The sequence below is a fragment of the Amphiprion ocellaris genome, chromosome 20, assembly GCF_022539595.1.
Source record: "Amphiprion ocellaris isolate individual 3 ecotype Okinawa chromosome 20, ASM2253959v1, whole genome shotgun sequence".
In the NCBI taxonomy this organism is placed as follows: domain Eukaryota; kingdom Metazoa; phylum Chordata; class Actinopteri; family Pomacentridae; genus Amphiprion; species Amphiprion ocellaris.
Window position 1 is genome coordinate 10432704 of NC_072785.1, and position 52629 is coordinate 10485332.

The 52629-nt window shown below is 42.2% G+C and overlaps 1 protein-coding gene across 2 annotated transcripts; it reads right to left on the reverse strand.

Moving 5' to 3' along the window:
• Window positions 1-9190: 9190 nt before the first annotated feature.
• Window positions 9191-18537, reverse strand: bmp4 (bone morphogenetic protein 4). Of its 2 annotated transcripts, none has more exons than XM_023277337.3 (4): window positions 18265-18537; window positions 14188-14310; window positions 13111-13475; window positions 9191-10880 (listed from the first exon to the last, which is right to left on the reverse strand). In XM_023277337.3, the coding sequence occupies exons 3-4, from the start codon at window positions 13466-13468 to the stop codon at window positions 10027-10029; spliced, it is 1212 nt and encodes a 403-aa protein (XP_023133105.1). In that variant the 5' UTR covers window positions 13469-13475; window positions 14188-14310; window positions 18265-18537; the 3' UTR covers window positions 9191-10026. The 2 variants fall into 2 exon arrangements, with proteins under 2 accessions (XP_023133105.1, XP_035807356.1); XM_035951463.2 differs by having other exon boundaries at window positions 13111-13523.
• Window positions 18538-52629: the final 34092 nt, after the last annotated feature.

The window sequence follows — 52629 nt, forward strand, 5'->3', positions numbered from 1 at the left end:
CTGGGTCTGACTGACGGAAGGAGGGTCAAAAATACATGGCATTTGTTTGATTAGACCACAAGCCATCTAGCTTTTCTGCTGCTGAATTATTTAAAACCTGCCCTTAAATTTGGAAACTTCTTCAGGGCAGTGAACACAGCATGTTCAGGGTTCACTGCAGGCAGGAGGGCAAAAATATTAAACCTACTGAGGTTTCTAAATTTGGAAAACTGAATAATGTTTGTTTTATGTCTTTCTCAAAGTTGAAATTCTTGCTTGCCTGTTCATGTTTTTAAGCCAGTACAACACATAGGTTATGACATTAGCACCAGGTTAACACTTTACAATGGCAACGACAAAAACAACAACATACATTTTTGTCTTAGTGTGTTTTAATTGTTGTTGTTGAAGCTTGGAATCGGATTCTCTGAATCATGTAGCATGTTAGCATGGCAGCATTGCCACAATTACTCTAAACAGTGAAGTTGAGGTGAAAAAAAAGTGGTTGTGTGGGTGTTTGATCAACAGTAACTCATCTATTAGTTGTTGGAGATATTCGGGCAGATGTTTCTGGTGACACAAGATAAAAAGTAAATTAGATTTTCCTTCTAAGAAGCATGAATGCCTGTGCCAAACTTCATGGTGATCAGTTGTTGACCAGAATAACAACCAGGCTGACTAACAAGTAAATCTTAGTGCTAAAATGAGTCAAAATAACTGGGTAGAGATATACCACTTATGCCAAATTTAGATTCAAAATATAAATAATCTATTACAGAAACTTCACAAGTTTCGATTGCAGTAACCAGTGCAATACCCAGGGTTTTTTGAAATATCTCCATGCTCACATTGTGCTATTTTTTATTCTTTATACACTCTTTCGATGACTTTTCCAACATTTGTTTCCGATTTGACGGTCTGTGACCCATACAAACATCTGCTTGTAGCCTCAGAGAAAGTTTCTGAGGCCGATGTGTCATCAGTTGAAGATTTTACCGCGTGTAGAGTCATACAAACACACACACTCATGTGCCCAAACACACGGGAACACATTACTGTTACACATTATTCCTGCCCTGCAGCACATACACACACTGGAACATACTGTACACATGTATGCACGCAAGAACACACATGCCATCTCTGCGCACAAAACCAAGCTTTTCCAATGGTCTCCTCGCCACAGTCTTGATAACCTCTGAGGCTTTTGTTTGCTCAGAGCAGAACCAGACACACACACACACACACACACACACATGCATGCGCACACCACAAATATCCCACCCCCAGCGTCCCTAACTGTGGCTGACACATCAAAGGCCAGTGTCCGAGGAGGGAAGTTAGGGAGGGTCTGGGGAATCATGGGAGACAAAGGAAGCGATTAAGAGATAAGGATCAGTCTAAGATATGACATTTCATCCTGGGCAGATCCGGTAGACACACTCCATTCAAGGAAGGGTATATGGCAACTAAAGGGAGGAGGGTGGGGAAGAGGAGGAGGAGGAGGAGGGAGGGACGGAGCTGCAGGGTATCTCGCTTCCGGCCCTTGTTGCACCTTTTCCCAATTCCATAGATTGTTTATGAGCGTCCGCGGATTTTGCTCCATTAGCTTTGCATCCTCCGATCCTTTCCCCTCCCTACCTATCCTATATACACCCTTCAAAAAAAAAAAAAACCATACAGGACAACAAGGTTGGGAAAACTTCAAAGGAGAGATGAACTTTAGAATAACTCCCCTAAGTTATGTACAACAAGCACTCATTGATCACGAACAAAAACCTAAACTGTTGCTGATTTGCTACCTGGCTGTGTATTTGCCTCAGTCTTGCTGCCAAAGCACCCAAGGTTCCCTCATTTTATTTGCTCTTAAATAGTATTTAGCAACACAAAAGGAGCGAATACAAAAAAAAGCGTCCTCATTGTGGGCCTAATTGCCTCGGGGTCGTGTTACATCTCCAGTTTCACGTTGTTGCTTTCAGACTGTAGCCCGCAAGCCCGAGGCACAATCCACCTGCCTCTCAGAGAGCCACACAAAGGGTCAGAGTATGAACACAGAGGGAGTCTGTTAGCAAATAAACACTGAGATCTAACTCGGGCCGTGCTCCAGCCAAACACCAGTTCTCTTTTCAGATATTTCTGCACCTGAAAAGGAGACGCTGCTGGTAGCTGAAGTAGGCTTCTGTAACTAACCTGAGCAAAACAATGAGCTGTCACCAGATGACGCCATACAGTGTATCAACCATTATCATGCTGAAAGGCAAATTAGTGTTTCATAAGGAAGGGAATGGGAAAATGAGATGGAGCTGTTGTACATAAACTGCTGTGTTTAATTACAATTTGTCATTTGCCAGAGGTTCAGAGGTGTGGAGATTGTTAAATAAACGAGAGATGCTCACTGCTGTAATCACGGTCTTTAATTTTCTGCTATATTTACAAATAAAGATGTATGGGTGTCACAATATGCTGATATACAACTGTGATATTTAAAAAATGAAATACTGATAGCATGTTGATATTAATTACATGATGATACTATAAATAATACAGCGCCAGTTACTATCTAGTTGATTCTCTTCAAGATAGCCGTATTTTGAGTTTATTTTATTTACCAAAATAAGACAAAATCATAATAAACATGATAGCATTATCTTTTTTCTCAAAAACTACATAACTGTTATTGTTCTGATTTCTTTTTGTTTAAAGCAGGAACACAAAGCACTAAGAGGTCAATAAATATTGAACTGAAACAACTTCTGAAATATCTACATTCATATATTCTAAAAGAATTGTCACACTTATATATCCATAAAAACTGTGTGTGTATTATAAATGTTAATCCAGCCTCATAAGGGCATATACTCTCAGTGAAACAATGCTCATTGACTCACGGACTCCAAAACCAATGACGCTTTAAGGTAGATGATATTCTGATCACAATTTAGCGTTAAAAACATTTTTAACTGGTAAAGAATGATTACTTTTCCTATGTTTTCACCAACAGGCTGATGAGGTTAACCATCAAACCAACAAAGAATGATAAGCATTTAAAGATTATTACCAATTCAAGGAATATTCAGGTAAAAGTGGGAATGCAAAGACGTGCAAGTTTATCCTAAATATAAGTAAATGAAAGTCCAACTTGTCCAGAAAATACAGTTACAAGCAACAGAAACGGAAAGATTGTGCACTGTTGTTGTCCATGTATTTATTGTGCAACAATAAAATGTGCATATAACACAAGCACTTACACCAGGAATGTGTTGTATTACATAGGTGCATGTTATGGGAAGATTATAAGATAAATAAGTCAAAATAAAATTAGCAAAACATATTTTTTTCTTGTTCTTGGTTCTTTATAAAGACTAAATAAGCATCTTTGCTCTCTTCAAAACCGTGTGCTTCTGTGTTTAGATAGTACAAAGTAATAATAAGACAGAAAATAAGATTTAATTAAAGTAAAAACAAAAAGTTGTTTTAAATGACAATGATGTTGTAAAAGTAACACTGAACAGCCTGTAAACAGAAGCGGAGGATGAAAAGTGTTTTTCGGTGGGCTGCTGTAGTGCTGGAGGGTCGACCTGCACACCTGTTCAGTGGGAGATGCAAGGCAGCAGCTCTAAATACAGGCCAGAGCAGCGTCGGGGGGCCCGGCTGTGGGGCCAGCCATCTTTTCATTAGCCGTATCTAATGAAACTGCACAGGGCCTGAGGAAGAAAGGCCTACTGCAGGGACACCCTGCCCTGCCCGAAATTACACCAAAGACTCGCCCACAAAAGAAGCATTCCGTCCACACAGCGACACTGGCACTTGACACCAAATTTTAAACCCGCAGGTTGTTTCTTCGACAAGTGGAAATTTCCACTGTGGTCCCTTCCCAGGCGGGGAGGCTGGGTGAGAGAAATGACTGTTGGGGGGGTTTAATCACACGGTCAGTGTGTAACCCCCACTACACACAGACACACACACACACACACACACACACACACACACACACACACACACACACACACACACTGCATGGCCCCGACCCCTCCGTTCCTGTACACTTTGTTTGGGAACAGTTGTCAAGATGGAAATATCTGATTCTAATCACACAGGCAGCAATTACTGTTATTAAGCTTTGTGTTGAGAGGGCTTCGTTGTTTTTCTTGTAGCACCACTGACGGACACCAAACATGTTAACAGTCTCAATGGAGCGAGAAACTGCGAACTTGTGAGTCTGCACGCACACTTAAATGTGCATGGGAAGGTGCACATATGCACACATACACACTGTGTGTTAAAGGAAGCTGAGAGAGGGTGAAAATGACCAAATCCCTAACAACTGTCACTCAGAATCATTGTTTCTAGTTTGCATCTTTTGGCTAGCAACATTAGGGCTATTTTCAATCCTAAATGTCATCAAAGTCACCTGAAGAAACAGTACAAGGATACGTTTCATTATTAATCGGTTATTTTTTGTGTTGTTTAGTTCATTTTTTAGGTAGAATTAAATCAGAAAATAGTGACAAATCTACAAAAACACAAATTATTCAAATTATGTTGGGAATTTTTACTTAATAAATAGCATAAACAGCTAATCAAATTTCAGCAAACATTGCCTCTTTTTTTACCAAGTCCAAGGAATGATCTAAAATGAAATGGTCCTTGTCTCTTCTAAAGTCAGAATTGAGATGTTCTGTATCATTTTTTTAACCTTTCTTCTAAATTTTCATTCAGAATTGACATGTGCTGGATCATTTTTTAACTGTTAGTGACAATTCAACCAGATACTATCCCAATCACACCATCCTATGAGGGTGTTTTACTTTCTTCTTGTATTAACTTATGTTAGTCACATAATCGATCCACTCTTCTAAATTTCCATTCAGAATTAAAATGTGTTGTTTTTTAACTTTTCTCCTAAATTTTTCTTTCAGAACTGACATGTACTGGATTGTTTTTTATAGTGAGAATTCAACCAGACGCTAGCCAAACAATGCTAATCCCGTAAAGGTGTTTTACTTTCTTAACGTATTTATTTGTCTGTCACGTAGCCAACTCATTCTTCTAAATTTTCACTCAGAATTGAAATGTTCTGTATCAGGGTTTTTTTTGTTGTTGTCTTTTTTGTGAGAATTTAAAGAGGATTGCTATCCAAAGAAAATGCTCATCCTGTAAACGTGTTTTACTTTTTTACAATGTTAAATTATGTCAGTCACTTAATTGACCCACTCTTCTAAATTATCACGCAGAACTGAGATGTACTGTATTTTTTTTTTTTACTCTTCCTATAATAACTGTAATGTAACCTATAATGTACTGAACTGTTTTTTAAGTTTTAGTGAGAATTCACCCAGATGCTATCCCAAACATGCTATTCCTGTAAAGATGTTTTACTTTCTTACTGTATTAATTTATGTCCATCGCATTATCAACCCATTCTTTCGGTATAAAAGTAATGCTTACATGAGGAATTCACCCGCCTCTGAACCCTAAAGAGTAAAATTTGCCTCTGCTGTTACCTGTGACCGTCCAACACTGTATGCAGCATGAGTCTGTGTGTGCATGCATCTGTGCCGGGTGACCCAGGGGTCAGAGTATTCCATCGATGACAGCCTTATCCTCTTAAATGCACCGTGCAGCGTCCCGGCTGCCATGTGCCGGTGCAGAGGTGTGTGTGATGAGTGGAGATGAGTCACAGACAGGGGTGAGAGGAGGTGTCACACGGATAACCCCTACAGATGGACAGCGGAGAGGGTCTAAGGTTTCAAACCTCAATGTGTGCGCGTGTAAAAATGATATACCCTGAAAAAGAGCATAAGAAGAAAATGCGTGTGCGTTTTGGGAGTATGAGTGGGAGAGTGAAACAAGAGGCCCTGACCTCGAGCAGCACTGACACGAGCTATCATCGTGATCGCCCCTCCTGATTCAGGAGGACCGAACAAGAGAGCTCAGACTAACTCTTTCCAGTTTGGGACTGTGGAACGGCACATGACACATCCTGTCCTCAAAGCGGGGATCATGAGCTCTTGTTCTTGGGTTTTCCTAAAGGGTTAAATCACCAAAATCACAAAAACAAAAACAACAAAAAAATGTATCTAGATTTAGTCTTAGCTGAGACTAAGTTGAACTGTTCAAACTTGTGTCAATGCCTCAGTAAACCGAAGGTGAGCAGAAGGTTCCTCGTAGGGGTCACGGCATTTTAAAATAATAAATTTAAGAGCAACCTGTGTTTTGAGAAACAATACCCGGTTTTCTCAGGGTTGTATCAAGACCTGAATCTGAACAGTTTTCTTTGGAACTCTTCTGTGGTATCTCAAAACGTTGGCAGCCAGCAGAATCATGCATATTTGGATCTGCCGTGAATAGATAGAATAATAAATCTTGCAGGATATTAAGCCTGGTATCAAAAGATTGAAATGAAATTTCTTCTGGTTTTTTTCACGCAGCCACACAAGTTTGAGGTAGTGATTTAATTCATCAATCAAATGACTATTGTATTGCATGCTTTATCAAATTTTGTAAAGGCTTCTGACAGGGAGAAGATAAATTATCTAAGTGAAAACATGTGGTTGAATGTAGATGTACAAAATGATCACAAGAAACAGATGGAAGTGACCGAAATGAGACCTTTAGAAAACTTAGTTTCCATTTTCACACTAGTGGAACAAGTTTAGCTCCATTTTTGAGGGTAGAAAAACAGCTTTGTGTGAAAAGAAAGGAATTACGAATTACAGTAGAAAGTTAGATTTTTAAATGTATCTACAATAATGAACATTGACTGTTTGTTATTAATAACAAAATAACTATGTTAAATATTTGCTGGCTTAAGCTTGTTAAGGATATGTGGATTTTTCCCCCATTTTTTATCCTTTTTAATATGATTATCTTTGCATTTTGGAATGTTCACTAGTCAAAACAAGAAATTTAAAGGCAACACCCTTGCTATTTCTTACACTGGATGCAATAAATACTTTAAAAAACAAGATTATCCAGTTAATAAATATACTAAAATAGCACCTACTACTTGCTTTCTACTCCTGCTATTGTGAAAATGTCACAGTTTGAGTGACAACAAAATAAAACGGGGTGGAGACAACTAAAAGTCAGGCAGCCATTTAGCATGACTAAATTTTGAATTACAACAGTAAAGTGGTTGTTAGGGTTTTCTTACAAGATGTGTTGTTCACTAAAGATTTCCCCACCAGTTGGCAACATGGCATCAGAAATGAGTCAGAGCTCATAAATTGTAAAATATTTCAAGTTACAACACAATGAGGAAGATTTTTTTTTCATTCTTTCTGTAGCTTCATTCTTCTGTCAGACCTCTCAGAAAGTTGAAACTGTTTTATCGCTGCTGTATAACTGCAGGGTTAAAAGTGCGGCTATAATAATCCCTTTGCTAAACATACAAATCAGAATATCATACCTTAAGATGATCTTTATGTGGTTTTCGATGCTTTCTAGTTGAGGCGACCGTTAGCAGACGAGTCACGTGACTTACCTGAAAGTCAGATTTTACACACCCACTCACTTCTGTAACATCTTGTAACAAAAAGAAAAGCAGCATTTCGGTAATAGAGGTACGGAGTGCTCCCACTAAAACAAGGCAATGCGAGCGAGGATCATCTTCCTCTTTGTTCCTACGGAGGAGATTTACTGTCTGTAAACGCTTGGCTCACTTTATGGTGGAACATCCAAATAAAAAGCTTTTTGAAGACTTCACCCAGTCAATTAGTCGAGCAGTGTCAATAGACCTGCTGCATAATGACTCACCTGTAATTGCGTGAGAACGAGTACTTACAGGAGACTGAGTGGCACGTCACATAGGAATGACAAAGCCCTCAATCTGTTTTTAAGGACTCATTCTGTAATTGACCCCCACCTCCCCCCACTTATTACCTCAATTCATGCTCTCACACACGCTCACGTTCACCAATTTCCTGAAGAAAACGTTGAGAATCATGCGGTGAAGCTTCTCCTGCACCAAATTTTAAAGGCCGACTAAATGGCAGCTTGTACAAAGTGGGCTTTTTTTTTTTTTTTTTTAAATAAACACGCGTCCTGTCTTTGTGCAGGGTGGTGGGATAAAGAACAAGGCAAGACAATTAACATCACTAGCTGATGTTGTCTCATCTTCAAGGGGTTGAAATGTTGTAACTGCACTGTCAAGCTGCTGAAAAAATGCTCCCCCCTCCTCCCGAACACACACATACATGTAGCTCCCAGCCTCCCGCAGCTTTTTCTTCTTCTTTCCCTTCAGCCACTTCAAAATGAAATTCTTCTCCGTCTTCCCCTTGTTTAGGAGTCACTCCTTTTTGATCCTGATATGCAGGCATCAAAGAGAAGTCCAGCAGCAATTAGAGAGGGCCCGAGGGCCTGCACATGCTCCAGTAGGAAAAACTAACAATCTTGCCTGACTTGTCATTAAATAAAGTGAAATTAGCGTCATTTCTAATTTATTTGATACAAGTAAAGTTAGGATTTTTTCTTGTTAAGTTCTGACTGAGCAAAAATGGAGGAATTTGCTTTCTGTCTGTCTTTCCTGAGACAGATAACACTTTCATGTTGCGTTTTTAATCTTTACAGAGCCTTTAAAAATGCGACTACACTGTCGTCTTCAGATTAAAGTAACGTCCAGCGGTTCACGGTGATGTACAGGGCACTGTTTGAGACAACAAAGCCCAGCCAACGTCCCCCAGCAGTTCAAAGGAGTCGCTCTCTCTAAACATTATCATATAATTTGGGCCAGCCGTCAGCTTGTAAATAAGTGATGTAGAAGCCCATTGTGTGATGGGGCACAGGTTGGAGACAGGCGTCTTTGCTCTGCCGGCATGAGCCGCTGAAGACAAAGGCAGGAGACAGAGCGTCTAACCTTTGATTCTTCTGAGGACTCAGCCGCCTTGTATGAGGGCAGGACGCATCAGCCACAATCATGCCCCCAATGTGGGGACGTCAGGAACAATAGAATCACTCTCACACAGTCGGGCTGAACAACCCACCCCGACTGCAACTGGACTAGCGAGTATCCAACATCACGTTAGCCTAATTGACATAAAAGTGAAATTTGAGAACAATAAGGCCTGCTCACTTTGAAATGGCATACCACTTCTAAGAAAGGCTTCTGTTATTAAAAATTATACAATACGATGGAGAAAACGTAGAATTACAGGGTAAGAATTTCTACTATTTTCCTTTGATGTAGCATCATTCAAAGCTGGTGTGATAGTCGATAATAAACCAAACATTGTTTTATTTTGGAAGGAAAAAACATGAGAGAAACTCCTCTGCTTGTCGGTTTCATTTTGTAAAAAGTGATTTGAACACAATTAAACAGCCATCAGGATATAAATAACTATTCTTTATAACCAAATTCATGTTACAAAAGTAATACCAATATTGTCAGCTTTTATTCTTGTAATTCCTTTTTGTGGATACTTATTACAGATATTTTATAATAAGGTAAAAATGATTTTGTTTTAAAGGCCTTATTAAAATAATAAGTTTGATATTGATGAAAGCAGGTTAATTAGAGCCAATGCACAATTATTGCAAGTGTTTTAACTGATTCCTTGAAAAATTTATGTTGTGACAAATTCACGCAGTGCTCTAATTTATGCAAAATTCACAAAGGGTGTATTTGTGATATGATTGAATGTGTTATTGTAGGCAATCCATGTTTTTTTAAAATTATTTTTCCGTATATATGAAAGCAATAAATATTACCACTAAATAAACTTTACTTTTTAGAGTGTTTTTACTATTTTCTCAATAAAAAAAACTTATACAATCTAATGTACATTATGAAAAGTTGTACAGCTTTTTTATGTTTAAAATAAGGACTCAATTTATTTTTAATATGTAGATATAAATATATATATTTTGTCAAAATATATGATCATATTGTCAAAGAAACAAAAAAAGTGAGACAAACATACACCTCATAAAAGTTATAAATAAGGGTCCAAGTGAACATTTTTTGGGAGTAAAGACCTTCTGATTTGTTTTAGCATCCGTGTTGCTTTTTTTTCCAAGTCCAAGTCCAAGTTTTAGTAAGTTTGTGTGTTAGCGGCAGCCGCAGCCCTCCACTACCATTTCCTGGTAGTTTTTTAGGACCACCTTGTCGTGTTCGTCTAGGTAGAGCATGGAGATGGCGCTGAGCTCTGTTGGCACACAGCAGGCCTTGGGAATGTTGTTGTTCACAGAGTTCACCAGTGTCTGAACAATGGCGTGGTTGGTTGAGTTCAGGTGATCTGCCAGAGGAAAGGGGCATTCCCCGTGGCAATAATAGGCCTGGTAGCCAGGAGGCGCCACTATCCAGTCATTCCAGCCTACATCGCTGAAGTCCACGTACAGTGCGTGGCGCCGGCAGTTGCGGTTGCGCTTACGGCCCCGTTGTTTGGGGCTGCGCTTGGTCCGGCGGGTCAGCGGGTGACCCTTCCCATCGTGGCCAAAGGTCACCAGGAGAGGGCGTAGCTGCTCCCAGTCCTCGCCGGGCTCTTGGTGCAGCGAGCGGCTGATGCGGACGTGTCGGCCCTGGTGGTGCGGAGTCTGGTTGAGGTGCAGAACCTCCACTGCCAGTCCGTAATTAGGGAGGCGCTCACGAGTCCAGCGCAGCACGGCAGGGCTGACGTCGAAGCTCTCCCAGCGCGAAGCGTTGTGGTGCACGAGTCGCGTATCCAGAAGCTGCGTGATCAGCTGCCCGGGTCGCGGTGGTTTTAGCACCTCGTACACATTTATCCGGTGAAGCCCGTGGCCGTCTGAGAGGGAGTCGGCCAAGGCCTCGTCGATCTGATGGCGGTAGAGCCTCAGTTCCGCGGAGGACAGCAGCTCATCGTCTGGGATGCTGCTGAGGTTGAAGAGGAAGCGAAGCGGCGTGGATTCTCCATCGTCCAGTTCGTGCACCCTCTCCATGTGCTCTGAAAGTAGGCAGGAGAAAAATCTTTGCTGAAGTCCACAAGTCTATAATGTTCGATAAATCAGTTATTGCAATGTGTAGAACGAATACTCGAAAGATATGAAGTTTGCATGAAGATATCTTGTTACAACCGTATCAGTTGCCATTCAAGGTTCAAGCAATGTCATCAAATACACCAGTGAAACATAGCTTTGAAGTTCTGATCTGTGTTAACGTCACACTTCCTCACTCTTACCAAGTCTTAATTGACACTAAAGAATGTACATGCACATTTTTCAAGGCCTCTAGGGTATCCACAAGGATAAATATATATCGTCCATGTTTCCTTATCTATCTATAAGGATTATACTGCCCTTCTCTCAATGCCTTTCCCTGAGCACTTTGCTGAAACATGCATTACAAGGAGGGTGGTGATTAACGTACCACAGCTACAGTATAAACACAGTGGAGGCTCCCTGTTCCACGCACAGTCTGCAGATTTCTGGCAAGATCACCATTGTTGGGGAAAGGAATGTTGTGTCTACTATTTTCCTGCTCAATCCACCCCTGTTATTTCACACCCAGGCCCTAATCTTACCCAGGTGGTTCTCATTATTAAAACCTGCTGTGTTTTTGATTAGCTCTGCAGTTTGTTCACTTAAGACATTTATCAGTTTCATCATGAATAATCATTAAGGACTCAGACAATACAGTAGAATCTCGTTTTCCTGAAGCCCACAGGAAAGAAGATCTTGCGAGGGAATGTAGCGTATTCAAAGTATGAAGTGTGCATGCACGCACCTTCTCTATGACCTGACTGCTGTGTAGTTTAAGCTTATGAAAGGAACAGTGATGGCACCTGTTGCACCCAGTTAATAAAAACTACCACCATCTTTTTTAGATGAATGGTTGCAACCTTGCCTGTAAACATATCTCCTCACCTAACTGTCCATCTGCTGGCGACTGTAATGCCTCCATGTGTTTTGGACAGATCAGTCACACTATGGCACAATGGCGCTTCCATTAAAGCGAGCACTCCCACTCAAAAGGCTTCAAAGCGTATTATTAACATAGTTTAGCAAAGGAGAAGGAGGGTAAATGCTCATAGAGAGGAGTGCAAACCCATACACGAGCACACATGTGTGTACATTGCATCACAAGGCAGAAGAAGTTCCTCCTCCTGCAAGGAGTGCTCCTTCTCCCGCCGCTAGCTTTGGTAGGCTGCCGTGTACGTTGGCCTGCGCTACCACTAGCAGTGTGTTTGACAAGCTCCATTACGGCTGATTCATCCCTCCTTCCTCACTCCTCCCCCTAAGTGTGGACATGTTCTGCAGCCCTAAAAACCTTCCCAGTTTTGTCGGTTCACTATGCCACATGATCAATTCCTCTCTTTACATCATCTCTGTCTGTCTGTCTGCCAATCTCGAAGGTTGTTTTCAAGCATTTACCAGACATGTTTCGGGCTATCTTTCCGAGCTCAATTTACATCGAACAGATCGGCTAGCCTGGACTTTCTCCAAGCCTAATTGAAACCTCTGCATTTGCTGCTAAAGCGAAGCAGTCACAATAAACAGAAACCCTTCTAGCGTTTCAGTCTCTCTATCACACCAGCTTCTGAGATGGTTTTTCCATCTCTCCAAAGAGCTGCTCTCAGCACCCACATTGTTGGCAGTAGGGGCTTTATTTAGAAGGCTGTAGAGTAGCATTAAAGATAATTGTATGTTGAGGAAGGTCCTTCTAAAAGAGCCATCCATATAAAGTGGAGACATGAGACAGGAGCACACTCCAATTCCAGGCCAAGAACAGACTTTTTTAAGCCATGATCTGCTGGGTGGGGTGAGAAGTGTAACTCAGTAATATGAAGGTATGCTTTTCCTTGAGCTGCTAACCAAACACGCAGAGCTTTTGTCAAATTAGGCTCTCAAGAGCTTGTCTAGCAGAATTTTTTTGCCCCTCCTCAGACAGTGTTTGGTGACCACATCCTTAGATTCCTTGGTTATGGCGAAATGGGTGGAGCGCTCTTACAATCATGTTTCAGGGGATGTAGGAAATTTTTTTTTACCCTCGCCCAAGCTAATGCACTACACTACTACCAAAATTATTGGAATTCCTGGCAACTGTAAGTATGGTGTAATGTTTTAGTGCTGACATTTGCATTTGTCATCCTTCTTCCTACTCATGACAACATTTCCTGCTTTCTCTTTTCTGCTTTTTTAAAAAAATTTTCCCCCACTTCATATGACTTCCCTTACCTTCATGGTGGAAACCCCTCACAGTGTTGGCCCGACTGGCTGACCTCTCTGGGTACTCAAAGGCAATGTCATGTGCTCCGGCCTCCTCAGCCTCCCCCGACTGCAGCCGATAGAGGTCCAGCAGGTAGCGAGGCACGGTGGCCGAGCGACTGGGCCGCGGCCGCCTTTTGAGGCCGAACATGTGCAGCAGCGTGGCCTCAAAGTCCCGCAACAGTTCATGGCTCTGAGTGGCCGAACGACCCTGCAGGCCAGGTACTTTCTTTTTCCCTTCTTCAGGTATCAGACTAGCATGGTTGCTCTCTCCCAGCAGGACTTGGCATATTAAAATGACCATCAGCATTCGATTACCAGGAATCATGATGTCTCTGGTGGGAGCAGCAGATGGAACAGGGAGATAAAAGATTAGGAAAGGACTGAACAGAGCAGGAGGGGGAGAAAACAAAAAGAAAAGGACGAGAAGGGGAGAGAAAGGCATCCATTTTAGGTAACACGTAAAACTTCCCTTTTTCTACATTTTTGTACATTTTCTCCAGCTGTAAAACCCCATCTTCACCCTCTGTTCCCACTAAGGGAACCCTAATTAGTTTCAATAGTCCAGCCTGCTTTGTTTACAGTAAAGTAGTCCCCGATCAGATAGACCACTTGCAGTTTATCTTTGGCAACATCCTCCAAAGGTAAACAGCTGGTTCAAGAACCCAACTTTTTTTTTTTTTTTTTTTGAATGGAATCTGAGGGCAATTCCTCCTCGCTCTCTCCCTCCCCTCTTGTCTCCTTCTCTATGATTAGACAAATAAAAGAGGCAGCCCTGGGGTCGGAGCAAATTCTTAACTCGATAAGGAGCTTTGGTCTCTCACAGTCTGCTCCAACCAAGAACTTTGTGCCACACTTTTAAAACAAAAGACTCTTCCTCATGCACGTCCCTTGACCAGCACCACATTGGGACCTTTAGTTGAGGCTTGGATTAATGCCACATAAATGAGTGATTCAGTGGACAGAGAGAAGAAAGGGGTGGGAGACTGCAAGATGTAGAAATGTGTCACATGCCACAAATTGAAATGGTATGGTCTACTTACTCACCGACAGAAAATAAAGCATGGGAAAACAGTCCATGTTTGTTGGGAGCAGGCAATGGACACGTTCTTCCAGGAAATGTTAGGTGGTGCTGGGCGGCTGCAGGAGAACGTTGGAGTGACCCTGTTCCTGAAAGATACAGTTAAGAAACACAGAGGAAATTATAAACCGAATGCCAACACTTGAGGTGGTAGTTACTTAAAGAGCAGCACACGAGTGCATATCTGCGTTAGCTTGTGTGTGCATGTGGGCAGGCGAGAGACCCAGTGTCTCTTTAAGGCTTATCATTTTGGCTCGTGGGTAAGCTAGCTATTTGCTGTAACTGGAATGTAAGGAGGTATGTGCCACAACACAGACAGCAGATCCATAATGCCTTGGACTCACCTCAGACAGAAAACACACCTAATTCAATTATTACATCTATTCTGGAAATTCACCAAAAACCCACTCAAAAAGTAGCTTATAACAGATAACCGCCAGCTTCAGCTGAAAAACGTCCAAAACACGTGGACCAAAGGGCAGATAAAATTACTTTGATGAGGAGTGGCAGAACCTACATCCAAAACAAGAGGGCTGTTTGCTTGCAAAAACTGTCTCCAAGTGAACTCACTCAGCTTCTATCCCTCAAAGCAACTGAGATCACCTTTTTCAGACAAGGAACTAAATACATCCACCTCAAAGGGCCTCATGTCTTGGTAACGCTTTCCCACTTGAAGGCAGGTTTTAGTGACGCTGATGACAGGGCCTGCTGTACTTTGACATCACTGTCATCAGTAGGAAACATTCAGCACTGATGTAGGTATGGTGTTCAGCAGGGTATATTCAAGTCCCTGATTTGATGAAACCATAGCACCAAGTGTATCTTACTGGAATTTAACTACAAAAAACTAAATTAAACAAATTGTGGCAGTTTATTGTGTAGCTTCTACTAATAAAACATTAAAAAAAACAGATTTATCCCCAGTTTCAACAGCCATCTGAGTCAGGTTTACCAGTGACAGCAATGCAGCTCTAATGATTCAGTTTTTTTGTGTAATTTCAGGTGATTAACGCTGCTGAAGCACACTAATAAAATGGCTGAATTTTTCGAGTAACCACAACAGCAGCACCACGTAACATTTCAGCTCCGGAGCAACATCTTCAGTCATCATTTGGAGCCTGTTCCACTGGAGAGCAACCAAGCATTACTACACAGTGAGGATGCATATTAGCAGCAAAACAGTGTGTGTATGTGTGCACAGCATAAAGTTTGTGGCTTTTTCAGTGTGCGAGCATGGCTGCCTTCGTATCAGCGCGATTATCTCGGCCCTTGCATGGCTCACTGTACATGCAATCAAGGATCTCTTTCCTAACTGCATTAGACTTTGACCTCCGATTGACCCTCCTTTCTCGGTCATGACACCAGATCTAGTGTGTGTGTGTGTGTGTGTGTGTGGAAAAAAACGAGAAATGATGAGCTAAATGGTGTGCATGCATGGGCGTCTGTACATGTGTACGAGTGTGTGCCACCACTGGTATGTTCGTGAGAACTGTGGCAAAAAAAAAAAAAAAAAGAGAGAGAGGAGGGTTCAGAACATGATCAGCTCTATTACCCATGGGGTGGGGGGGATAAATGTGTGTGTGTGTGTGTGTGTGTGTGTGTGTGTGTGTGTGTGTGTGTGTGTGAGTGTGTGTGTGCACATCTCTGACAACAAACGTTCATTGTACGGCGAGGGCCTCTCCCATGATTACAGGGATTCATAGCACTCAAAAACACTGACCATACAGAACATCTTGTAACTGTAACCAGCCACTGACAAAGCTGCAGGCTAAAACAGACAGACACTCAAAGTGGTGTGATGATGATGAAAGAAGATGTAAGGCAGACTGGGAGTAACTTTCAGCTCTAGAAAAAAGTCAGTGCGTTCATGTTTTCTGGCCTGTTTTGACCAGCGGTGGTAAAACATTACACCAAATCCTGTTAATTATTTCAACAATTCCCCCCACATTTATCAGAACTCATAAATTCTCCTCAACGGTGAAGCAGCACTCCTGGATATATAAAAATGTTTCAAGACACTCAACTCGGCAAGAGACAGAAGCACTTTTTGCAACAACAAATGCAGACCAGGGTGCAATTAGGCCATAGCAGTCAACTGCTCTTGGCTTTGCTCGATCCCCCTCGGCCTCTCCCTCTCCCTGTGTCTCTCTCTGACCACAGATAATATGATCAGACTATGCACATGGCTCTTCAGATGTGTTTCCTGAGGAATTTGACAGTGATGGTGGGAGGGAAGATGCGAATGGAAGGGAGGAGGGAGGAGGGCAACAGGTTACCACGGGAACAAATCTATGGCCTGATTTTATCACTTTAGATGCTTACAACAAGCTTAACAACATGACAATTGTGTTTATTATTCAGATGCTACGGTCATTTTCTTGTTAATGCTAACACCCTTTTTTTTTTAAATAGCACATTTTTATTATTCTGGTTCTCCAAATTGTGTCCTGCAATGGGCAAATGTGAAACATTAAATTTTTTTTCCAACAATAGAATTTCATTGCTTGTTTTCCTACCTCATAATAACTTGGTTGTAAAGCTAAAATGGGTTAAGCACTAACTGGGGCCTCACATTAAGCCAGTTTGCCAAAGTAAGTAAATAAATAAATAGAATTTAAAAAAATCTAATTTGTGTGGAAAACAACAGAGGCCTGTCAATTCTCTCACTGCAGGATAGTTTAGCAGGTTTAGGATTTTATTTTCTCCCAGTGAGCAACTCAACATTAAAACATTCACAGTCAGTGAGATCACTGAAAGGAGATTAATGGTTTTGTTAGCTGTATATTTGAAAGGCACGTAGTCTCGAGTAAGTGATGAGTTGTATGACTTGTCTGAGATTAATCCTGTCGAGTTTTTTTTTTCTTCTAATGTGCTTAAATCAAAGCACGACAAAATACTTTAGTAATAACAAATGTTTTCTAGTTTCCATGACATTTTTTTTCTTTGCGTAAAAAGGTAAAAATGGAAACATCAGGTGGCATCAATACCTGGACCTGCATTTTTCTGAAACGAATTTGAGCCTCCTTCTTTCTAGAAACACGTGGCTATTTATAATAAAATACAGACATATGTTTTTAAATATAAAATGCTTTCATACTCAACAGTTTGGCTCGGCTGTTTCCATGCGCTGCAGCAGAGAAATTCGAGTTGCAAAGTAAATCGTGTGCCAAGGACGCCATGCGCCCGCAGGCCGCAAAATGTTTTCTCTGCTGCAGACTTGCTGGATTAAATGACACAATTTCACTTTATAATCACTTGTTACAAACGAGTGAAAACATGTGAGTCTTTGTCATACGACGCCGTTGAACAATTATAAACCGGATTCACATCTGTGCCACTGCAATGTGTTGCCACTTGATGTTTTTGCAGACTTTGTTGTAACAGGGCAGAAATGTGCTCAGCAGACTGGCGCGATTACGCACGAATTATTGTTTTAAAAACGTACATTTGAAGCTGAAATTAAATCAAGTTAAAATGGTTTAATAAATGATGTTTTCTCTACATTATCGGCTCGCATTCTGAGCTCTCTCTCATCTCCATCGTTCGTATTACGCGTACCTTGACGACCACAGGCACATACAGGTGTGTAATGAAGCGAGATCAGTGTCAAACTTTGGAGAACGCTACAGATCTGCATGGTGTAAATATTTTAATTGTACCGAAGAGCAGGAAACGCCGGAAAATCGGACGCTCTGTTTGGAAATGACCTCACTATATTGGTTTGTCATTGCTCAAGTCTCGGGCACAAAAGGCTTTTAACCTGTTACACACTTGACCGGGATCACAGCGCTATTTGACGCAAACACACTCTTATTTAAGTTTGTCTTCATTTCTGCGGCAGCACGATTTTAATACTCATGTATCCTTGTAGATTTCTACCGGGATTCTGCGCAAACTCTCAGCGAAGTCGCCTAAACGCACACGAACAGCAACTTAAAGTCACACAATGTCAACGAGACTCCCCTCCTATATTATTCAAATGTGTCGGTTTGTAAAAGCTCCACTGCTGATAAGTGTGAATATGTCAGCTGATGAGCGCTTACCATCAGTAGAGGTACAGGTATCCTCGAATGGAATGAATATGAACGGGAAGGTGTAAGGCAGTCCAGGCGTATCGCCGAAAAAACGTCGAAATGAGCCTTAAAGGAGGAGCTGGGTGCCTTTTTGGCTCATTAATCCTTTGGCGACACCTCTACGCGGACAAGCAGCAGGGAAGGCCGGCGCTCGGGCTCTGCGGCGGGGTTTCCTATCCGTCTCCACAACTGTGCGTAAGGGCGGTGCGCAGGACGGACAAGGCTTTCCAAATGATCCAGCATCTATGGCCCCTTGCAGTTTTTATGTGTCCGCCCAATTTACCCTCCCTGCCTCCTCCTCCCTCCCTCTCCACCTCCGACCCCCACCTCCCTCATCTGTCTCAAACACCTTGGATAACCCCCCTTCTCTCCTCCTCCACTTTAAATAAAGACAACTCATTGCGCGCTGTTTTTTTCCCCCTCCTTCCGCATTATGCGAAACTTTGTGATTTGACTGTGAATAACAGCGGCTCAGTAGTCTCGATATGCATTTAAATGCAGAGTTCCAGACAGTAAAGTGACATCTTGGTAATTGCACATGTAAAATATTTGCCAGACTTCAAGATTAACAGAGCTAAAAAGCAATTAAGACTGAAAAGATGTCAAAGAAAAACCTAAACTCTACACTAATTTTCGAAGATCAGTGTTCCTTGAATGGCCATGTGCTTCACCTGACCATCATCACACAGCCAAAAAACTGTCAGAAAGACTAAAATACAAATTTGTGCTACTCTAGATGCATATAATAGAGATTTTGATGAGACAGCTTCCTCAAATCCCCATTTCAGAAGATTTTTGTTGTTTCGGCTTAGCATAAAGCTAAATTCATGTAGTTAAGTAAAGATAATTTTATATTTTTCTTTTGAAAGGATGATTCTGAGTATTTTTTGGATTGACTCCCATTATACAGGTGGAGCTGTGAAACAATGATTTTATTAGAAAGTCCATTGGGCTGCTCTTTCCAAACACACACACACACACACACACACACACACACACACACACACACACACACACACGCACAGACAATTACTTTAGTATTGATTAATGAAAGTACTGAAAATGCAAAGATGTTATCATTATGTGATCTGAGGTAATGGTATATTTTCATAGATTTTCTGTTCAATTAAAGTGCCGTAAATTGGCTTTGGATCTTTTTTTTTCTCGTCTTAGCATCATGTTCATGTTCTGAGAAAACCTCTGACGTAAAGATTAAACAGTAGCTGATACAGACCAGAAGTTCTGCGATGCTAATAACATTGTTTGCAAGTTAGTATATTTTTTCTGGTCCTCCTACTGTGTAATGTCAGGGTAGCTTAAAATCAGAGAATTTATTTGGGAATCATTATTGACTGATTGAGCTCCTCAGTCATGGTTGGAGAGTCTTTCCCCCTTTCAGCTCGACTCCAGGTAGGAAATTGGCACATTGTGTGCATCTGTACATTTATGTGTGTGGCTTTGTGACTCACAGCCACTTAGTTTCCTGACCTTCTCACCACATACCTCCTGCATTAGTCTTCATGCTGGATAGCAAGCTGTGATTGTTTCATTTCCACACCAGCACTAAAACCATCAGTGTTTGGTCTTTTTGATGGGGACCTTGTCAAATGCAATTTGTTATTGATGGGACTTTCTTGTGGCATCCATATATGATCAGTTTCACTTGTAAATTCTAAAGATTGGGATTAATCACCTGTTGTTGCACCAGTGTACTAAAAAAAAAACGAAACATTACTTTTTTATCAGCCTCAATGCAGGATTTGATATTCTAAGATTATTGAAGCTCTGATTTAAATTGAGTACAGATGAAGTTTCTGCAAAACACAAGTGTCGTAGCTCACTAGCACTTTGCAGACAGATGGATCATAAATAATGTCTTGTATTATTACAGTATTAAAGTTGCAACATTACTGCTTATATGTTACAACTTGCTGACAACTTGACAACCCAGTGCTGTTAAAAAGTGTGTTAGAACTGCTGTTGTCTTTTGGTATGATTTGCAACATTGTCAGTATTTCACATCATGTACTTGTGTAATTCCATTCACTTTTCCACATGTATCTATGCATAAAAATGTGTGGAAGGACACTTTATCATCTTCCCTCTGACTTTAGGTGAATTAACAATGACTAAATAATACCATTAGACCACCAGATGTTCCTGTGAGGTTATTGAGATGTACAGGATAACAAATTTACCTCAGGATGATGCACACCAGCATAACTTCAGACCACAAGATGCAAGCTGCAGATAAGCCTGAAAAACAGCTGCATCAAAACAAACAACAGCGATAGGAAGCAATGTGTTTTGAACAGATAAAGATCATCCTGTCCTGTACAGTAATGGAGAAAGAAACATTTTTTGGAAAAAAGAAACAGTTCATGCTCACGTCATATAACGGGACTTTTTATGATTGTTTTCTATTTGACGAAATGCTTTAGAGTTGTTGGAAAATGTAATTTGGAACCTAAAATGAGCATTTATCTAATATGATTTCGTACAGAGTTATTAATGATGTTGTTATTTTTAATAAACAAGAACTCATGTTGCACCAAACAAATTCCTTCCTGATGATAACAGCATCTAATTTTGTGGCCGATGTGTGTTTGATGTGAAATTCTCCACCATTTAAACAGAAAAATTACCCTTCAAACTACTACAATTATTCTAATGTTGAATATTTATTCCGGGAATTCAAAATTATCACATAAAAATGCACTTGTCTGAATACTGTTGTAAACTTTTATTGTTGCTGACACTGTTGTGCCATCAACAAACCATTTACTGTAAAGCTACAATGCAAGCAAATCAAAGTGATTTGATTCTATTTAGGAAGTGAGAAGCCTTTATTGGCATTTTTTAATATCTTTAACATATTTATGCCTCTTTAAAGAACTACACTTCGACTTTTGTTCACTATTGAATCCTTTAAGAAATCAGTTGCACACTAAAATATTCACAATGTCAGCTTGTTTTTCTTTTTACACACTATTATAGGTGGAAAACTCTATTTCATCCTTGTATTTTATCTCACAATGCAGCCTACAGTGGCTTGAGAGCCTCTTTGAGATTCTTCCAGAAGGGGAGCCTCAGACATGTTTCACCAACCATACTGCTGGGAGAGCAAGATATGCTGTGGATGTCCCTTCCTAGGTGTTGACCAGGCTTAGCCTCTTTGAACCCCCTCAGTTTCGAAGGAGATTACCAACTGCGGGTGGCTTAGACCCTCAGGGAGTAAGTGACCGGACTTGTTTTACCACGTACAAAATGATTTTCTGATCCTGCAGCGTTGGACTCTATTAGAAAAGATTCTAAAAATGTCTCATTTCAAACTGTATTGCAAGTGTCAATGTAATCATGAAAATTTGCAGAAAGTTCAGATCTCATAACTTTTCTTTGAGTGAGCTGAGCAGTCACGGCGCTCACTTACCTTCTGACATTTGCCTTTGGCCATTTGGGGGAAGAGGTCAGCGGTGCTTCGCTGCTTTCACGTCAGCTGGGAGTGTGGGGTGATTTCACCTCCGCGCTTGTGTCACTAAATCCTGCTCGGAGCCGCTCACCTGTGAACACCAGCCCTTAATCAGCGGCAGCTCAAAGGTGACCCAGCCGCCGAGACCCCCACGGCCCGATGTCATAACACACCTTCATTCTCGCTCTTTCCACGGCCCCTGAGAAGTGTTCACCGGTGCAGACACGCGCCACAGCCATTGATCAAACCTCAGCTTTCACTTAATGCTTGGATTTGTCACCGGAACATTCTTCGACGCAGCTGCCTCGCATTTCTTCGGACACTCGGGTTCACGCCATGCTGGTCCTGTAATCCCCCTAACCCAGCACCGGGACCTAAAAGTCTGTAAGTGGTGTGAGGGGTTAAGGGAGGGAGAAAGGACAAGGGGAAGAAAAAGTTTGAGGATGGATTGGACAAACTATTTTAATCCCTGTAATGGAATTGGCATGTAAACTCATGAACCTAGAAGTAAACAGAAAGAAAATGGAGAGGGATGGATGTTGAATTGGTCTGAGCTGTGTTGAAACTCGCTTCTTTCCCCCCCTTTAATAGAACAAAGATAGGTCTTTTCCAGCTCATCTCCTTCAACAGACATCCCTGCTTAGATAAACACTATGAGCTTCCTTTTTAGAAAGAATGTTAAGGATGAAAGTTACAGATTCTTCAGGTTTTGTCACTAAAAGTACAAAAATTACCCCATTGCAGAGAAATGAGTTTGCATTAGGGCTTAAAAGCAGCTGTTATCTCATATAACACTCTCACTGGAGAAGATCATCAGACCCATTATAAAGAGAGATCATCAGTGACACTCCAGCGTATGAGATTGAGCCTCGAATGATGTGGAGCTGTGAGTGACAGGACTTTAATGTCTGTCCATCTCCTGCCATCGCTGGTGCAAACCTGCCCCCTGCCAGATGTTATCAAAGGGAGCTGGTCAAGTGAGCTGCGGCGAGGGCCTTTTTAAGCCTTTTCCTTCCCTCTGTCAGGGTGCAGGGAGACACACTTGGGCTTCAACACTGTCCAGACGCTGCTTGAGTGGAGCAACGCCTGATGCTGGGAGTCTGGGGGGGATACACCGGGGAAACTTTCTCAATGGATTAAAAAGCTTTTTTATCACCATTTGGATTGGCACTTGAAGATACTCCTTTAATCTGAGAAGGAGGGGGGGGGGGTTGACTTTGCCCACACCACCGTCCCTAAGAGGCCGAGCTAAGAGGTAGCCAAATAAATTCTCCCAGCGGTGGTGGATGCTTTGCGATAGAGAACCTCACAAGTGTTGTGTTGTGGAGAGAAAAATAGATTAGACATGAATAGATGGAAATTGACCAGAATAGAACATAATTAAATATCATGCAACAAAGTAGACTGATACAGTGATGTGAGAGATCCTGTGACCTGAGCTTCAAAGTGAATATCTAGCATTCTCTTTGGACAAGACTGTGTAGCAGTCTCAAAATGAAGTCATGAAGTTATTGTGCAAAGCTGCTATTTGGCCAGAAGCTAAATAGCATATTTCACTGTATCAAACCAGAATAAAAGAAGGGTAGATGCTTTCCGAAATGTAGCAAATTCGAGTTTCAGCCAGTCTTATGGTACCTTAATGGATTGTGATTCATAGCAAAAAAATAGGTCAAAATTATTGATACACATCATGCTACAAATCACCTCTTTCATTCTATCAGTGTCTGGTCAGTCTGACCTCACAAATCATAAATGGACCACAGACCAGCCACAGCTGTCCCAACAAACCACTACGAAGTGAGACATCAACACGAAACCTTACAGACAGGAAGTGCAGTCAAAGCCTCTGCCCTCATTTCCAGACTTACCACTCCATTATATTGTATTTTCACTGCATCTCAATCGCTCCCAAAGTGGTCTAAGCCATCAAGAAGCATTTAAACAACTGTCAACTGTCTTCTCGAACCCTGACATTTAATACAGCATGTAAATCACTCCGGGGACCTGTTATTCTTTCAAGAATGTAATTACATACTTTCAAATAAAACTTGAAAGGGCCCAACAAGTTTTAAAATGCAGTGTGTGTTCCCAAGACAGCAGGAAGGAATTCCAAGCAGTTGGAATATGCTAACATCGCTGTGTGGGCGAACCATGGGCAAGAAGAGAAGAGAGTGTTGCAAAGGAAGAAGAAAAAGACAAAACACTTGACACACATTAAATCAATGGCAACAAAATGCTGAATTCACTAAATTCAGTTTTGCGTATTTTTGCCATTGTAGACATCAAATTACCCTTTGCTAAGTGCCATCTTACTGATTTTCTGTTATTACAGCATTGTGCTCTCTCAGAGCAGTTTATGGTGATGATAGAGGTAAATTTATTACCTAAGATTCTTTGTCTTTTTTGAGGTCCTCAGTTTCAAACAGGGGAAGAGAAAACACAGCACAACACATAACCTGCAAGCTCACAAAGTCATGTAATTTAATTATTTTTTTAATGATATACTCCTTTGCCCTGGATGTAATGCTCAGCTACTGTAGGCTACTGGTGTAAGCTAGCCTTTTAGAAATATTCATTATTGCAGCTTATTTTTGAGCAAATTAGCACACTATCTTAGACTTTTCTGGTGTTAGAAAACAGAAGTAAACAGGAGACACCAGCCTCTAAGTCTTTGCCAAGTATTACTATTACTTCATCCAGCTCCATTCAGCCTCAAATTATGCCTCATTTTAAGCCTTGATACAATTTAAATAGATTAATTGTATGACAATTCACCCCCTGTACAGTTGATGTAAATGGGTAAATTAACTCAAAAGACCTAAATATTTTTTCCAAGGTGTAAACTGGTTTATTTCTGCTGTAAAGTTGAGCATTTTAACATGGGGGTCTATAGGGATTGACTCACAGTTGGGGCCAGACTCAAGTGGACACTTGAGGAACTGCAGTTAATGGTATTTGCATGCTGGATTCATATTTCAGGCCTATAGGTTGCCACTTGATTCTAAATCATGTAGAAACAACAGAAAAATTCATTCATAAGTATAACTTTCTCGCATAATTCCCCTTTTTGAATCCTTTTTAAAGAGAAAAAGATTTGAACCTTCATTTGGGTTCGTGTCAAATGAACTGGAGGAAAGACATGTTGCGGTTATCATATTTTCCCTGTTTACATGATTTTTATCAAAGTTGACCACTATGTTCTTATTTCCAGCTAATGCCATGGTTGGAAAAAAAACACAGCATGATTATTAGTACATATTTTACAGGCCAAAGTGTTGAGTGGACTACTGGTCAGCTGCCATGGCCCTGCTTCGTACGTAATACTGAGCAGTCAGCATATTGACTGATTATGTGCTCGACTGATACATCAAAACACTAATAAAATCAACACGGATGGATTTATGAGGAGCAACTGGTCTGTTTATCAAACTTGGGGTCTGCAGCGTGAAGTGAATTTGTTTGTAATGTCAACACTGAACAACAGCTGGATGCAGAACAGAGGGCAGACATTTGTCACAGGAAACATGCTTGTGATTGACTTCGGGGTGTCTGTATTCATGTCTGTCACTTCACGTAACATGTGGCACTAATTCCGAATCAGTACAGCTACATTGTGTCGTATTCAAAGACAATCACTGCTTATTTGTTGTGGTGTAAACACACCTCATCAATTTTACAAAACCGCGGCCTGGTAAAATGTGTGTGCATAAGATATTTTTCTTACGTGAGGGCAGAAAAAAATCACCAGAGTTGCTTCTTTTCGGATTTAAAAAATGTCTAATAAATGCACTTTGACAGCAAAAAACTGAATTGTACGGCTGCCAGAAATGACAAGTTTCCGTTCAGCGATACGGTTTATTCGCCGGCTTAATCCAGTCTGAGTAAAGCTCCTGTTTGTGAGAATGTAAAGCTGTTCTAAGCGAGGCTCAGTATCCAGTGACTCACTCCTGACGTAATATTTCATGGTGCAGTCGGATGTTACTCTCAGGGGTGTCTGGCCTGCTGCTTGGGATTTGGCATGGAGCAGTAGGTGGTCAGGCGATTAGGTCACCGTGCTGCTCACAGATCCAGGAATGCTGTAACCCAGGTTTTGGGATCTTGCTGCGCTCCTGATCTCCCTGTGGGAACCGGTATGCTGCAGGCTTGTGCCACTTATGTTTGAGCCGAGTAGCCTCCAGGTTCCACCCAGCACCACAGAACCAAACAAGGAGGGAATTTAACACATTTTAAAAAAGAGAGAACCTCTCAACTTTGCTTTGGGGGCAGCGGCGTGTAATTGCTTTTGCTGGAATGGCTGACGTTTTAGGAGTGGTCAGAATATCTTGGCAAAGCCGGTAGCAACAAAAACTCTCATGCTTGGAAGTATGAGCCTGTTGTGGTTGTTTTGGGAGGAAATTCTACAAATATGAACCATGATGTGACATATGCGCACTCAAACAACATGTGTGAGTATAAAACCTTTCAGAAAGACGTGGGAATGGTTGTAAACGCGTGCTATTACAAAAGACATGCTACTAGATATGGAGTTTTAGGGATAAAAGGTATATGAGGAGAACTCCTGAGGAATTCTCTTTTGTAGGATATCCTATGATCTTTTTCTGGATGGCTGACTGAAAACTTAATTTCTAGCTGGGCCTGTAATTGTAGGTCATTTTGCTCTATGAGTGCAATTGAAGATTTGATAAACAAGATCCTCTGGCAGTGCAGTGTTTACTTTCAGGGCCTTGATTTGAGAGCTGAAGTTCAGGGGTGGGATACAGTTTACCCCACATCCACTCACACAAGCACAACCTACTGCACAGCATGTGCACTAAGACTAAGGTCATCCTGTCAAATGATAACGCTGGTGTTAAATTCTATATTTGTCGCCTCAACAAATCCGATGAAAACATCAAAACCAGCAAACTGTTATCTCGTCTCTCGCTACTTCCAAACTTCCCTGGCCTGCTGTGGCTCTAAAGCACATTTGTTTCTACTTTAAAGAGCCTTAAAAGCACCTAAAAGACAAATATATATGTAATTTCTTTAAAAAGGTAAACAATTCTGCAGATCAGCTGGACACTGTAGGTTTTAGTAACCAAACACGAGTAAACAGAACATTTGCAGGTGACTATTTTCAGCTCTCAGATTTGTTGCACTTCTGAGTATTTATGGCAGCAGGACGACTGACTCATAATAAACTAACTGTGCCCGTGTTCATAGTACAGAATTAACATTTCACCAAGTACAACAGTGTGGCTTTCTGATGTGGTTTAAGCTGTTATTTTTGGACTTTTCACAGGATTCCTAGACAAAAAAAGTGCACAATCATATTCTTTAATTTCTTTAATACCAGTGATATGCCCAATTATCCTCCAGGTTTAAATTAACGGCCTACACTCTTGGCGGGTGAATGCCTAATCAGATGGTTACGAGGCCGGATCTAACCCAAGTAGCTGACTGCTGGGAAGCTCTTAAAAGCATGCTTAGTCATATTACTTGTTCCACGTCAAATCAAACCTCTCGGTGAAAGCGTGCTCCGGAGATGAGGGCCTGTAATTCCAGCAAAATGGAAGACAGGAGGGAGTTTGGCTGTTCGGTAAAAGATGCTCCGATCTCTGCAAACAAACATAGCTGGAAGGAAAAAAAATAAAGCTACGGAGGGGAGGAAAAAGCAGTCAGATTTATCCGCTGCAGTTTCAGAGACACGGTAATGGATCCAGTTAACTGAAGCCACATTTTTATCCTCGCTGTGCTTCGACCGCTGGTCCCCGAGGCCGGGTTGACATGACACAAATTTTCCGCTGACGATAAAACAAATAAATAAATAAACAGAGGTTTATTTGGTGATTTTAAAAGGAGTCAGGAGCATTAAGTGCTTTTTAAAATTTTAGTTAGTTTAGGGCATACTTGAGAGCTGCAGATGGAGATCCAACACACACATACAGACATAAGGAAAGATACTAGAGACACTCCAAGGGCCTGCTGGGTAAAAGCACCAAGTGATTCTTCTGTTTTTTCAAGGTTTTCTTTCTACAACAGAAAAGTAAAAATTCATGCAAACGAATTTAGAATGATTGCGTGTTTATGGGCACATTAATATCCCTTTATCATCCAGGAAATACAAATATGCCACTTCTCCACTGGTGCATGCAAACATTGTATTCCTTTCACAATAATAAGCTCATGTCCAAGTCACGGAGCAAAAGCTTCCTGGAAAAAACGTTACATAAAAATACCACAGTTGTAGAGATATTAGCCAGGATAATGATGCATGTGCCCGATTTCTTCCATTTCTTGTTGCCTTTAGTGGTTTGGCTCACTTTAAACTGTATCTGAGGGTTCATTTGGAATGTTTTGTTTATTTATATGTGTGGGTATCCGGGGGCAGGATAAAGAAGATATCTATAAACATATTATCCAAAATTTGATCTTAAACAGAGGACAACTAAAAATCAACAAGCAGTGCATGAGAGTGAAACTCCACTTCACCTCCCTCCATCCTCTTTGTTCCTGCAACCAACACCTTCCAGCCCGAGCTGCTTTCTCTCCACCGGAGCCAGAGGTGTAGAAAAAAAAAAAAAAAAAGGAAGTCTGATTCCTGCTGTGGGAGCCTGCTGGTCACCATGGCAACTACTCAAACACGGCAGTGGTCGGTGTTGGGTTAACTGCCAAATTTGTTGCGTTACTCCTTGGGTTTCCTCTCCAGGAGTCTGGATCGCAGCAGGGGAGAGCAGGTGAGAACACACAGGAGAAGGAGAGGGAAAAAAATGAGGAAATGGGGAAAGAGGGCAACACTTCTCAGAGGTCGCTGTAATGCAACTTGGGTAAAATCCCAACACGATCCTCTCACATTTCCAGCTTCCTCATTCCATCGCTGAAGTAGTAGTTAACTGTCAAAAATGAACACTTTTAAACCATTTTAGCAGTTTTTTTAAACATTTACTGTTAGCTCATACATTTCCCCTGTTTTGTCAAATTCCAGATAACCATTAAAATCACACAAAAAATAAGGATTTACATGTTAACTTTAAAACAAACAACTGTATATAATGTCCACATCAAAAATCTGTGCTTTTGTAAATTGTGTTTTGTTCTCTTACATTTGACAATAAAATGACACAGCTTTTTTATTTTATTTAAATCAGCAAAAGTATGATTATTTTACAGATATTAGTTGGTAATTGAAAGAAATAAAAGTGTATGTATAGTAATCATTCTTGAGCTAATATACTACAGATTCAAGAGTTTTTATTTGTTAAATGCTCACACATTATGTGCAGTGAAATCCAAAATGTTTAGATTTTCCCTTGTTTGTTAGATTACAGAAAATACCTAGTAAAATCGAAGAAAAAAGTATTGAGTGTTCAAAAACAGGCCAAAACTGTGCAAAAATTCATATTTTTTTTTTACAAATATATGTTGTTTTACACAGTTTTACTGCATTTTAATCAGCTAAAAGACAATTATTTTACGGATATTTGTTGCTATTTTCACACTTTATACAGTGTTTGAATGTTACAACATTCCATAGCTTTTAACATTTCTGACACCCTCGCTGCCAGATTCTCACCATTGTTGTTTTTGTAGTGCAGTTAATGGTGAAGGAGAGTAAATTCAGACACATTTATATACTCTAATTCATATTTAATCATGCTTTGTTTCATGGCAAGAAGATTAAGGGACTGGATTAGATTATAGCTCATTTTCTGACCCTTATCCTTGACAGAGCTAAAAAAAAAAGTGTTTTATTCCAAACTTTCAGTCACCACAAGGCTTTAGAGGTACCTAGAGTATGTGAGCTTTTCTTGTAGTTGCATTCAGCTAGAGGCCTTCACACCTGGAGGGTTTGTGTACGCATCGTCCACAGAGCAAGCAGTTTGAGCCATGTTCGAAGGCTCTCCAACAGCGGTCACGAAAGCAAATTTGTCACTTTTTCTCAGCACGGATTAACTTCTCCTCCACTGTGTAATCAGTATTACATACTCTTGGCTGAACCGCTCTCGGATTTAGCTCATCCACCTTTGTGTCATTTCGGCGTGATACCAAATTAGCAAACATGCTTGAATGAAGGCTCCTCAGGAGGGGTTGTTGACAAAAGGACAACAAACATTTACAGAAGCCGCTGCACCCTCCTTGGCAAGACGCAGAGGAGATGACATCAGAGGAAAACACAGTAATTCACTGTTTACGTGGTTTATTTTGGGGCTTGATTATGTGTAACTCTGCAATGTTTTAGAGGCTTTAAGAACACGTTTACCCAATCGGGGGCCTCAGCCGGTCTTATTATTGCCCGCATCTGGTGAAAACCAAATAATGGCGGGTGGTCACCTTTCATCATGGAATGATGGGAATGGGTTCTGTAAGGTGAAACCGAACAACACAGGAATGGCTGTGACATCACTGCTTTTAGATTTGTTTTCTGTCCACTCGCTAGCGGTGACAGGAACCATCTGGGCCGAGTAGCAGTGTGAGTGTGTGTGTGTGTATTTGTACTTGTAGCACAGTGTGTGTGTGTGGCTGGCTGATTTTTTTGGGGTTCTCCGTGGCTTTTTAAACCACTTTTAACTTGCAGATTTGCCGGCTTGTGAGGAATGTCAGCGTTTCTGGGTGAACGTCGAGTTCACCCCGAGCGACGATTCCACCTTAAAACACTCTTCCGCTCTCATCCGCTGAGCCGATGCTATTTGTGCAACCCTGCCTACATTAAATACACACATGACTGCACACACACAACCACAGAGACGCGCGCGCGCACACACACACACACACACACACACAGAGCTACCCACTACCGCCACCCTGCCCACACTCTATTTCAGTCTGGACTTTACCGTTCCAGAGACCACAGGCCCCGCCACATAGAGAGGACTGTGTTGGGCTCTCTAACCCTTAGCCAGACCAGGGCAGCAGCTAAAGGGTGGGGGGGTGGTCCGGCGGTGACGGGAAGGTGGGGTGAAGGTGGTGTCGGTGGTGGTGGTGTAGTGCTATCTCGCAGCTGTTTTGCTACGGACGGCAAGGTCTCTCAGCATAAATTTCACTGATATCACCTCCATCAGAGGGCCATAAAGCTGATTTATTATAAATACGGCTCTCATGTGTTTACTGCGCGCATTCTTGAGCCTGCAACATCTTTCAAAGTGAGCACTTGCAGGTGCTCTGGCTCAGTCTCCATGGGGTAGACTGGAGGAAATCAAGGGGGGGGAAAGACGAGGAAAAAAACCAACAACTCAGGAGACGCAGCATGAGAGAGAGGGGAGGGGGGATGGGTAGGGAGGAAGAGGGAGAGAGGGATGAAGCTGGTGAAGTACGAGAACGTGGCAGCAGTTTTAGTAGTGATTTAACAGCGACTGAGGCGATAAGGATAATGTGCGAAAGTATTGAGTTACTTTCCGTCACCTCGCTTTAAGCTCCCAGAGAATAAATCTGCAAGTGAGATTAGAGCTAATCGACCTGTGCTGCAGACCATGCATTCCTCCGGTTGACAAAGAGCTTTGGCAGATTATGGTACATAGTGTATGCCACAGAAGTCTGCTGTATTTGTCATTACAGATGAATGAGAATTATGCCCTTTCTGAATTTCAGCTCCGATCTGGTTTGCTGCAACTTGGGTCATTTGGACAAACAGTCTCATCTTAGGGTCCACTTGTTCTGAAGTTTCTGGCAGCATCACACAGCTGGGGTTTTTTCAGGTGCTGTGGAAATGTAGATACATGCTCTGTTCGAAGGATGTAGCAAGCCATTGCATATTATGATGCCGAAAAAAGGTCATTTTCGACTCTACAAGTTCATTTCCGAGGCCTGTGAGTGCAGCAACATCATTGTGTTGGATCTGAACAACCTGCAGTTTAATCAAACATGTTTTTAAAAGTAAACAAAGACAAAACTGCAAATTGTCTGCTATATAAATCTTTTGCAGTTCCAAGAGTGTTGCAGTTTTTATCATTAAGTTCACCGTTAAATGAAGGATTTTAATGGGAATTTCAATAACCTGCCTCATCATGTTGACTATTTACAACTATTTATGCCTTTTGGACTAAGATGTGCTGCCATGTTTCCAAATTTTTACAACTGCCTTGGTAAATACACAGTATTGTGGTGATCAAGACTATAAAAATAGGAATTAAGTTATAAAAAACAACCATTACCTGCTAATACAATCATTTAAAAGCCTTTAGATCACATACAAACTGCAAACGGAGCTTATTTTATTGTCTTAAGTCTTTAATTTGGCTCTCATAAATATAATAATCCCCAGTGATAATTCCAGTAAATAATAAGAGGTTTCTACACTTTAGTCACAGTTTTTTCTCACAGTCACAGCTTCTATCTTCAGCTATGCATCTCAATTAACTAATTGCTTCTGTTCTCAGTCAAGTGGTCGGATAAAATCTCATCTCTTCACGTTTTGGACACAAATCTGTTATTGTATATCAATGCTGCTGTCAGGGGGCATGGGAAAAACACGGTGATGACACGAACTGGCATTTAATCTTGTTTATGAAATAAAAGACTGCGCTGTAGCGCTGAGAAAATTAGCACTTCTCATCTTACAGCTCCTGTTTGTTTTAAACAATTTAATCCACTCGCATAACAGGGCTTCTCTTCCCTAATCTTGTCACTTTATTGTTTGCAAAGCACTATGACAAAAAAAAAGATAACATCTAAAGGAAACAAAATGGAGTCCAGATGACCGAGAAGGGAGTATACTTCACCACAGATTGGCAGATTTGCTTTCTCTTGATCTCACCTCAGTTTCCGACAGTGACACGGCAGAAAGGGAGGAAGAGAAGAAGGGGAGGTGAGGGAAAGCAGAGGGGGGTGAACATCTTGGCTCTGCTTTTCGAAGCCGTAAGTAGATCAGCAATAATTAAAAAAGAGGACAGAGAGGGAGAGAAGAAATGTGAGTCATTCCAGAAATGCGAGGGAGCTGCTTGCTTTGTGGATACAACAGGAGATTGACCAAACCTAACACCAGGAACTGTGAAACGCGCCACTGCACCGAGGGGCTGCATCACTGTGCCCGCCTGACCTCACGCACATATATTTCCTTTTGTTGAAACATATCTGATGCAAAGATGATGCCAAAAGAGAAAGATTTAGACTTGGGAACGGCTAACGGGCTGAGATTGTGGATCTGCGGTGAAAAAGGGAACAAGTTAAAAAGCGGTGGGAGACTTTTTGGCAGGGAAGATTATGAAGAAATCTTTCACTTTGATGGAAGCCTTTTAGCAAACCTATCAGGGATGAATGTGTTCAGGGTCGAACCAAACCTTCCCTTCTGCTTCATCCCATTTCTTTCTTATTTGTTGAACCCTTCAGAGTAAAAGCAGCCTGGGTAAACAGTCACATTAAGCCTCCATTGTCTCAGAAGCACCTGCTATGCCATGTAGAGTGGTTACAGCTTGGTATTTATTTGCACACATACACACACACAGCATCATGTAAACAAATACCCACAATCGTCCTACCACTAGTCCACAATCTGGCTTGTGTTTGCTTTCCGGCATTTTTTCACAGGGTGGAAATATTTAGCCCTGATGAAACGTGCATTTATCTAGTGTTTTTTTTCCCTCCACAACCACAGCCCCTAAAATCAAATAAACGAGGCAGCTCTATTCTTTCTTTTTTTTCTTTCCTCCATAAAACCCCATCAAGAGGAATGCTGGTAATCCATGTCTACTCCTCCATCGTGCCTTGTTCCTCTCATTACCAGCCATGTTGTTCCTATTACGCCCCAACATCCTCTGCTCTTATCAAGATAAATGCGCTGAGATATCATTTCATGTTCCCCCGTTTTGCTTATTGCCTGCCCCAAACACAGAGCGCAGGTTCACTGCGCTGAACCAATTTACTGCATGGCTGTGGTGTGGCAGATTCTTTTTCTTCCTTTTTTCTCTCTGGAAAAGCATTTCCACTGACTTTCCTGGCTGTGTTTCCTTTTTAAATTTAACATAAGGAGTTGTTTACTCGGCTCTTGTTAAAGGTGGAACACAAGCCTCAGAGACTTGAGTTAGTTAAAGTGATGTCGAGAAAAAAAATTCGGCATAAACATGTACATGACAGATATCCACACAGAGGATTACAACGAGCTTCCACATCAGAGGAAATATCTGGGGCTTTTCAGAAACCATATTTTCAAATTCCTAGTTATTTATAGTTTGTGATCATGTATACTAATGGTGTGTGTACGGGTTTGGACATGTGATTTCTCAGTACCAACACTACCCAAGCAGGAACAGCTCAGTTTCTGCTGTGCCAATTCATCTGCACTATATTAACGGTTAACATGATCCGTCCAAAGACAGCTCTCCTTTTTAAATGATGGAGCATTGTTTGGTTTACACTCAATTTTAGCTGGGATTTTGCAGAATTACAGTATCAACATGCTTGTCTAATGCCATTCAAAAGAAGGACAAGATGGAGGGTCTCCCTCCACATTTCCCTTCACTATACTCTCAAAATCTGTCTGGAAAAAGCCTTTTCTGAGACAATACCAATCAATCAGGCTTCATTTGTATAGCACTTGTCCTAAAAATAGAATGTAACAAACTTTAGTACTAGATCAAAAGTAATAAAAAACAAATGTAGACCGATAAAATTAATTTAAATGTGTAAATAAACACACAAATGAATATAAATGATTAAATCATCATCATCATTGCGGGTTTTTGTTCTAAATTGGGGATAGTTAAGAAGAAGCCTTTATTCATCAGAAGTACATTACAGCATTGGGAAATTTTGTTAGGAATTTGGAGTCAATGCCCCTGGAGCAGACAGGGCTAAGGAGCTTGCTCAGGGGCCCAACAGTAGCAGTTTTAGTGGCACCAGGTCTTGAACCCCCAGCTTTCTGCTTAGTAACACAGAGCCTCAACCACTAGCACACTACTGCCCAGTTAAAAGGCCACTATCAGTAGATGTATGAGTTTATAAAGGTTCATAGGATAAAAGCAAATCATCCATTTTATAGCTTTTCGATAAGTGATCCACATCAGTAAAAGCAGATTAAACCCGATAAAAACAGTGCTAGAGAGTCAAATTAGACTGAAGTCTTTCTAAAATCATCAAATGTTTCATAGTATCAAAAGCTGTAGCACTCAGACAGACAGATTTGTGGAGCTGAGGTAGTTTATAAAAATGATTAGCATTTTTCAGAAACATGATGACAATTCAAAAAAGCCACTGACTAATTAAAAAACTGGCACAAGCAAAAAGTGTATTAAATTGTTTTTTTCTTTAAAAAAAACCCAAAAACTCCTAACCTGAAAACTAAATATTATATACCAAATAACTAAACTGCAAACGAATTTCCCAACATGGCAGATCACTTTCTAACTGTTTCACTCTTATATTTCACTACATTTCTACATTCTGTTCTAATGTAGCTTCTTTAATTTTTTGGCTACAATCTCTGTAGTCCAAAGACTGTGGATAGTAGAAAACCCTGCAAACCCCACATTATGTTAAATAACAGTGTTGTTTGAAATCCAACATGTCATACCAATAATTTTTAATGACTTTTCTCTATTATATGAGCAACTAAATGATCATGACTGTGATTTATAATTAAACAGTAATTGCAGGCCTATCACATGACACACATTTAGACATGCTACACGTCCTCCCACCACACCCAGGCTTTCTGCTCATATACTGCAACCAGGACACCGCTTCCTGCACTGATGCGAATCACAATTTGCAGATTCATCCAATATGAGCATAATTCCCACGGATCCTTGGCGTTGGTGCAGTGACTGGCATCGGACAGCTGTTTCCTCTGTGGGTACATCAGGAGATTGACTAAACCTACTGTGAACACATCTCTGATCTCACTCACAGACAAACATGCCCCAACATTTGTAGTCCGTCTAACCAAATACAAAGATGATGCTGAAAGCGACAGAAAATGAATAGTATAGTGACTGGTGATGTAATGTTTAACCTGTGATAGTCTTGTGCTTGTGGGAAACTGTGTTCCTTAAAGACTGGTATTATACACATAAAAATAAATGACCATATTGTGTCTAGACCGTGATAATGTCTAGACAAATGAAGTGAACCACTTAATATAATGTTAGGCAAGATTATATTGTAGGTGTGTGATTTAAAATTAGGATTTCTTACTCCTGCGACTGAACCTGAAAGTTGACTCCAGTTTCATAATCTTCTCTCGTCTCTACTCTCCAAAATGTGCAGAGAGGAACGACGAGAGACAGATGAAGACTGGGAGTGCTGCAAGAGAGAAAGAAGAAGAGAGAAGGAACGAGGGGACAAGAAGGAGTACAATTAGCCAGTGTGTGAACAAGCTCTTGTTTATTGACTTTCAGGGGGAAACTTTATTAACCTGCCCAGCCTTGAATGGAAGACACCTGCTGTTGGCACTTAGGCTGTCATTACTGCTGTAGAGAGCTGCAGGGAGGGTCCTCGCCATGCCCACTGCTGCCTGCTGTTCCATTGTCCAGCGCCCCATCATCCAGCAATTGAGTGCTACAATTTTTACAATGAGATTGCCCTTTGTTGGGTATCGTCGCTAAGCTGACAGACCTTTTTCCCCTCACTTGTCAGCAATCAAATTATGGTGGACAAACCCACCGACTCCGGTTTTGTTCCTTTTGTCCGTCAGTAAAAATAGACGCGGCCCGTGATTGACTTTTTTGTTGAGGTTGCCGTTGGTGAAGTGGGTGATTGCAAAAGAATTAAATTCACCACAGTGCTAACACAAAACAAGCAGTTTGGATGGATAAAGAGCCCAAAATTAGAGACACTGAGTCATTGTAGGCTATAAGTGAGCCAGTGTGGACACCGTAGATAAGATTGGTCTTTCTGATTTCACACACTTTCCTCGTCAGCAAAGAATTCCACTTTCTGACATTTACAGCTCCTGTTTATTCAAAAGCAGCCATATGGTGCTAATGTATCACAATGTGGGTCTTATTTTTGGAGTTTGGACTATCATTCTTATGGGTCATGATAATATTATATTCGCTGAAGAAAATTACAGGATTTGAAAACATGCCAAGAAAGAAACCTGCAGTTTGAGAATCACATGGGCAGTAAATTAACTAGCTAAGCCAAAATATCTAAATATATGAATCATATTGAGCAAAAATTTGTGCACAATAATCCCTCATTGCATAAGAAAACACAGAACTACAGTACAGTGGGTGTGGAAAGTCAAGTATGAAATTGGTTGGTAAACTGCAGTGGATGTTTAAAATGAAAGGTTTAACTAATAATTTTACAATTTGCTTGTATTTTCTTCTCTAAACAAGTTTGTACACTGTAAAGTCCCTTAATCTTAGCAATTGACTTGACCAACAGTAAGGATGCACGAGTATGAAATAAGATCCAGGTTGTATGAAATCAGAATTTGCCTTTATCATCTGCTACTAGATGACAAGTAACAATTCATTGAGTCCATACTCCAGTAAATACTTTATATTCAACTTAATAGTAATAGATATACATTTCAGATATCTATTGATATCAATTTGTCTTTAATGGTAAATAAATGCAATCCTGATCTCGTCCCAGAAGGAGGAACAAACTGTCACAGAGGAGATGAGAGGATGGATGGATCCTCCTACTGAGTGATACTTCCTCTAAAGTGCATAGTGTCAATGGCTGACTTTCAGCAGAACAGATAAAATCCAGCTACTCTGGCTTTTATCGTCTTTCCTGGGCTCAGGGAGCACTGATACCGCCCATTACAAGGACAGCAGTGAAGGCGAGCCTGGATGCGTGGGCTTCAGTATGTCTGCAGCTAAAAGGAGCATCTGTGTGTGTACTTGTGTGAGTGCCTGACCATGCGTTGATGTGTGTTCACTTAAAAAAAAAAAAAGGTAGGGGAAAGAAAATTATGGCGATAAAAACGGAGTGTACTTAACCATCTAAAGTCTTTTTATATAAGTGTGTATTTATTTATTTGTTCTCATTCAGGAAATTAGGTAACTGGAAACCAAGAGCAGTTTACAACCAAACATCCACAAATATACAAGCTGTGCACATCCAACTTTTAACCTTACTGGGGCCAACATGTACTCTGTAGACCCCTCAGGCAAACATTATGTTGATGATCACAGCTCAACAAAAATAATGTTGCAAAGTCAGCCATTGGCTTGGCCTTCCGTCCTCCCGGTGCCCAGCAACAAACTATTCATTTGTTTATACATTGTTGGAAAAGATTCGATAGCAGACACCGAGTTTCCTGCTTTTGCTTCTTTGTGTGCAAGTTTTCTTCTCATTCCTGTCAAACTGGCCCGTAGTTGTGAGCACGCATGAGAGCTGAAGTGATTAGCTGTTGCAAATTCCCAAGGATTACCAGTCAACTAACAGTTACAGGTCAGTCCTGCCTGCCTTCAGAAATACCAAACTGTAAACAAGTCAAAGCATGACATAAGCACAACATTTTGGTCCATGTTTGCTGCAAACCTGCATTCTACTGTCCCCTCAAACAAACTGCTGTATGATTTTATTTAAAGTAAGTGCATACAGTGTAAATGAAGTGCATGCATGTGTGGAGTGTGGGGAGTGTTAATTAGGTGTGGAATGATGACCTTTGCCTGGCCTAAAGAGACCTATGCATAGCAGCCATGGAGAGATTAATAGGTATTGCTAGGGAACATGAATGAGGGGTCTGAAAATTCTGTCTCAAGTCATTAAAAAGACTTCATTTGGCCATGCCAACACTGAAACTCCACGCAGTGTTTAAATGTGGACTGTACAGCTATGATTTAACCCATATAAATTATCTACATGAATTTTGTTAATGCTAGGTTACCCAAAATAAGTGACATGTAAGGCTCCAATAGTTGTCACTCGTGGCTTCTTAGTAACCAATCTGCTGACAAAAAGTAACTACATGTTAAACACAGCAAAGATAATAGGGGCTGTTTGTGCAAATGAGGAATGAACGGTATTGTTAAAGCTTCTGTCCATTGTTGTCTCTCTTAGCCTCATGCTAACAATAACATGCATCTCCAAAGCAGAAGCCACGTTAGACGGATTGATGTCTGTATAAATATAAATGCATTGTCGCCTTCTGCAGGCATTCATTTTGTGACTGCCAAAACCGCCTTTCTACCCTTCGTCTGCTGCTCGTTGGCCAGACTGCTAACCAGCCCTCTGAGGAGAAGAAGCAGAGGAGCTAGTGTTGTGGATAGACCTGTATAAATAGATATTCTAGCATAAAGGCAAAACTGCTCTCGCTCTCTCTCTCTCTCTCTCTCTCTCTCTCTCTCTTTTTTCTCGCTGTAGCTTCCTCTCCATCTTGAGTCGCTCTATTTGCTCCATTATATGTTCGAGCACTGCTCAAGCCACTTTTGTGGTGCTTTTCAAGAGGAACCCCTTTGAGAGGCAGCTCCTCAGGGACTGGGGACAGGCAGTCGGCCAGCTTCCAGAGTAAACATATAATCATCCCCTGGACAGCTATAATTATATCTGGGACGTGAAGGCACAGAGGCAAGTGAGAGCCAGGCAGATACACAGTAGCAGAGGTAAAGCAGAAAGCCGTGCACTTAATATTTGTTTTCTGCTGTGAAATAAAGCTCGGGTTGTGTTCAGGCAAACAGTGAGGAGGGATGATGGAAAAGCAAGTCAGTTCACAGATTGTTAACTCTGCCGTGACCGGTAACACGACTGGATGAGAAAAGAAGAGGGTTGGGGATAATCTTAACACTGCTGCCCTGTAAAAATGTCCCTTGCTACAGAAATGCAGACAAGAGAACAACAGGGAAGCTAACTCTGGAGGTCCCCTCTTGATGGCCTGTACTCCGGGAGGCATAAGTAAGTCCTGGCCTGTTGTGGCAGTTTTGTGCTACGGTGCACACAACAGCATGGACGTGAATGTCAAGACACGTCCATACTCACACAGGCAACACACACCTTGCGTGCACATCTCCACCCACGTACAGTTGAACCACACAAGAAAGGGTGGGTGGTTTCAGGCGCAGTAAGGGGAGCACCCCTCAGGCTCTTTTATCCAGCATCTCTCAACAGGACTTTCATGCGGTTAACTAACTAGCAGGCTTTGTGGTCGACTACCATTCCAACAGGCCATGCTGAAGAGAAATTGATTACAGTGCCTGGTTGGAAAATCAAATGACTTCCAGGATGTTTTTCTTTTTTTTTTTGTAATTAAAAATGAATTTGTTGCTACTGAGCAGCAAAAAATGAACCTGGCCTGTGAATACCTGTTTTCCTTTGCATTACCTGACTCCGTTCAAAACCAGCCAAGCCCTTGTCTTTTATGTGAAAGTTCCCCTCTAATTTTCCTTGTCTGCGGTGCCCTCGAGCACAGTTGGATGGGGGTGGGGAAGGGTGACATCACACCATTTAGGCAAATTCCATATGAAAGAAAAAAAAGGGACGGCTGCAGCTATTCTCTATAAAGCGGTGGAAACACTATAAAGTTATAGGAAGCGATTAGCTGATAATTAAGCAACCTAAACAAACCCCCACCGTTCTCACACATCATTACTGCCTCCCGAACGTACAGAGCGGCGCACATGTGCACACAAACACACGCAGAGGAGGCTGAGGGAGGCTGTCTCCAGGGCTGCAGGTTGAGGCATCAGGAGCAACAGGGACCGAGGAGGGAGGGTCGAGGGACCGCGCTGCAGCTGGGGTCAGGAGAAGGCACGTTAATCACCGCTATCCTGTCAACAACAAAGAGTGGGCCTCACCCAAATGTTCTGCTCGGTAGCCATAATAATGCCACGTGAGTCAGTCAGAGGTGTCACCAGAGAACCGAGAAAAAGGAAGTGAAGACATGGTGCGATGATGCAATTACAGGAGTAAAACAGGAGAGGAGTGGAACAGAGAATTAAAAAAAAAAATCTCAAGTTGTTCCATCTCTTGCTTAACTATCACTTAATTACAACCACGGGGTTTTTGGAGGGAGAGCCCGCACACCCTCTTAACCCCCCCAAATGAAAATGCTATAAATTACCATCATTGGCTGGTATCTGACGTGACTTATTGCTTGTTTGCCCCACCCATCCCAGTAATCACAGCTACTCTTTTCATCCCCACCAGACACACTGGAACTGAAAGACAGACACTGAACTTGGGTAGATGCATTTTCTTTATCTCTTTACTGTAGCTCTGTGACCTACAATCACTTGATTTTAACATAATCTTCAAATTGAAGAGATTTCTTTACCTCCCCTGTCAACACACACATTCAAATACACTCCTTCCCAGTTTCTCTTGGTGAATGTATTGTTTCAAGCTCCAGTAATTGAAACTCAAGCCTTTTCCTGCAGTGACCAGACCGCGACCCCACATCAGGTCACATTACCGAGCAATAGACATGTTTAGATGTTTTACTCCAAAAGAAAACATCATTAGGATCTGAGAGCGTATTTCACTTTTCCCTCATGTCCGCAGCTTGGAGGTAATGGCCACCCAACCCCGCTCCCCCCACCTCCTGCAAGGATCATGGCCTTAGACCTGACCTTCAACCTACTGGCCCTCCACAGTTCACTCACACACAAACACACACAGACTACAAATATCTGCATTTCAATTTAAAAAAAAAAAAAAAAAGGCATTACCATTTAGTGCAGACTGTTTCAAAGTGCTAATTTTTTCACTCTTCCATCTGGACTGTCTCTGCTCCAGCAGTTGTCTGATCTGACACAGCCTGATAATAGGGTCGGGCCCAAGTGAAACCAGAAACAATTTGTTTTGGTCTGAGCTATCATTCCATTTCCCATAAGCCATGCCTCTCCCTTCTCTCCTCTCAGCCCCTCTTTGTATCTCTTGCCAAGAATTAAAAGGCATGACTTTAGACACAGTTACAAAAAGCAGCTGCCGAGTAACTTTCCTCTTAGAAACATACTAAAGGCCATTCCAGATTTACATATCTTATTCCAAATCACAAACTGCATGCCTTTTAGAGAGCCCTAAGGCCCTCTGCTCGCTCAAATGGAGCAACGTTTCAGAGCCCACCTCTGGAATGAATAAGGGAGGAAGTGGAGAGGCCACACTCACCCTAAGGCAGGAAGTGACATACACATGACGCTGGGCAGCAGTTGTTTTGAATCTTGTAGGACAAAAAGAAAGTTCTTAAGCGCAAGGGTAGGGTGAAAGGGAGAAGATGAGGGAAGGAAAAAACTAATTTGATTTAAGTCGTTGCCTACAGCAGCATTTCCAATTCTAAACATGTCCATCCTAAACCGGCTGATGTAAACACAGCATGCTCTTTGACCCCAGTGGTAAACATCTGTTCACGGATAGGCTTTCACCCTCAGTGAAGCTCTGCCTGACATGACATTGATGAATACACATTTAATCACCAAAAGCCACACATAAAATGAATCTTCATTATCTACTTAAGCTAAAAAAAAGCAAGCACTGCTGTCTTGTGGGTAGCCACATGAAAATAAATCTGAACTTTTGAGTGTTATTCGTTTACTGTGAAGTCACTAATCTACAACAGCTTACAAAAAGTTTGGAAAATGTGCATTAGAAGGGTCAAAAGGGTCAAACTGTGTCCTTACTTCAATTCTCACTCCCTCTTTTTCTAGTCAATCTCACCACCAGACAAGCTTCACATATTGGAGCAGTTCTGTTGGTATCATCTGAAAATGAAGACACTTCACGGTGCCTTGGGACACATGCCTCGGGGGAGAAGGAAGACCCTTGAAAGGGTGAGCTGCAGCCAGTGGGTCCAGGGCCTGGGGCTTGTAAAAGAGCCGCAGCCAGCAAGACCAAGGGGGAGGAAGGAGGCAATTAAAAGACCTGCAAGTGGCCTGAGCGCTGGGCACCAGCTGACTTTTTTCATGTCGTGAATTGAGTCGATGCAGGGCTGATAGAACATGGAGAGAGATGGGAAAAGAGCAAGAAACTGGAAATGGAGGTATAGTTGATGGGTGGTGTGACTCCAATCTGGACTTGAGGCTGAGCCTGGCCGAACCACCGCTGAGAAAAGGGGCCGACTATCAAGACAGACGACTTCCTACTACTACTACTGGAGTCTGATTATCCCCTCGAGCCCCAGAGAGAGCCCTATAAAAGCCTCCTCATTAAGACCGGACCATTTATAGATGGCTTAATGAGTCTAGGCCACTAAAAGAATAGAGGGAATGAGGGACTGATAAAGAGAGTGTCCACTTACTACTTTGGGGTTCCTGTCTCTGCACCTCCCTGCCCTCAGAGGTCTGGATGAAAAAAAATCACAACATTCAGGACCACAGCTGAAAATCGCACACAGGAAAGGAAACCAGTTGAAACAGAACATAGTTAAATTTTAGGTTATTTGTCCTGAAGTGTTTGTCACCCTTAGTTGGCACTGCTACATCACTGTTACCTGTCTTTTTGTTCCTTCTGTGTGGAGTTTTCTCATCCTTTAATAGTCCCTTATTTCACTGAAGTGGATATATGTGGATTGTGGACTCAAGCCACAAGTGTGTGAGTATATCAACCTGTCTACGGCGCTTCCTTTAACCTCAGTGTGCGGTGAAGTATACTGAAACAGCCACATGATTTTTTTTTAATATGGTAAGTAGTAGTAGGAAAGTGCTACTTGAGAAGTAATGATCTCTGATACATGTGCATCAAAACTGCTGACTGTGTTCTCAAGTTGTGCAACAGATCCTGCAGTTTTAACAAGTTGCTTGAACCCATCGCACTTTAATTTTAATTAATCATTCTTTGCAGCACAACTCACACTTTTTTGCCTCAGAGGCAAAATGTGAGCTCCAAACAAGTGACTGGATGGGCCCTCAGCATCTGATAAGTCCTACAGTACAAACAGAGCGATAAGCTCCTATAGGTCATTCATCATACCACTCCCCCTCAAGCTCCATACATCCTGGTCACCACCCTCCCTGACTGATAACCCACACTGATCCTATCTGTCCCCCTGAGAACAACAAACGCTACATCTTGACACCAGCTCTTTTAAAGTCACCCCAAACAAACACACACATGCATGTGCACAGGCATGCATACCCACCTGTGGTAAGCATGCACAACTATTTAGATGCACAAACACACACACAGTCACAAACCACACACTGCTATAAACTTAATTAGAACCAAATGCTCCTCAGAGAGATGTTTTGAGAATAATTCATTCAACAAGTAGGGGAGAGAAAAGCTAACAAAGGCTTCCTCATTTATATTTTATCCAGCAATATTCTCAAGACCGCATTGTAAAATCCCTGTTAAACTAATCATGCAATATTGATAATAGTGCAATGCCCATAAATCGTGCAATAAAACTGTTGGCAGTAGTCCTGGAATCCTTTCACACGGCACTTATGATGAGGGCAGATGGTTAGGTCTCTACCTCCTCACTCGCTTGGTGGCACGCTGGGTGTTATTCTCTTCCTCGCAAATAAAGAGGTGTTTTGTTCTGTGCGAGGAGGGCTTTGGGGTGGTATCAGTGCGCCACTTTGTGCCAAGGCGGAGAAAAAGAAAGTGAGAGCAAGTAAGATTGGGAAGAGCTGAGGATTAATGATGGTCCAGTTAGGCAGAGACAAGGCGCCAGAATAACACAGGCTGATTAAACTCTTCCACATTTAATTAGATCGCTCCCCTCCTGCAGATCTCTTTAGCATATGAATCCAGGTTGAAGCATATTGCTGCAACACCCTGACGTGAAAGGGACATGATAAAGAAAAGTAGTGTTCGACAATCAAAGAATAGATGAACCCGAGGGAACTTTTCTCTTTTCTTTCAACCAAACCGGGAAGCACCTTGGAGCATGAAATGTGGCTCCAATTGTTTCTCTGTGTGTGTATCCACCCATAGCACTGCAGAAGGGTTATTGGCAGGCAGGAGGAGGGGAGTTTTGGGAGGGGATGCTGAGCTGAGAATGCCAGGAATGTCCAGCCCTGTTTACAGCCTGGGCCGGTTCACACCTGCAGGTCAGGGTGCTATCACCAGCCCCGGCCCCTCCTCTCCCTTCTGCCCCCCTCATTACAAGGGGGTCAAGCTCAGAGGTGACCTAATTAGAAGCTCATTACATCACAGACAATCTCCATTAGCATGCCAAGCTGGCCTGTTAATCCATTAGCACCACAGAGGCCCCCAGTGCTGCCTTTACATTCCTGCCCCTGTGGCCCTCATTCAGGGCCCCTGCCACACACAAACACACACTCCGATGCCGATTATGATAGAAAAGTCCAAAATAATGTGAACACTCTGTCACGTATGCAAACAATAAAGTGCTTTCCACAACCATACCAGCAGAAAAATGAATATGCCCAGCGGTTAACTTTCAATTGATATACTAATATACTGGTTGCCAGTGTGCCTCGAGTTAAACTGTAGTCTCAAACCTCAGTTAATTATTTGTAATATGAGCCAGTCTGTTAAAACAGATTTGATTTTGGGTTTCATTTATCGTAAATCTAATATTTTTTTAAGAACTCGATATATCTTAGAACTCAACACATCAATCAGGAATACAATAAAAGTATCAACTTTAGTCATGCAATGTATTTATTACGTAATGTTACATTTGTGAATGCTTTCATTCACAGAAATCACTTTTCCGCCAATGTGAAAGTTACAGATTTCGATGAGGCAGTGATGTCCTGACACTGATAGGTGTTTAGGAACAGTGGGACACGCAGAGGCAAGGGAAGTGTCAGCTACTTCTGGGCTCTGTGGTCTCTGAGCAGGGCAACACCTGAGTGTTTTGGCTGCAGAATAGGCCGGAGACAAGCTCAAAGCATGTTAGCTTTGTGTCCTTCTACATCTGCTGAAGAGCAGTTGTAGCTCCAAGATAAATCCTTTCCTCCCCCTTTTGACTATTAGAGAGAAATAAAAAGCACAAAACTGAAAGTCATATTTCAGCAAGCTGTTCTTGGCACTGAAGTGACCAAGTTACAACCCTCTAAATACTTCTGTGTATTTGCCTTAGGTCTGCTTGTCATTATTGCATGCTTCCAACTGAAATTTTAAAAAAGTAAAAAGATAAAATTACAGATCCTCTCACAGTAAGGTGCTGAGCAGGAGTCAAGCATGTGTCAATAAATTTCCCTGCCTATTTTTTTCCCTGTCTACCCCCATAAATGAACTTCCCTCACTGCATCTTTGTTGGATAAGGCCTCAAAAGTGCAGGGTGCAGCTGTGGGGTTGTGGCACAGTGCTGAGGCCTGAAAGAATCAGTATCTATCTCCTCACTGGGGACCTGGGAGACACTGAGCCCCACTACCTTCCCTTTGAAACCTCTCTCCTCTGGTGAATGGCAGACCATACAAGGCACAGAGCTTTGTAAGTGACTCCATTGTCAGGGGCAGATTGAGAGGAAAAAAGGGGACTAGCCCTAGGGATAGAAAAGCAAGGTGAAACAAAAAGGTCTGGCTCTGTGGTCTGAAGAGGGCAGGAATGGATCAAAGCACTGGGTGCTGACCTGCGGCCTTTGTCCGTCAGACAGCCCTGGCTTCATTTAACCTCTCTCTGGAGGTCGGCAAAGCCCATTGGGATATCGAGCTACACAGAAGCCGTGCCCTATGGGGACATCTCAGTGCGTCCTCTGCAACCCCTCCACCTGGGACAATATCACAGGTGAAAGTGGATGGGAGGGGTTGGTCTGTGCATCGCCCCAACCTGTCAGGGATCCACCACAAAGGGAGCTGAGCCCTCTCTCCGGATGCCTGGCGGCCAAGTCTTACCTTACTATACAGCATTCACATGGCCTTGCTGCCTCCCTGCCCTGGCTCCACTGGGAGAGCCACAGCATGGAGGGAATCAGAACAGAGAGGAGCTCTCAGTCGCTCACCTGGGGATGGTAAACCTCAGCTATGTGGCAAACAAAGGTGAACTTAGTGGATCTCTGCTGCATTGTTTAGTTGTGGAAACTTAAATCTTCTAGCCTTAATGAACTGTTGAATAGAGAGGATTTTCTATGGTTCAAGGGGCCATGTGTGACTTTTAAAAACCTGTCCATCATGCTTTCTATAGGGGCAGAGCTAACAAACAGGCTCAGCACAATACATCCTAGGATCTATTCTGAAACAGTTTAGTTAAAACTTCAGCCACTGCACTAAAGTACACTGTTTACTGTTCGCTGTGGGGCCTGTTTTCACATGAACTGATACTGAGAAAGTCATTCACACATAAACAGAGCAAACATATAACAATGCAGTTTGAGTAAAGTATCTGCTCATCTCACTAGTAATGAAATTCATTTGTAAAGTGCCTCATCAAAATGTGGCATTAGAGCAATAGGTGGGTATTTCCAAAAGATTTGCCAAACTAAAGCAATTTGTGGGATTGTTACCCCAAAACGGAACCAGAGGTCAAGGTGTGGGGCAGCCATAGAGGAAAAAGGAAGCTGGGGATGGGAGGCAAATGGAAGCAGGAGTACCTGCACTGAAATGGGGATGGGGGGTCTAACTATGTTGGGAACGAAAGTGGCCAAATTGTCCTGCTTTCATTAGAGCGCTGAGTGAAGCCTCTGCCGAGGCCTCGATTCCCAAGACTCTCAGATAACAAGTGGCTTCCCACACTGAGGCTTTCTGTTTTCTGTTTCCTCTCCAATAAAACCAGGCAGGGAGAGAGAGCGAGCGGGAGAGAAAGACAGGAGAGCAAGAGTGATAGACGGGTGGGGAAAGGGGAGAGGGGACCCCCGTGGTCTGCTGTTATCTGTCTAACAGTCATTGGAAGGGGGTGGGGGTCAGTTTGGTTTATTTTCCTCAAGCCCAATGAATGGCTGCCGACAAGGCATTTCTGATGGCCGTGATAAGATATCCCACCCCCGGTGTCCTACCGCTAGAGCCCTAACCAGACCTCCAACTCCAGCATTTCAAGTAACCAGGTTAACCGTCTCCCCAAGAGCTGGTACTGAAAGACAAAGTAAGGTGGTCTTGTGCTGAAATGCGCAAATGTAGCAGACTGAGTGAAAGCGGAAGGCAATGAGTGGAGGTCACTAATATGACCTCCCACACGCAGTAATGCACAGACCAGGACAAAAGCATTCCATAGGCAATACCAGTCATCCTGTTAGTGATAGGCTCTAGATAGGGTCTACAGAGGACTCTACTCTGTGCAGCTGGCTGGTGTATGCAGAGAATGTTATGTTTGTCTGAGGCCCAGCAACGGTCATATGGATGCACACATTTACACAGGTCAGTGCTGTTGACTATTTGAGCAGCTGCCAGCTGCTATCATATTGTACAATTAATGTGTATTATGTATATACAATAGGAATGCACAATATAGGTTCCTAGTAATGCAGTTGTTCAGTTAAACAGAATCATGCCGACACTGGTGGGAATTTGCTGAACATAGTATGCTGTGTTTTAACACAAAGTTCAACTTGTGGGTTAAAAAATCTAGATATATGGTGCAGGTTCGGTCACATGAGGCCAGTTTTTGTGACAACATGGATGGACGGTTTCCTCCACTCTGTACAGAGGGCCCTGTTTAACGCCACATAAAAAAGAAGTTAGCAGGAGGCCATGTAGGGAAGGCAGAGATAAAATCCAGCAGGGGCTAGCTTATTACTTCCTGCCATAGACCCTATCATCCCTCCTTCCTTACAAATGTGATTAGAGGAATGCAATCAGTTACACACACAATAGTCCATCAAGATTAATTTAAGTGCACATACTCCCACAGTCATAAACCAAATAGAAATATAATGGGCTGAAAGCAAGAATATTTTCTGGGATGAAAGCATGCATGAGCACAGAAGCTGAAACACATGTACAAGAATACTTGCAACCACACAGCTACAGCATACTTGGCCAACCTGATTCTAATTTAGAAGTTCCATTACAGACCACTCACACAAGCACACCACCAAATGGTCCTAATTGAACTTCCCTGCTCTACCCTGTCACCTCAGCTCTGCTGATAGCAACAGGAGGACGCTCAGCCAGCGGACTGAACCCAGCGGTGAGAGGTGGAGGGAGGGATGGAGAGGGAAGCAAGAGGGTGTCTGTGTTGGAGAGGTAGGGTGGCAGGGGTGATAAACTGTGACCTTGTCCTCATACTGCAACATGCCTAATGGCTGCTCTGAGTGCTCCAACTCAAGGTGTCTGAGCCTCTAAATGGAGGGGTATTTTTATCCTTCTCTCACACACTCACATATTAACAAACACCGCAAACAGCGTGTATGGCCATCGCTGACGTCCGGGTGCACCACAGGGTGAGCAGGGACTGGCGAGTTGGCAAGCAGTGCTGGCAGTACTCAAGTTCCTGATAGCTTTCAGGGGCCTTTGATGTTCTTTGCATCCCCCGGCCCCTAACCGCTTCATCCCCCCCGGCCTCCCCCTTGCAGGAAATTGCATTCTGTCCGCTGCCATAGCAGATAAATGAGGCAGGAGAGGGGCTGCACACTGTCACCAGCCGACCTGGCCTGTCTCACCCTGCAACCTGCAGTGTGTTAGCCGCGTGTGCTCCTACCCAGCACCCACAGCTGGCCTCGGGGAACGAGAATGCGTTTGCACACACATAAATGTGGCCTGACATGTACACAGAAATATACAAACTGCAGACAAGCATGCCATTGTATCTCACACACGGTCCTGTAAGCTCAGAAGCTAATGCTACCAGCTGATGCCCTGCAAAGATCAACACATGAAGGATTTAAATAACAAAAACACATTGGCCTCTTATGTATATATTACAAACTGCTCTAGAAACACACATTTTCACTTTGTCTCTCTGATATTAGCTTCATCATCAGACAAGGATAACAACACTCTTCATGCTTGCAGCTAGCGTGTCACATTTGATTACATCATTGTGAGATTCCTGTAATCTCTCCATAGACATTGTCTGGGAATGTCAAGAAATAATACTGCTAAAAAGGACTGCTCACGCAATGGGGACCCCAGTGGTACTTATGGGCATGAAGGCGACTAGAAATTTACGGGAAGTTGCTTATGAACATATGTGTATGTACATGTGTGAGATCATGCTTTTTGTTGTATGCAGTGGTGTGTAAGTGTGTAAAGGTACATGTCTGAGATCATGGGCGTATGTGCGAGCCACTAGCCTCAGCCAACATGTATGTTTGATTAGTGTTTCACTACATGCAACAGGGTCGGCCATAGCAAAATGAGTTACAGTGATGAAGTGATCTCAGTCCTACTGGAAGCCATTGGTGCAACCCCACCCTGCATGATATAGGTTTGGATAGGCGATCACTATGTCACAGTGCTAAAAAAATGAACAACTGCTCTCAGATTCTTGAGTTCATCACATACTAAAATGATGTGAGGATGCTTTCAAGACCAATGCATTTATAAGGTTTAATTTATCGATTCACTTACGTGCAAAGTAAAGTAAAAAGAAAAGAAGTAAATCAAATCAGTGTTTGGTGTGGCCATACTTGGCCTTTAAAGCCGCTACAATTCTCCAAGTTGGACTTGTGCACAAGTGGCAAATTATCCAAGCATCTTGGACAACTTACCACAGTTCTGTGGATTTAGGCTGTCTCAAGTGCTTCTGTGTCTGCATAATCCAAGACTGATTCAGTGATGTTGAGATCAGGTCCATACTATCTGCTTCAGGACTTCTTTTTCCATCTTGTCACTGCAGATTGTTTTATATAACTGGCTGTTTGTTCTCATTATTATGCTGCAAAAAATAACTGAGGGCCAATCAGGTACCTCCCTGATGGTACCACTCGATAGATAAAAGTCTAAAGAGGCTAACGTTTCTGCACGCTACTGGATGTTGAACAAATACTTCAGTGAAATTCAATCTCTATCTCCAAATCATCACATACTGGCACTGACCTTGACTGTTATCTTTCTGAGGTTTCATCACAATGTTTCAAGTTATTTTGGGAACTTTAGGGTGCGATGCCACATTCCCAAGTGTGAACTTTTATGCTGCATATGCCTCTTAGTTCATGTTTATTACACGCTCAGGGCCTCACAATTGATTACTTTAATATGTTGTAGTTTATCTTCCCACTCGGTCTTCTTTTCTCAGTCTAATGATTGAAGATGTTTGGCTTAGACAGAAGGTAATCTGCTTCATGTTCTGAGCTGCCTAAACTAAGAAGAGAGCATGTAGCAATCTGTTTACAACCATTTTTTCTTTGTTATTGCCTTTGATTTATGTAGACCACATTAATTCAAATACACATCAATGCTCTGTGCACAGGTGCATTTGTAAATTTTTTGGAACATTTCAGTAACAGGCATCCTACATTTTGATTTTGATTTTTTTGGATTTTCTAGAGGATCGGAAGTGTGTGATGCTATTTCACAGACGAAACAACCACAAAACGAATTACATTTGTTTCCTACAGCCATCAACGCAGCTGCTCTTTAGTGATAAGCCAAAGTTTTTGTTCATTTTCAGCTACTTTTTTGTAATTTCTATTGTTTTCACTTATGTTTTTATGTACAAAATGGAAAAAAAAAACTTAATAAGTTGTTGATATTGTACTTTATATAGTTCTGGTCATGCTGATGTGACCTGCAAGAGTTGCAGGTGACAGAATGTAATTACTAATTTATGGCAAAATCCAATCATGTCAGTGAGAACTAACTTAAATTATGAAGCATGTTGACAATCGAAAATTAGCTTTAACAGCCAATAAGGAGAGAAAAAAGGTTATACTTTCACCAGCAACTCCATAGACCCTCTCATCCCCTCCTCTGTGCAACCAGCAACCCCAGCAACCCTCCACTCCCAGCAACTCTCCTGTTGATGGGAGCGATCTTGCATGTGGTGAGTGAGGAGAGCAAGGACACCATGTGGTTCTCTACTGTGCAACACACACGCCGCATGCGCACATGCACGCACACACACACACACACACACGTTTTATGTACACACCGACCCCATTACCCACCACCACCGCCTCCACAACTGCCCCACATGACCCTTCATCCTCTCCTGAGCTGTAGCAGAGCTCCCCTACACATCAGCAGGCTTCTGATTGACAGGCCGTGAAGATACACCAACATGGTCTCCATTTAGCTCAAGTACCACACCGCCATCACCTCAGACACCCGCGCCCCCCCCCCCACCCCCCCACCCCCACCCACCCCCACCCACCCCCACTCACCCGTCCTCCTCTTCATGTCCCAGGGGAAAACACACTTGAGCCAAAGTGTTTCAGAGCAGGATGTTTCCTGGGGAGAAAAGGTTTCGTCTCGGGTCAGTGTGCACTGCTGTGATGGAGGGTGCTTTTTCACGAGGGGTGTGGGAGGGAGGGGGTGGTCAGCTTATGGTGAGAGGAAAAAAATGAAGAAGAGGAGGGGTAGTGAGAAATGGAAACAAAGCGTGTGGATGTTTGAAGAAGCGGCATAGGTAGGATGGCGGGAGTGTGTGTGTGTGTGTGTGTGTGTGGAAGGGGGCTCCAAGTGGAAGTTAGGTGAGTGTGTGACAAAGTAGCGGGGTGTCTGGAGGGCTAGAGAGTTTGGAAGGATGAGGTGGTGGGGGATGCTGAGGGTGTTTAGTCCTGAGAGGAAACATTAGCAAAGCGAGGAGGAAAAGCTGCCAAATTAACTTCTCACCCTCTCAATCACACCCCTGAGAGTTCCTGCCCCACTTTACCTCTGCCGATCTGGCTCCACTTTTTGGATGAAAGAGTTGTTTCTTTTTTACCCTTTTCTACCCCTTTTTTGGCCCTGCACTGTAGAGAAACATCACACCCTCACACCAACCCAAGCGCAACCTTACGACCCTCTACACCCCTCCCCATGCATCTTGTCTTGTTCTCCTAGTTGCACCCCCGTTTCACCCACTGGCCAAAACAGACTACAAACACCACTTCCGCAGCCAATCGGCTCACCGGATCCCTTCCTCTGTCTCCACTCCCAAATCTGCGGCAGGGCTTCAAATATGTCTGTCCAAAATAACGGTAATGCATTAGGAATCAAGCTCGTACCTTGTTAAATACATCCACTCCCAAATACAGGCCTCAGAGAAAAGGGGGGGAAAAAATCACTCAGTGT

What these genes read in the sequence shown, in the direction of transcription:
- bmp4 (XM_023277337.3), bottom strand. Translation starts at nt 13,468, where the DNA reads ATGATTCCTGGTAATCGAATGCTGATGGTCATTTTAATATGCCAAGTC. An exon ending in GAGGGGTTTCCACCATGAAG is followed by an intron (nt 10,881 to 13,110) that starts GTAAGGGAAGTC and finishes GCCTACTTTCAG; the next exon opens with AGCACATGGAGAGGGTGCAC.